This window comes from Castor canadensis, chromosome 1 (genome assembly GCF_047511655.1).
Source record: "Castor canadensis chromosome 1, mCasCan1.hap1v2, whole genome shotgun sequence".
In the NCBI taxonomy this organism is placed as follows: domain Eukaryota; kingdom Metazoa; phylum Chordata; class Mammalia; order Rodentia; family Castoridae; genus Castor; species Castor canadensis.
Genome location: NC_133386.1, coordinates 142,904,846 through 142,976,934, shown reverse-complemented (window position 1 = coordinate 142,976,934; position 72,089 = coordinate 142,904,846). Strand labels below are relative to the sequence as shown.

The window sequence follows — 72,089 nt, the reverse complement described above, 5'->3', positions numbered from 1 at the left end:
ATGGATTATAGCACAAGAAAAGGAGGGAAAATGAAGGGGGTAAGAATAGGTATAAGAAAAGAGTGATGGTAAAGTTCATAATACAAGGGTAGAAAAACAGGCACAGCAAGAACAAAATGTTCAGTCTGCTCAGTAAAAGTTCTGGACTTACTCCTTTGGCATCCAATCCTGGTGTTGGCGCTTGGTATTCTGGTCTTTGTGGGGAAGGGTCAGCCTCTCTTGTCAAATAGCCTGGGGTGTAGAAGGTTAGAGGGGTTTTTTTTCTTTTTCTTTTTCTTTTTTTCTGCTGTCCTTGGTCTTAGGGGCCATTCATTGCAACTGGTAGCCCTGAAGTGGTCTCACCAGGTGACTGGCTTGTGAACAGTAGTATTTGGTTCCTTTTGTCTACAAAGAAGGTTGCAATTGGGAGCAGAGGTAACTCACTGCCAGTTAGTGTAAGGTGGTCAGGTCTGTTGTTGTTTTCAGTAGGCAGCAGCTACATTGCCCTATAGCTGCAAATCTGTCTGGTCAGCTCCTACCCAAGCAAGGTGGGGCAATTCAGTACAGCACTTAGTCCTCTGAGACTAGCTCAGTGATCCACCATAGCCCTGCTTTGGGACGTTGGCTTGTCATCCAACCTCTGCTCAGCCTTTCGTGCTTTTCCTGCCTTCATTCACTGAGAGTTAGGCTACTTGCCCCACCTCAGTTCTCTATGGCAGGTTCAGCATTCCACCCCACCCCTGCTGTCAGTGTTAGATTACAGTTCTCTGTTCATGATTTTCAGTTTTGTTGGGTGAGGGGTTCAACCCATCCAGGGCTGCACTGGATTATGTTTTTGGGGCTTGGGTGGGGGAGTCACTTGTGGTGCGTGTTGCTCACCTGTTGGGTCTGCAGGTTTATGCAGACAGCTTTGAAACTGGCTGGTGGAGTGTAATGGTATGCCTCTTTTCTCAAGGCACATACTTCCTGGGACTCAGTTCTGCATGGCAGGGCATACGAGGCTTTCCATGAGTTAGGGATCCAGGATGTTGTAGTGTTTGATTCTCATTGATGCTCTGTTTTCTGCTTATTGAAAGAAAAAAAAGGGAGGAAAAATTGCCAGGGGGCTTTTTTCCCCAGGGTAGACACACCCTGTTGGCTGTGCTGCACTGGGATTTTCCTGACTGTTAGGTGCAATTTAAGGTTGTCTTATGGATCAGTCCTTGAATTTTATGTGCACCTAATGTGTTGGCGGTTATTATTTTGGCTAGAATCTATCAGAATTACCCAGGTGTAGCTTCCACATCTCAAGGTGATTGCTGGAGACATGCAGCTCAGGAATTCTGATTCCCTACCCTAACTACCATCATGGATCCCCCTCAGCACCTTCTGAGAAAACAAATGTAAAGATCAGAGTATTGATAAGCACAAAGTTTCTTGGAGAAATCTAAGAATTCATATGGAAGAGAGATTCTGTGAATGTAAAGAATGTGATTAGTATGGAGCAACCTTCACCCCTATTCCAACTCTTAACATAGTCAAGAAACTTTCCACTGGATAAAAGCATGTGAATGCAGTGTGTGGAAAGTTTGTCATGTGTCATTCATCACTTAATAAGCATATAATACCTCACTCTGCAAACAAACCCTTTGAGCATGAGAAGTATGGAAAGAAGGCATATAAACGTATACAAACTATGTGAGAAATCTCACTAGTTCAACCCACAATGCAAATGAACCTTATGAATTAAGTTATATTTAAAAGCTTTTGATGTTCTCAGCTTATTTTTAATACAATGAACTGATAGTGCAGAAAAAACCCTATGAATATAAGCAATGTGGTAAAGCCTTCAGAGATCTCAGTTACATTCAAGTATATGAACGAACTCATTTCAGAGTAAATCCTATGAATAAAAGCAATGTGGAAAGGTCTTTGTCCTAGTTCATTTCAAACACATGGAAGAGTTCACACTGCAGGAAAACCTTATGAATGTAAGCAGTGTGTTAAAGCTTTTGGTTTTCCCAAAAAGTTTTGAAGACATGAAAGAAATCAAACTGGAGAGAAACACAATGAGTTTCTCAACTCTCAGTTTTTCTATTTCCCTTCAGTTACACAAAAGAACTAATAATGGAGAAAAACTTAAAAATTCTATGAATGTATGAAATGTAGTAAACCCTTCATTTATCCTTCTTTCCTTCAAATGCATGAAAGAGCTCATCCTCAGGAAAAAATAGTGCAATGTAAACAGTGTGATAAGGCCCTCAGTCATCACAGATTTCTTCAAAGACATGAAAGAAATATTGGAGAAAAAATTGTGAATGTATGAATGTAAACAGTTTGATAAAGCTTTTAGTTCTCCCAAGTCACTCTAAGACATGAAAAAATTCATGCCTGAGGGGAAACGCTATATATGTAAATACTATGTTAAAGACTTTAGACTTTTTAGTTCCTTTCAAATTCATGGAAGGATTTTCACTTAAGGAAAATCCTATGAAAACATGAAAATGCCAAAGCCTTCAGTTTTCCAGTTCATGTGAAAACACAGAGGGGCTCACAATGAAGAAAAGCCATATGAGTATAAAAACTGTGTCAGGTTCTTCAGTTATTCTGGTTTCCTTTGCACATATGAAAAAGATCATTGTGGAGAAAAATCTTATGTCTGAATGCAAGTGAGAATACCTTCACATCTCTCACATCCACTCTAAGAACCATGAATGGACACAAAGACATAATGAATACTGGAGGTAGATTTTTTCAGAATGGACACTGGACAGAAACACTAGTCATTTTGAAAATAAGGGGAAAAATAAATGAGTAAAAAAAGACATTAAAAGTCATATGATAACTTACATTGCAAAGAATTCTTACAAATATTAGTATATTTTTAAAAATAAGATTGGAGAAAAACAAATTGTTAAATTGCATAAGGTAAAGATAGCTATGCCTCCTTAATATAAAATTGCTATATATATTTATGAAGGATGTTTGGATAACACAATTTTGATACACAAATTCAATCACTTTCAGTGTTCAAATGTTAAGCAGTTCATAAAGCTGCTTTAACATTATGATCAAATGAAAGCACATTGTGAATGGACACACTTCTGTACCCATTTCCCTATTATTGAAATCTATGTTTTTTACTTTTATAGGAAAAAATACATCAAATGTCAACATAAAGAGTAATTTTACACATTTTTCCACCATGTTTATTGAGATACAATGGTATAACATAAAATTCATCATTTCAACAACATAAAAATGTACAGTTAATGCCTCAATGTATTCAGGATGCTGTGAAAACATCATCACTGTGTAATTCCTAAATATTTCAAAGGAATGCCTGAGAGAAAAGTCTACAACCATTAGTCAGTCTCCATTGACTCTATCACATGGGAACAAATAGCTTGATTTATTATTATTGTGCTGGGGATACATTGTGACAAATGTTGTAAGAAGTTCACAAAATTTCTTACAATATACCAAACTTGAATTTACCTCCTCCCATTATTTTCCTTTATTCCCTCTCCCCATTCCTGGATCAGTTTCAACAAGTTTCATTTTTCTATTTACATACATGAATGCACAATATTAGCACCATATTCACCTTCCCACACCCTCTCCCAATGGTACCAACTCCCCATGCGGGACCTGTTCTACTCTTCTGTTCTCCGTTTTTGTGAATTAAAATGATATTTTTGTTTATTTAATATAGCTATCCATGGAGTTTCTTTGTGACATTTCCATGTGTTTCTGTTCTTGGACTTATATGCTATTTATATTCATCCAAGTGATTGTAAACCATTAACAGTCTTTTGTTTCAGGCATTTTTCATTTAGTTTAATGTTTTCAAAGTTCATTTTTTCATTTGTGTCTTGAAATTTATTCTTTTATTCATCTTTAGTTCTTACTATTGAAAAATTGAATTTAATAACTGAAAATTCACCATTCTTTTAATTTCTTAACCAAATTTAAATTCCAAAAATAAAGTATATTTTGTTTGTGAATGTTTTCAACACGATGTTATTGTTCACATATAGGCAGAAAAATAATTACCATAGGGAAGGTGATCCTTAAATATCTCCCAGTTACTTTTTATTGATTAATGATCACATTTATAGATAAGCTTCATTGTGTTTATCCATTCAGCAGTTTAGGATATGTGGTTTGTTTCTACTGTTTGACTAACAATATTATTATAAATATTCATATTTACAGTATTGTTCTACGTTAGTGTTCATTTATTTCAGTTTATGTTAACTTAGTTTAACTTATTGAGTAATTGCCAACTTCTTTTACACAGCTAAAGTACTTTGTTTCATCCTAACAGCAAAGACTCAGGATTCTCATGTTTCCATAGACCTGTAACAACAGGTTAACTTTTAGAAAGATAATACCCAAAATAGAAGATGCACTGACATATTATTGTGATTTCAACTGGAATTTGCATAATGACGAATATTTTGGGTTATATCTTGGTGACTTTCATATCATCTAAAAAATTCATATTCATATTCTTTGCTCAGTAACAAACTGTAAAACTTACATAAACTCCTGAATATTGTTGACAGTGACTACTTATGTTAGTATGTTAGTGAAAACCTGCCACTGTTCCTTATTATATAGTTTTCACCATTTGAAATCAATGAAGAATGTAATGGATAAGTATATTTAGAAAATAAAACTACATATTAACGCCAGGTTATTTTTCCCTTGATTTCCAGCCTAAGTACCTTAAAATAAGCTCTGCCTGAGCCCATATTCTTCAGTGCTTACACCATGTGTTGAGGGCAGGGGGAATAACATTGTGCCGCACATTGAGTAGGACTGGGATAAGTGGAATTTTCATTGCTGCACTATGAGTGGTGGAAATGACGATGATGATAGTGTAGAAGGAAAGGATTAGGATGAGGTGTGAAGATCAGGTACTTAAGGCCTTGAATGCAGCTTCTATTGAGTTTAATTTCAGCACAGACTTCAGAATGAAAGTATATGATAAAACAATCAAACTCAGGTCACTTCCCATGATTGTCCAAGCCAGAATGAGTTGGTTGATACTGTTGATTTTCCTGTCATCACAGGATAAGCTAGTGACTCCAAGGTTAGAACAAAGACAGTGCTCTATTTGGTTCCGAGAGTAATAAGATCTCTGTGCAGCCAATACAGGCACTGAGAGGGGACACAGACTGTTTCTGAGTGCCATGAACACAGTTGGTTTGACCACAAAAGATTTAGTAATCATTGATGGATACTGCAGTGGTTTGCAAATGGCTACAAACCTATCTATAGACATGCAAACAAAGATACCTGACTCCACAGCCACAAAACAATGGATGGCAAATATCTGAGCAAAGCACTCAAGGAGACTGATGGCCTTAGCATTGAACCATAAGATGGCCAAAATCTTAGGCATGATAGTGGTAGCCAGTCCCATGTCCACCACAGCGAGGATGCCCAGAAAATGATACAAAGGCTGGTGCAATGCTGCCTCTCTGTTGATGATGGTCAGGACAAGGATGTTGGCAATGAAAGACAAAAGGTAGAGCATAACCAGGGGCAAGGAGAGCCAGTGCTGCCAGCTGTCAATGCCTGGGAATCCCATCAGAATGAACTCAGAGACCTGGAACTTAAAGTTGTTGGAATCTCTGAGAAATTGGAACAAAGTGGAAAAAGTTTAGTGTTACCAGTCTTACGTTGTCATTATGACATTATTATAAAATGGACTTAGCTAAGATTGTGATATTAAGTGTAAATTCAACAGCTTTATTGTTCTTAGCCTCTCATTCATTTTATCAGACATCTCATAAAACAGGAAATCTGGCAGATAACACATTCTCTTTGTTAATACAGTAATTCACCACAAAAATTTGTTAATGTACATCATATTTTAGTACCATCTCTTAACCTAACTGAGGAAGAATATATTAGAATAAATTAGGACCTTGTTCACCATCATCCATATGGTAAGTCATAAATGTAGGAAAATATGTATGTGATGATATTGCAGTCTTATTCCTACATTGGGCTTTTCTACTGAGTTGATTGCTTCAGGGACCTAATGTGGATATTATTTAGAGAGTTGGATTCATGGACAATTATTATGCAGGAGAATAGTTTACAAAATATATATAAAAGAACTTACCTTTCATGTAGTTGAGTTTTTGTGAAATACTGACTTACCCTTTCAAATTTTTATGAATGCATATAGTGCAATGAGTTTGAAAATGGTATGCTAACAAAGTTAGTCAACAATTAAGTTAGTGACCTTTCTAAGGTCAAAGAATTATATAAAATAATACTATATTTTTATATTCTATTCATTATGATTTTAATTAACTTACCAATCTTGGACATATTTGTTTACTTGAAGAGTCCAGACAATGATATTATAATGAAGGGAGCAGGACTGAAAACAATTAAATAAAGCCTGCAGAATATATGCATATGGCATAGTTTTTTTGACAAGTGACTTACTATTGTAAACAATCTGAATCTGGTGATATTATCTTTTGTTTACAATTAAGTTTAAGTATTAAAAACAGACGTTTGTTGTTTAGTTCTACAAAGTGTACAATATTTATCTTTCCTCATTTTTTAAAGGTTTCCATGTTAAAATGAAATTAATGTAAGATTTTAAATATATAGTGGGATAAAATGATCAAACCTGTAGAGTGGGCAGTGTCTATCTAGACATGTTCAGTGACTTTATCTTAACTCAAATAATGACCTCAATTTTCATTAAAATAGGTCAAGACATTAATAAAGATATATGGAGATAAATATTTACTTTCCTTCAAATGTATTGTTTCAATCATGTCTATTTTTTAATAATTAATTTTTAATATATTTGGTTTTGGAACTTTTGTTTCAGCATTGTTTCTCAAATGTCTGAGTCAAGTAAATACCTGCTCATCTTGAACTATTAGTTCATACTTAAGAAGATGCTCTTTAAGTATGCTTAAGTATGTGGGTAAGAATACCTGTGTGCTTACTCACATCAAGATTGTAAGTGTGCCTCAATTGTGGATTTACTGAGATTGTTCGTTTGTCTCCTTTGTTTCTTCATATTTTTAATTACTATTGTTTTGCAATCACTTTTCACTTTCTAAGAGAAGAATCTACAAATATATACTTTAGGAATAAAGACCAGCTGCCAGTAGAGTAAGAGATGGCTACTGTGAAATGGAGGGTTACTGGGAATCTCACTTTTTAAGTATGAATGCTGGATTCAGTCCTCCATCATTTAGGAGACTTAATCTTTGTCCTTGTTAGACATAATGTGTATGCATTCACAGTGTTTGTTAAATTTATCTTTCAGTGTTTGTTAAGTAGACATTTAACATTGTTTAGGATGGTATATAAATCAATGATGTCAAGTTATTCATTGTTCCGTTTTCTACCTACCTCCTTGTATTGTCCTGAAGGATGACAGATTAGATCCTGAAAAGAGTGTCTCAATTTCGGACACATTAGCCATATAAACCTACCAAATATGCTGCAAAATTAGATAGGAAATATCAATGTCAGTAAAATTAGAAACAAAAGACAGTGTATGTTGTGTTAAGATCACTTTTGGAAACAATAGATAAAATGGTTGTCACAGGGTAATTTAAACTCATTGCATAAATTGTTTCATCTCCATGTTTAATACAGTTTTTCACAAGTAAAATAATGGAAAATCTTGACTGTCTTCCTAGTTCTATGAAAATCAGCACAAAATTGAAAATTGGAGATTGTAAATAATCACAAGTTATTGACTAATCCTTGGTTTCCTATTCATTAACACTGATATTATTGTGTCAATAATTGTGAGGTTAGAGAAGTCATACAGCTTCCATTATGGACCAAGGAATAATGAGTTATAAAATTAGAACTATTTCCTTCTATACCAAAATTGTCATAAAGTTTTTTCTGTCTGGCTGGAAATAAATATTTGCATTCCATATTACTTTTAAATTGTTCAATGTAACTTTTCATTAACTAAACAAACAACTGCTTTATATTTCTGTTATTCACTTTTAAGGACTAGATTTTATATATGAGAAGAATATACAAGGTTTGACTTTCTCAGTTGGAGTCATTTTGCCTAACATGATGATATCTAGTTCCATCCGTAAAATAGAAAAAAAGAAAATAAGAATTTATACATGTGTACATTCAAATATATATTATTTAATATATACTAGTATTTATATATTAGTATTAATACATTAGTATATATTAATAATATATATTTGTATATATTAAATAATATATTTAATATCACATGCATCTATAAGTTATAACCAATTACTGTGGAAAAACAAGAAATATATTTTAGTAAAGTATTTATTATTGTAAAATAGGCATACACAAATGCATGTACAAAGTTAACTTGCATTAAGTTCAATGATATACTTATAAAACCAAGAACCTACTTATCCCATGCTACCTTCTAGTCAATTTCTGCCCTTTCTTCCCCTAAGTAACAAAGATCTCAAAGGGCTAATATTGTAGATTAACCTTGTCTTTTAATGAAAGTGTTTCATTACAAAACAATTTAAATATCCATAGAACAACTGAAATAGTGTACTAGACCTCCCTCTTAGCTTTAAAATGATCACAAATTTCTGAGAAATTCAGTTCATTACTTGTTTCTACTTCTCAAAAATCTGAACAACTATGACATGTTTTTGTCCCACATTAGCAAGTAGGAAAATTATGGATAAACAGGGAAGAGGATTTATATGCCTGAAATGACCTGTGTTGTGTTCTGAAGGTATACCTTTTAAAAAGAAATAAGCATTCTATTTATCTGTCTCCTGTTTTGTTATAATTATGAATTTAATTGATAAGTCTGGCCTTATTGTTACATTAGAAGCTCAGGTCTCATCTTTGATATGTTTAGCATCTTTCAACTAAGGCTGCAAGCTCATATCATGTAATAGGGTACTAACAAAAATTAAAATTACACTTTTCCATTCCAAATAAAACTAAAATAAAAATATATTCAATTCTATAATTGAATATATATTCAATTCTATATTACCTTGCTTTTCTGAAAGCAAAATAGACTCATAAAGCTGTGACTAAGTAAATCTACTGAAGTAATAATACTGAATAAGAATATCACCATTATAAACCACAACTTGGAAAACATTGTCTTTCCTTATCCAAATCCCATAGAGAAGTTTTATTCTTAACTTGACAATATTCAAAGTTTACAACATATATTTCTCTCTCAACATTCCAGATGGTGCATAAATTCTATTTTGTTATTAAACTATGAGGTATACATGCCTGAAATACTAAGGCAAAAATCCCCTTGAACAATCAATACACACTTTTGAAAAATGAAGGACAGGAATGTAAAACAGGTCCTATCTGAGGGTGGATACCAATGGAAGAGAGGAGGGCAAAAAAAGAAGGTAAAAGAGGGTAAATAGGGTAGATGTATTTTGTATTCGTGTATGAAAATAGAATGATAAATCCTGTTCAGATTGTTCTAAGAAGGGGTGAGGAGAGATGAGGGAGAAGGCAGAGGGGTGAAGGCAGAAGGCTCTTACATGTTGTAAGAGCATATGTAAATACCACAATGTATCTGTGTACAACTATTATATGCTAATATGTTGTTTTAAAAGATAAAATGAATGGAAGAAGTAATAACTAAATCTCCCCAGACCTGAGGCAAGTGAATTACACTCTCTTTCTGAGAGACAAAGGAGATAGGTAAGAAGAACCAATATTCTGAAATGATCGGGAAGTCTTCTCCAACAATTTCTGTTGGTCATGTGGTGATTTAACTTGACTTCCAATATTTCCAATGATTCCTTGTACATCAGCAGAAATATAGATATTCATAATTATCACTGAAAGTGACAGTGAATTGTAATCTGAATATTTGGTGAATAAACTTTTCCTTGGAAAAAACAAATTTACAATACTCATAACTTTCAGCTGGATTTATCATATCATATTTGCATCTCTGAAAATATTATAATCAACTAGTATATACTTGAACTCAATGTACATATTAAGAAAATCTCTCTCTTACATATCTACTACTAACAACAAAAAATGCTGACAAGACTCTGTCTGCCTTTTAATTCCCTTTATTATCTAATTTCTGGATGTTAAAACAGCAATTTGAATGCAATCTTCCCCAGGTATTGGTCAAAAATACCACAATCTTACTATATATTTACATGCAAGGTCCTCAATCCCTAAATCCCTTGGTGTCTGTCCAACTGAACTGAGCCTTTAAAGGAATACCCAAGAGGATATTTCAGAGTGCTAGGGTTGCAATGCTGGTATGAGAATCAAAATGAACTGTAAGGGAGGAAGAAAGAGTGGAGTTTTCAATCCTTACCACCTCTAGGATCTCCACAAACAAGTGAATAATTTCTTCTGCATGTGCCAATACATATACTTGTGTGCCCATTTACATTTGGGGGAAAATAGGATGAAATTATGCTTATGTGAAAATTCATAATTCTAATATTTTTTCAGAGTTGTTATTTTCTACTTAAAACCTTGTGATACACAAGGGCACACACACTTTCACATGTTCTTTTATTCATCTATGACTCCATATGTCTGTTTGATCAAACTCATCTAATGTTGAGTACTCAACAAGTCAGATAAGTAACTAGGAGAAAATCATTAGATAGCATGACTCTGACTTTCTAGAAATATATTTTCAAGTGAGATGATTTATGAACATTATGATATCATAGACATACATCAACAGTTCATGTTTATTTTAATTAGTATATATCAACTCTACAAGGTGCTTTTACAGTGATATTTCAATATATGCATATAACATATTCTGATTAGAAATTTGTATTTATTATACATAATAAATAAATAAGTTAGTGAGAATAAGATGCCCTAATTTTGAAGTAGTAAAGAAGATGTGGGAGTGCCTACCACACAGTAAGTACTAAATAAAAGTGAACTTTTTATTTTTCAAAAAAAAAAGAAGATGTGGAAAATCGCAGTAACACCAAAATGATTCTATCATCACATACCTTTAATTAGAAAAAATAATGATTGTATGTATTTATTAAAGATAAAATTGAAAATAGGTTGTGATAAAAATAGATTTTCAAATTCAATAATCTATAACACTGTTGCATTTCAAAATAGACAATTTCTATGAATCTTTATGACAAAATGTTCATGTAACAACATTTTATTTTATTACTTTTTATTTTGATTTTATTTTTACAAGAAGAAATTATCTCTACAAAGGGTTTTTATTGTGATATTTCCATGTATAAATTTTATGTGCTTATATTAAGTTCATGCCCTCTATTACTCTTTCGTATTCCCTCTCCCCTGGATAACCCTGTTTTAAAACATACATTTCATTATTTTCAACTGATATCATTTTGTCAAGAAATTGATAAAAGTATTATTTTGCCTTACTGTGGCAGAATAGTACAAAGAAAAGTACATTGTGTAGTGACACACTTCTTTATCCATTTTCCTATTGTTTGAAATCTATTTTTATTTCGAAGGAAACTACAGCAAATTAGAAAAAATTTAGCACTTCATATTTTTAATTTATTTAAAAATCACATACCACAATGTTAATCATTTTGATAATTTAAATGTAGAGTTGAGTGGCTTTCACTATATTCAAGAAAATGTGCAACCATCAAAGTACAGAACTACTGAATATTTTTGGTAACTGTCAATTCAATTAGTTTATTTATTGGATTATATTTGGTATTAAATATTTTTGAGCTCTCAAATAACTTGAAAACACTTCCCTTGTTAAATGAATAACTGGAAAAGATTTTCACCCATTCTATAGGCTGTTTCTTCATGACAATAATTGTTTCCTTTCCTGTATAGGAGTTTTCTAAATTGATGCAGTCCCATTTATCAATTCTTGCATTAATTTCAGATACACTGGAATTCTGTTCAGAAAGTCATTGCCTATGCCTATTACTTCTAGTGTTTTTCCTGTTTTCCTGTAGTACTTTCAGATGAAAGACCTTTACATTTAGGTCTTTGATCCATTTCAGGTTGCTCTTGTACATATTGTTCTATGTTGAGTTTTCCCAACACCACTCATTGAAGAGGCCATCTTTAACCCAATGCACATTATTGGCACCAATCTAAAAATTCAGAAGGCTGTAGCAGTGTGAGATTACTTCTGATTCCTCTATTCTATTCCATTGTCCTATCCGTCTGGTTTTGTGCCAATGCCATTCTATTTTTTTTACTGTTGGTCTGTAGTGTAATTTAAAGTCAGGTATTGTAATACTTCCAACATATGCCCTTCTTTCCCCTCTGGATTGCTTAGGCTCTTCATTGTCTTTTCCACTTTTATAAGAATTGTAAGATTGTTTTTTCTATTCCTGTGAAGAATGTCACTGGAGTTTTAATGGAGATTGCTTTGAACCTGGAGATCATTACTGGTAGTATGTTAATTTTCACAGTTTAATTTTGCTGATCTATGAACATGGGAAAACTTTCCATATTTTATGGACTGCTACAGTTTCTTTTCCAATGTTTTATAGTTTTCATTGTAGAAGTCTTTCTACTAATTAGCTAAGTCATTCCAAGCAATTTTATCTTTTTTGAGGCTATTGTGACTGGAGCTCTTTTTCTTATTTCTTTCTTAGCATCTTCATTACTGGAATATTAAAATCTGACTGATTTTTTGCATTTCTTTTGTAACAACTATCTTGCCAGAAGTGTTAATCAGATCTCAGAGTTTCCTGATGGAGTTTCTGGGGCCTTTTAAGTACAGGATCATATCATGTGTTTCTAGTATATTGACATTATTATATTGCAGTATATTTCTTCTATCCCTAGTTTCTAAATAGGTTCAATCGTGAAGTTATGTTGAATATTGTCAACTGCTTTTTTTGGATCTAATGAGATGTCCATGTCATTTTTTTCTTCATTCTACTCATGTGCTGTATAAAATTAATTCACATGTGTATTTTATACCTTTTTTTGTCTCTAGTATGAAACCAATATGATTATGGTATATGGTCATTTTAATATATTCTGAATTAGACTCACTGTTTAATTGACAATTTTGTATTTGTGTATGTCAAGGAAAATGATCTATCATTTTCTCTTTAAGTTGTATCTTTTTCTGTTTTTTATGCCAAGGTAATCCTGGCTTCAAAAAATAACATTGATAGTATGCTTTCTTTTTTTATTTTATGGAATATTTTTAGGAGGCATGGATCTTAGTTTTTCTTTTTTTATTGTTTTATTATTCATATGTGCATACAAGGCTTGGGTCATTTCTCTTAGCTTTTCTTTAAAGGGAATTTAACAGTGAACCTATCCACTACTGGGTTCTCTTTGTTGGGAAATTTTCAGTGATTCAATAATGTTCCAGATTATAGATTTTTTAATTGTTTACAGCTTTTCAGTTCAACTTTGCTAGGTCATATGTGTCTTGGAATTTATTTATACTCTTGACTTTCCTATTTTTTGGAATTCAGATTTCAAAAATACTTCTTGATGGGAGAGGGACCAAAAGTACATAGCTGATAGACCCCTGAACTCTTAAGTCTTCACAATTCTGACAGAATTCTTCTGGTTCTGGGTAGCAAGGGTAGAGGAAGCTGGCTATTCCACCAAGTAAATGCCACCAACACATAGGCAGACCAAATTTTCAAGGAGGAACCTCAAAATTAGCTTTTTATGCAAAAAATAGCCCCAGTAGCCTGAGCATTATGAAAGCCATTGTTTTTACTTTTTCCATTTTTTTTCCTTTCCTTTTTCTCCACAGACCAAAAAAAATCAATGTGGAGGAGTATACAATGAGTTCTGCAAGCACCTGTATTGTCCTGAACACACCATGATACTCTGACTGCCATCTGTGACCTGGGCTGCCAACCCCAGATGCCAATAGGAAGAAACTACAAAGCCATTCACATGAGCTTTCTGCATCTCCCCCCTCCCAGTGGAAGGGGGCTTACAGCTTACAGGGACTGAGTGCATCACTGTTGAACAAAGATGTTGGTCTAAAAATTGGAGTAAAATATCCTGCTCTGCCTGGTGTCAGAGGGAAAGCACAGTCATGACTCTCTATACAAAGTACTGAGCTGATCAAGTCTGTGTGTAGAAGGAACAGCTCAATCTTTGCAGCCTCTGCAAAATAATAATGCATTTGACCACATTGGAGAACCTAGTAGTGAGCTAAAACTAAGTGCCTCATGAGAGAAGAGCTTTTGGTCAAACAGCTTTTTGGCTAAAGTCTAGCTCTCCAGTTTGTCCAGCAGGCAGGAGGAAATGGCAATTGCTCACACGTCATCTCATCAGGGAACCACTTTGACAACCTACCTACTCAAAAAAGCCAACACCGATTTCCCATCCCAACAAGAGGAGGTTGGGCTTAAATATCCTGAGTGGAACCCCTCCCAAACTGTCTGGTTAGAGAGGGTCACCATCACTTGCCAACCAGCCCAACATACAAATCCTAAGGAGGAGCAGAGACCTAGAGAAGGTCCCTGTCAAAAGGGACAACACCTGAATTAGATATTGTGGAGAAGTGTCCAGTGCATGATGAACTCAGAGGAAATCCACTCACCTCCTTAAAAAGGAAGAAATTTGGACAATATATATTGTTTTTTAAAAATTATCTCTGTTTTCCTTTCTGTTGAAATTTTAATTTGCTTGGCCCTCTCTTGTTCTACATTCTTTTCTTCCCCCCTGATTTTTGCTTTCTCTTTTTTCTTCCTTACTTCAGTTTATCTTCCTCTTCTTCACCTCTTTTTCCCCCACTGTCTCCTCTACACTAACCACTCAACAAGTAGTCTATTATACCTATTTACACACTACTACCATCCTTCCTATCCCTCTGCAATTCCTGATAATAGCATCCTCCTCCACAATGTCTTAATTACATATTTACAAAATATTAACACCTAGCCCCCACATCTCATACTAATACTCCCCCTTTCCTTATCCCCCACTACACATCTCCTCTTCTATACCAAAAAGGATACAGGTGGGAAAAGGGGAAGACAGAATTTCAAGACTCAAAGACAAATAGATGTTAAAGAAAAAAAATACAAATACTGAGAGAAAAGATGGAGGAGTTGTGAAAGGAATGTGTAAGAACTCTGCAACTCCATCAAATGGCCAAACCTATGAACCATGGGCATCAAATAAGAAGTACAAGCTAAAGGTATAGGAAACATAATCAACAAAGTAGCAGCATAAAACTTCCCAAATCTTGAGAAAGAGTTGCCCAACCAGGTACAGAAATTCTCTAGGACTCCAAACAGACATGACCAAAATAGAATCTCTCCATAGAATATTATAGTTAAAACAACTAGCACAGTTAACAGTAAAGAATATTGAAGGTTGTAATAGAGAAAAATCAGCATATAAAGCTAAACTGATCAAAATAACAGCATATGTTTTTCAAAAGAATCCTTAAAGCAAGAAGGGCTTGAAACTGAGGTATTTCAAGCACTGAAAGAAAACCATTTCGTCCTGAAATACTCTACTTAGTAAAGCTATGATTCAAAATTAAAGAAGAAATAAAAACCTTCCTTGAAAAACAGAAACTGAAATAGTACATGGCCACTTAACCAGCATCCAGAAGATGCTCAAAGGAATCTTACACAGAGAAGATGAAAATGAGCATAGCCATGAAAGTATGGAAATTGCTAAACCTCAAGAGAAGGGTAGAAACATAATTAGAGGGTAGCATGTTATTAATTGCACTCACACAAATCACTATATAACAAAACAACTAAATAAAAGGAATCACAACATACCTCTATATTAACATTTAGTGTAAATTACCTCAAATCCACCATCAAAAGGCATCAATTGGTCACTCATTATCAAAGAGGAAGATGAAACAATTTGTTGCTTATAAGAAACTCACCTTATAGATAGAAACAAACAATGACTTAAGATGAAAGGTTGGAGAAAGATTTACCAACTTAATGTAGACTTCAAACCTAAGTAAGTCAAAGGAGACGAAGAAGATCACTTCATACTAATAAAAGGAACAATATGTCAAGAGAAATAACAATTGTCAATTTATATGTTGCCATGTTAGTGCATCCAACTTCACTAAACATAATAGACTTAAAAACACAGATAGACCCCAACATAGTGAAAGTAAGAGGCTTAGTACTCCACTATCCCAAATAGATAGGGTATCCAGACAAAAACTCAAAATTGAAACCTTTGAATTGAATGACACTGTAGGTCAAGGGGGACTGACAGACTTCTACAAAGTATTCCATCATGCAACAGAATGTAAATTATTATATTCGTCTCAGCAGCCCATGGAACTTGCACCAAATATATATTTTTTAGGGCACAAAACAAATTTCAATAAATATAAAAAAAATTGACCTTACCCCTTGAATTCTGTCTGACTACATGGAATAAAGCTAGACCTAAACAACAAAACACACAGCAGAAAATACTCATAAACTTGGAGACTGAAATACCAACACAAAAATCCCCTAAAACAATCAATATACATTTTTAAAACATGAAGGATAAAAAGGTAAAACCAGTCCTATCTCGAGGTGGGTAAAGTGGGAGAGAGGAGGGCAAAAAGAGAGGGTGAAAGAGGGCAAATATGGTGGAAACTTTTTGTATTCATGTATGAAAATAGAGCAACACAATCTGTTGGAATTGTTCTAAGAAGGGATGAGGGGAGATGAGGGAGAAGGCAAAGGGGTGAACCAAATTAACACATGTTGTAAGACCATATGCAAATATCACAATGTACAACTATTATATGCACTATGATTTTTCAAAAAAGAAAGTGAATGAAGTAATAGCGAACTCCCTAGACTTGAGGCAAGTGAATTACACTCTTTTTTTGAGGATCAGAGGAGACACATAAGAAGAAACAATATTATGAAATGATCAGGAAATCTTCTCCAAATCTTTCTGATGTTCATGTGGTGATTTCACTTGACTTTCATTATTTCCAACGATTCCTTGTAGGATAACAGAAGTATACATATTCATAGACATCATCAAAATTGACAGTAAATTGCAATCTCAGAATTTGGGAAATAACTTTTCATTAGAAAAAAAAACCAAACTTTTTTAATGCTCATGACTTTCAGTTGGATTAATCAAATAAAATCTGCATTTCTGAAAATATAAACAACTAGCACACTCTTGAACCCTCTTAAGCACATTAATAAAGTATTTCTCCTACCTATTCACTATTAACAACAAAATATTCTGACATGACTGTATCTGCTTTTGTATTCCATTTGTTACCTAATTTCTGGATGTTGAAGCAATGACTTGAATGCTATCTTGTCCAGATGTTCATGGTATTGTTCAAAAAAACTAGAACCCTACGATATATGTACATGCATGTTCCTGAAGCCCTAAATCCCTTGATGTCTGTACTACTGAACTGAGCCTTTAAAGGAAATGCCCAAGAGGATATTTCAGAGCTCTAGGGTTGCAATGCTGGTATGAGAATCAAGAGGAACTGTAAGGGGGGGAAGAAAAAGAGTAGAGCATTCAATCTTTACCACTTCTAGAATCCTGCACATAAGTGAATAATTTCTTCAGCTTTTACCAATACACATAATTGTGCGTGCCCATGTACACATGGAGAAAAGAGAAAGAATGATGCTTATTTGAAAGAGAAGTCATGATCTTCATATTTTTTTCAAAGTTTTTATTTTTACCCTAAAGCCTTGTGGTACACAAGGACATATACATTTTCACATGTTCCTTCATTCATGTATGACTGAATGTGTCTATTTGAATAAACTCATCTCATGTTGAGTACTCAGTAAGCCAGGCTAGTGAAGAGGAGAAAATCATTAGCTAGTATGAGTCTGACTTTCAAGAAATTTATTTTCAGGTGAGATGGATGTTGAATACTATGACATCATAGACTGACATGTTTATTTTAATTAGTGTGTATCAATTATACAAGGTGCTTCCCCAGTGATATTTCAATATATATATATAAAATATTCTGATTAAAAGTTCATACCTATTATGCATAATAAATGAATTAGAATATAATGCCCTAAATTTGAAGTAGTAAATGTGATTTTGACAACTGCAATAACACAGAGAATGATTCTAACATAGCATATCTTTATTTGGAATGAAATACTTTCTTTTTTATATTTATTAAATAAAAAATTATCATGTTTTAATAAAATTAAATAGGTTAGCTAAGTCAATGATCTATAGGTGCCTTTAACTTATGAATATACAATTTCTATGTATCTTAATAACCAAACATTTGTGTAACAATATTTTTTTATTTTGACTTTATTTTTTTCTTCTTTTATTGAAAGTACTATCTCTACAAAACGTTTTCACTGTGATATTTCCATGCATACATATTTTGTTCTTGATTAACTCTTTCTTATTTGCCTTACCCTGGGTAAGATTATATCGAAACAAAAATTTCATTATTTTCAATTTTCATCATTTATCAGACAGATTGATAAAAAGATTATTCTGCATGATTATGACCAAAGAAATGTATATTGTGTAGGTACAAACTTTTATCCATCTTCCTATTGTTTGGAATCTATTTTTTATTTCAAAGGAAGCTGTAGCAAATTACAGAGAAAAATTTTAGCACATTTTCAAATTTTTAATTTATTTTAAAAATCACATACAGTAATGTTAATAATTTAACAATTTAAAATGTACAGTTGTTTGGCTTTCAGTATATTCAGAAAGCTGTGCAAGAATCAGCCTTACAGAATTCCTGAACACTTTTTCAGTGACTCATTGACTTAATTGCCTGATTGTATTATGTCTTATTATTTAAGTTTTTGAACTCTTAAATAATCTGGATGTACTACTTTTGTTAAATGAATAGCTGGAAAAGGTTTGTACCCATTCTATAGGTTGCTTCTTCATGATAACAACTATTTCCTTTGCAGTATGGGAGCTTGGTAAATTGATGCATTCCCTTTTATCAATTCTTACATTACTTTCAGATCTTTTGAAGTTCTATTCAGAAACTTGTTGCCTATGCCTATTACTTCAAGAGTTTTTCCTGTAGTATTTTATGATGATTAGTTTTACATTTAAGTCTTTGATACCTCTGGGGTAGTTTTAGTACAAGAAGTTTCATTCTTCTATATGGGGAGTTCCAGTTTACCTAACACTATTCATTGAAGAGGCTGTCTTTAAACCAATGCACATTGTTGGCACCATTCTAAAAATTCAGAAGACTGTGGCAGTTTGAGCTTATTTCTGAGTCCTCTATTTTATCCCATTGGTCTATCTGTCCGTTTCCATACCAGTACAAAGCTATTTTTGTTACAATGTCTCTGTGGTATAATATCTTCATTACTTTATTCTTGGTGATGAAGATTTTACTTTGAAATCCAGCAGCTTCACATAAGAGTTCTCCCACTTTTGTTCAGAAGTTCAGTCATTAATATTTCCTACTTATTCTAAGAAAACCTTTTATGTTACACCATTTGCAATCAATGGAAAATGCAACATATAAATATGTGGTGGAGGGCATTCACATGAGTGTATTTTTCATGTTACCTTCCTTTGGTGTCCAGCCTAAGCACCTTGTATAAACCCTGTCTGAGCTCCTTATCCTTGAGTGCATATACCACAGGATAGAGGGCAGGGGGAAAAACATTGTGCAGCACATTGAGTAGGACTGGGATAAGTAGAATTTTCATTGCTGCACTATGAGTGATGGAAATGACAATGATGATAGTGTAGAAGAAAAGAATTAGGGTGAGGTGTGAAGTGCAGGTACTTAAGGCCTTGGATACAGCTTCTATTGAGTTCAATTTCAGCACAGATTTTAGAATGAAAGTATATGGTAAAATAATCAAACTCAGGTCACTTCCCATGATTGTCCAAGCCAGAATGAGTTGGTTGATACTGTTGATTTTCCTGTCATCACAGGATAAGCTAGTGACTCCAAGGTTAGTGCAAAAACAATGCTCTGTTTGGTTCCGGGAGCAGTAAGATCTCTGAGCAGCCAATGCAGGCACTGAGAGGGGACACAGATGGTTTCTGAGTGCCATGAACATAGTTGATTTGATCACAAAAGATTCCGTAATCATTGATGGATACCGTAGTGGTTTGCAAATAGCTACAAACCGATCGATAGCCATGCAAATGAAGATACCTGACTCCATAGTCACAAACCAATGGATGGCAAACATCTGGGCAAAGCACATCTGGCCTTAGCATTGAACCATAAGATGGCCAAAATCTTAGGCATGATAGTGGTAGCCAGTCCCATGTCCACCACAGCCAGGATGCCCAGAAAATGGTACATAGGCTGCTGCAGTGCTGCCTCTCTGTTGATGATGGTCAGGACAAGGATGTTGGCAATGAGAGACAAAAGGTAGAGCATAGCCAGGGGCAGGGAGAGCCAGTGCTGCCAGCTGTGAATGCCTGGGAATCCCATCAGAATGAACTCAGAGACCTGGAACTCAGAGCTGTTGGAATCCCTGAGAAATTGGAACATCCTTCACTAAGAGGAAAATATTTATGTTACCACTCTGAAATTATCATTATGACATTATTAAAAGTGGATTTACCTAGAATCGTGATATTAAGTGTGGATTCAATAGCTTTATTGTTCTGAGCCTCTCACTGACTTTAATCAAACATCTCATGAAACAGGAAATCTGGTAGGTGGCACATTGTCCTTGTTAAGACAGTAATTCCTCTATATGATGTGGTAATGTAGGCCATAATGTTGTACCACCTCTTAACCTAATTGTGAAAGAACATAGTAGAGAAAATCAAGACCTTGCTCCCCATCATCCAGGTACTAGGTCATAAAGGTAGGAAAATATGAAAGTGAGCTGATACTAGAGTCTTACTCTCATATTGGGATTTTGATGAGTTGGTTGTTTCAGAGACCTAATGTGGAGACTATGTAGATACTCAGATTCATGGACAATTGTTACATAGGAGGATAGATACAACATATATTTAAGGAACTTATCTTTCATGTACTTGAGACTTTGAAAAATACTGTTTTGCCCTTTTATTTGTTTAATTTTTATCTATTTTTAAATTTTTGCAATGTTGCAATTTGAACTCTGATCCTATGCTTTCAGCCACTCTACTAGCCCAATTTTGTGATGGGTTTTGAGACTGGGTCTCAGGTTCTATTTGCTGGCTTTGAACCATGATCCTCCTGATTTCTGCCTCCTGAGTAGGTAGCATGATAGGCATGAGCCACCAGTGCCCAGCTTGATACCTTTTACATTTTCATGAATTTGTATAACACAATAAATTAGAAAATGTTATGCTAATGAAACGAATGAAAAATTAAGTTAATGACCTTTCTAAGCCTAAGAATTATATAAAAGAAAACTGTAGATTCAAAATCTTCATTGTTTTTATATTCCATTCATTAGTTTTTCATTAACTTACTAATCTTGGACATATTTTTGTTTACTTGAACAGTCCAGACAATGATACTATAATGAAGGGATCAGGATTGAAAACAATTAAATAAATCTCATGGAAAACATGCATATGGTATAACTGCTTGGACATGTGAGCAGTCCATATCTAAGACAATTTATGATATTACCTTCGGTTCACACTGTAGTGTATTAAAAACAGATGCTTACTACATAGTCCTACCAACTGTGCAATGTTTATCTATCCTGTTTTTTTCTTAAAGTTTCAACATCCAAATGAAAAAAGTAAGATTTAAAAATATTGTGAGTTAAAATAATAGAACCTACTGTGTGGGCAGTATTTATGTAGACCTGTTCAGTGACTTCATCCTCACTCAAATAATGACTTCAGTCTTCCTTAAAATGGGTCAAGGCAAATTAATAAAGATTTTTGAAGATAAATGTTTATTTTCCTTCATATATTTTATTTCAGCTTGTCTGTCTACATTTTTATAATTCATTTTTATAATGTATTCAGTTTGGAAAGTTTTATTTCAGCATGACACTCAAGTGCCTGAATCAAATATCTGCTCATTTTGACTTAAGAAGATGTTTAAAAACCCACAAAACACTGTTAAGGTGCATCCATTGAGTGGATGTGCTGAGATTGCCCTTTTCTATGCTCTTTGCTTCATCATAAGACTTTATTGTTCACCATTATTTTTGTAAGTACTTGTCACTATTTAAGAAAAAAATCTACAAACATATATTTCAGGAATAATGACCAGCTACCAGTAGAATAAGAGAGTGTTATTGTAAAGTCAGAGGGTTACTGGGAATCTCACTTGAAAGTATGAATGCTGAAGTCAGTCTTGCTATAAAATAGAAAAGTAGCAGACATGCAGTAAGGAATACATTTGCTGAAGGAATTAAACTGCATTGTTATATTAACCTCATGGTATTACAAGCATCAATTCATTGCATTGAATCACCTGTATATAATACAACCTTTAGTTCTTGCACATATGTAATATATTTATCCTTGCACCATTTTAACAATACATTATTTCAATATTTGATGTCAGTTAATGTTTATAGAATGAGTGAAAAGGTTAAAGAATTAAGAATGAATAAATAAATGAAGTTTTGAAGCTTTGAAAGAGGTATCATGAGAAATGGAAGCATAACAACTAAGCCTGGAAACCAGGAGGATTTAGAGACATCATTCTGCACTATAGATGTTTCTCTACTCCCAATTTACTAGCTGAATTGATCATATTCATCCACAGTGCTTTGCACTGTACCACTTCAGAACATTAAGTACAATAACATCAGGTGATTTGTTGAGGGCCACATAAGTTCAAAGACTGAATAGGCTTTCTGTGTTTTTGACAATGGAAACAACAGTAGTGGGCATATCAGTGATGATCAAATTCACTGAAACAAACAGCAAAGGAACCACAAATTCGTATCTTATCATGAAACATTAATTGCCTGATTTGTTAGATGGCATTGAATTGCTAGATGGGAATTAAAGACTCATAATTAATCAAAGGCCAAAGTATCTCACTCATGTAATTAATGAGCTTTAAAACTCTTGTTTTGCAACTTTGGGACACAAGTAGAAAGAAGAAGAGCCTGGATATCTTAATGATTTGCAAGGCAAGTTTGACCAACCCTTCAAATTCACTGAGTCTCTATACATTCAATAGAAATTGAAGGAAAACATACTGTATGAACCTGAGTAAAATCTTTGACCATGAGTTTATTAAAAGTAAAGTCTTACTGAAGGTGAAAGTTCCTTTTTTCCCTCTAGATTGCTTATGCTCTTCATTGTCTTTTCTACTTTTATACGAATTGTGGAATATCACTGGAGTTTTAATGGAGATTACCTTGAAACTGGAGATCATTTTTTGAAGTATACTCAACTTCACATTTTAATTTTGCTGACCTATGACATGGGAAACTCTTCCATCTTTTAGGAGCTTCTATAATTTCACTTTTGATAATTTACAATTTTTCATAGAAGTCTTTCACCTCATTAGTTAAATCATTTCTAGCAATTTTATCTTTTTCGAAGCTTTTGAGACTTGGGCTGTTTTCCTTGGTTCTTTTTCAGCATCTTCATTATTGGCATATTAAAACCTGACTAATATATTTTGTAACCTGATACCTTGTGATAAGTGTTTTTCAGATTTTAGAGTTTACTTGTGGAGTCTCTATAGGGTCTTACAGGATCATATCATGGACAACTTAGTGTAATTGGAGTTCTTCACTGAGAATTTCCATACCTTTTATTTCCCTCATGCATTATTCCTTTGGCCAAGAATTCAATCATTGTAGTGAATAAGAATGGAGAGGGTGGATACCCTTAACTTGTTCTTTATTTTAGATCTGGCCCACTTGGAATGAAGTTCACTGTATGTTTCTCGTATATTGCCTTTATTATGTTGTATATTTCTTCTATCCCTTGTTTATTCATAGGTTATTCATGAAGATATGTTGAATAATATCAAATGCTTTTTTTTGCATCTAGTGAGATGACCATATTTTTCTCTTCATTCTATTCAGGTGCTGTATTAAATAGATTCATTTTTTAACATTGTACTCCCTTTTCATTTCTAGAATGAAACCAACATGATTATGGTGTATGATCTTTTAAATACATACATTCTGAATTAGTATCACTACATTATTGACAATTTTGTAACTGTGTATATCAAAAATCATTTTCTGTTTTTGTTGTGTCTTTTTCTGTTTTGGTGACAGGGTAATCCTGGCTTCAACAATTAAGATTGGTAGCAAGCTTTCTATTTTTATTTTATGGAATATTTTTAGGAAAATGGGCTTTAGTTTTTCTTTAAAGGGAATTCAACAGTGAACCCATCCACTATAGGGCTTCTCTTTGTTAGAGGATTCTTTTTTATGATTTAACATTATTGAATATTATAGATCTTTTGTAAATTTTTTTAATTGTTTATATCTTTTTGACTCAACTTTGTTAAGTCATGTGTCTGAGAATTCAGTACTCTTGACTTTCTGTTTATTGACTTTAAATTTTGAAAATATTCCTTGATGAGAGAGAGAGACCAAGATAACAGATTGCTTGTAGACCCCTGAATTGTAAGTTGTCACAAATCTGACAGAAAACTTGATTCATGGTAGCTAATATAGGGCAAAATGGCTATTCTGACAAGTAATATACCATCAACACATACACAAAGGAAGTTGCAAGGATTAGTCTTTAATTTAGACTTATAGCACAAAACAGCCCCAGAATCCTGGGCATTATGGCTGCCATATTTTTGTTTGTTTGGTTTTTCTTTTTTCCTCTCCCTCTACGAAGAGCAAATAAAATCAATGCAGAGGACTGCAAAATAAGTTCTGAGAGCATCTTTGTTGTTCTGGATACACCAAGATTTACAGATGTGGAACCTCTGACTGTCATCTGTGACCTGGGCTGTCAACCCCAAATAATAATGGAGAAAAACTGCAAGCCATTCAGGTGAGCTTGCTACACCTTTACCCATGGAGTAAACCACATACTCTAACACAGCTTGCAGGGACTGATTGCACCTCTCCTGACAAAGCTGTTTACCTAATAAATGGAGTAAAATCTCCTAGTCTTCCTAGTTGGAGAGGGGCAGCTAAGTCCCTAACGCTCCATACAAACTTCTGGGCTGATGGAGCCTGTGTGTAGGAGGGGAAGCTCAGACTTTGCAGCCTGTACAAAATGACAATGCCTTCGACCACACTAGAGAACCTAGTAGCAAGCTAAATCTAACTGCTTCCCCAGAGAAGATGTTTTGACCTAACAGCTCAACCCCATCTCCCAAGCTTGCACAAAAGGCATGAAGAAATGGCCACTGGTCACACATCACCTTGTCAAGGGACCACTTTGCAAAATCTGCCTACTCAAACAAGTTTGCATGTTGGGCTTAAATATCCTGAGTGGAACTCTTCCTGAACTGTCTGGTTAGAGAGGGCACCACCAATTGCCAACCAGCCCAACATACAAATCATAAGAAGGGGCAGAGAAGGCACCTGTGAAAAAGGAAAATACCTAATTTAGAAACTGGAAGGAAGTGCCCAGTGCACTTATTGAACTCAGAGGAAATCTTCTTGTCTCCTTAAAAAGAAAGAAATTTGAACAATATACATTCTTTTATTTTTTTTACTTGTCTCTGTTTTCCTTTCTGTTGAAATTTTAATTTGCACAGTGCTGTCTTGTTCCATTTTCTTTTCTTACCCCTGACTTTTTCTTTCTCTATTTTTGTTCCTTCCCTCTCTTTACCTTTCTCTCCTCCACCAACTTTTCCCCATCGTCCCCTCCACACTAACCACCCACCAAGTACACTATTACACCTATTTTACACATTACTACCAATCTTCCTATTCCTCTGTAATTCTGGACAATAGCACTCTCCTCCATAGTGACTGAATTACACCTTACACAAATTAGGATATTATTATCTCGTAGCCCCATGTCTGGTATCACTGTGCCTCTCTCTTTATCCTCCATTCTCCATCTCCTCTTCTATATCCAAGTGAATACAAGTGGAACAAGTGGAAGACAGATGGTCAGGGCTCAAAAATAAATAGATATTAAAGAAAAAAGAAGAAAATTTAGACAAAAGACTAAGGAGCTGTGAAAGGAATATGCAAGAACTCTGCAACTCCATCAAAAGACAAAACCTGTGAATCATGGGTATCAAATAAGAAGAGGTGCAAATCAAAGGCATAGGAAATAAAACAAAGTAGCAACAGAAAACTCCCCAAATCTTGAGAGAGAGTGGCTCAAACAGACACAAGAATTCTCTAGGACACCAAATACACCTGAACAAAATAGAGCCTCTACATAGAAAATTATTGTTAAAACAATTAGCACAGAGAATAAGGAAAGAATATTGAAGGCTGTAAAAGAGAAAAATCAAATGATGTATAAAGCTAAACCCATCAAAATAACAGCAGATTTTTTCAACAGAATCCTTAAAGGAAGAAGGCCATGAAACTGAGGTATTTTAATCACTGAAAGAAAACCATTTCCTTGTGGCATACTCTACCCAGCAAAGCTATCATTCAAACTTGAACAAGAAATAAAAACCCTCCATGATAAACAGAAACTAAAAGAATACATGGAATCTCCAAGTTATCTTAAACACAGAAAATGAAAATAAGCATAGTCATGAAAGGGCGGAAATTATTAAACCTCAAGAGAAGAGCAGACAAATTATTAGAGAGTAGTGTATGATTAATTGCACACAAACCCCTACACATAAAACCCCACAAAATAAAAGGAATCACCACATACTTCTTAATATTGACTCTGAGTGCTACTGACCTCAACAACCTCATTGAAAGACATCAGTTGACAAGCTACATTGAAAAGGAAGATGTAACAATTTGTTGCTTAAAAGAAACTCACCTTACCCACGTAAGCAAACAACAGCCGAAGATGCAAGGATGGAAGATGACTTATCAACTTGATGGCCCAAGAAAACTGAAGGAGTAGCTACACTTAGATAATGTAGACTTCAAATGTAAATCAGTAACAAGAGACAAAAAAATGTCACTTCATACTAATTAAAGGAACAATACATCAAGAGGAAATAACAATTTCAATTTATATGTTGCCATGCTTATTCATCCAACTTCATTAAACATACACTACTGGACTTTAAAGCATAGGTAGACCCCAACATAGAGATAGCAGTATATTTCAATACTCCACTACCACAGATAAGTCATTCAGACAAAACAAACCAATGAAACTTTAGAAGTGAATGACACCATAGATCAAATGGACCTGATAGGTATCTACAGAGTATTTCATCCTGCAACAGAATATAAATTGTTACGTGCTTCTCAGCAGCCCATGGAACTTTCTCCAAATACATCAAATATATCATAAAGCAAGTCTTAACAAACATAAGAAAATTGAACTAAAGCCTTGCATTTTGTCTACTAATTTGGAATAAAGCTAGAATTCAACAACAAAAGAAACAGCAGAAAATACTCAGACACCTGGGGACTGAACAACACTTTGCTCCATGACCAATGGATCATCAAAGAAATAAGGGAGGAAACTGTGGGACATAGCAAATGTAGTGCTAGGGATAAACTACAGATGACTTGATCATATACCTAAAAGACCCAGAAAACACCACAAAAAGCCTCCTACACATCATAAACACATTCAGCAAGGAAGCAAGGTACAAAATCAATTTACAAATATCAGTACCTTTATATACAGCAACAATAAGCAGTCTGAGTTGGAATATACAAAAACAATTCTGTTTACAATAGCCTTAAAATGAAATAAAATACCTGGGAATAAACTTAACACAGGAAGTAAAAGACCTCTACCATGAAAATTATAACCATTGAATGAAGAAACTGAAGAAGATTACAGAAGATGGAAAGATCTCCCATGCTCATGAATTGGCAGAATGAATATTGTGAAGATGGCTATATTATCAAAAGTGATCTACATGTTCAATTCAATCCCCCCCATAATTCCAATAACATTCACCACAGAGATTAGAAATCAACCCTAAAGTTCATAAGGAGGCACAAAAGACCACAAATAGCCAAGGCAATACTGAATAAAAGAGCAATGCTAGAGGTATCACAATACCAGACATCAAAGTATTCTACAGAGCCATAGCAATGAAAACAGGATGGTACTGGTGCAAAAACAGACATGAAGATCAGCAAAACAGTATAGAAGACCAGATATGAATCCATACAGCTACGCACACTTGATTTTTGACCAAGGTGTCCAAACCATATGATGGATAAAGACAGCCTCTTCTACAAATGTTGCTGGGAAAACTGGATAACCCCATGAAGAAAAGTGACACTATGTACGTGTTTTTCACCCAGTATAAATATCAACTCAAAGTTTGGCTAGGGCCAACTTCTAGCATGCTCCCCAACTTGCAGTAGCTCATGATTCACTCAGGATTGCACTGATGTTCAACTCCCACCAACCTTAATTTGTTGTGATTCCCATTTTCCTGAGCTCATACCAACTTTCAACTCATTCCTCATTCAACTGCCTGGAATCACAGTTCTCTCATGTTCCTACAGACACCGAAGTCACTCCTCACTGGAATGAGTTTAATCCCAGAGGCTAACAGTGTCTCCAGCACTCACTACTAGCGTAGCAAATGTGGCTAGGAACTTTTCCTCTCCATCCAAGTAGTTCTGTGTCTGTGAATTTTATTTCTATTTCAATTAGTTTTCTTAGTCCACACAATTATCATGATGGTTGTTGCGTAGTCAGTGAAGGAGGCTTGGGGATGGGGAGGGTTGAAGATATGAAATAGCAGGGTCTTCTATTCTCCCCCAGCTGAGGGATTTATCCTTAAGACCTCTCATGAAATGACTCTCAGAGAGTGAGTTGGGACATGCCAAAGGCCTTTTCTTCAGGATCTGCTTGCAGCACAGGATACAGATCTACTGCTTTAATTTTATCTTTCCTATTTATACCCAGTTTATGCAAGTGTGACGTCACCTGAGGAGCCTTTCCTTTCCTCATTTGCCTGAATCCCTGTTGTAAAGACTCAACATTTTCCCAACCATTTTGGCTGAAACTATACCTTAGGGTTCTTTTTAGTATATATATATATATAAAGTTCTCCATTTCTGGATTTCACTTTTCTTTGTTTACTATTTCCTTCTTTTTTTATTATTCATTTATGTGCATACATTGTTTGGATCATTTCTACCCCCTGACCCCCATCTCCACCCTCTCACTCCACACCACTTCTCTCCAGGCAGAACCTGTTCTGCCCTTATCTCTACTTTTGTTGGAGAGAAGACATAAGCATAATTAGAAAGACAAAGTGTTTTTCCTAGTTGAGTTAGGGATAGCTATACAGAGAGGTTCCTAGCATTGCTTATGTGTACAAATATGTAACAACCCAAGTTTATTTATCTCTAACAGATCTTTATACTGGTTCCTGATCCCCTTCTTATGTTGACCTCTGTTGCTTTAAGGATTCTGTGTTAGTTCCTCTGGAGTGGGGACATCAAACACGTTCATGCTTTGGGTTTTCTGCCTATCCCCATACCTCCCACATGTGCACAAGTCCAACAACATTGGTGTATTTGCCCTAGATCTAAAGTCCACATATGTGGGAAAAAATACAATTTTTGGTCTTCTGAGCCTGGCTAACCTCTCTCAGAATGACATTCTCCAGTTCCATTCCTTTACTGGTGAATGATAAGAATTCATTCTTCTTCATAAATGAGTAAAATTTTATTGTGTATAAATACCACATCTTCTTGATCCATTAGTCAGTAGTGGAGCATCTTGGCTGTTTCCATAACTTGGATATTGTGAATAACACTGCAATAAACATGGGTGTGCAGGTGCCTTTGGAGTAGCCTGTGTTACATTCTTTTGGGTATATCACCAGGAGTGGGATTGCTGGAACATATGGCAGATCTATGTTTAGATTTTTAAGAAGCCTCCAAATTTTTTTCTATAGTATTCCCTCCAGCAGTGAATGAGGGTTCCTTTTTCCCCACATCCTCACCAACAACTGTTGTTGGTGTTGTTTTTGATGATGGCTATTATAACCAGGGTGAGGTGGAATCTTAGTGTGGTTTTGATTTTCATTTCCTTTATAGCTAGAGATGGTGAGAATTTTTTCATGTGTATTTTGGCCATTTGAATTTCTTCTTTCAAGAAAGTTCTGTTCAGTTAAGTTGCCCATTTCTTTATTGGTTCATTGATTTTGGGAGAGTTTAGTTTCTTAAGTTCCCTGTATATTCGGTTATCAGTTCTTTGTTTGTTGTATAGCTGGCAAATATTTTCTCCCAGTCTGTGGGTGTTCTCTTCAGTTTAGAGACTATTTCTTTTGTTGTGCAGAAGATTTTTAATTTTAAGAAGTCCCATTTGTCCACTCTTTCTCTTAGTTTTTGAGCTGCTGGAGTTCTATCGAGGAAGTCCTTGAATATGCCTATTACTTCCAGAATGTTTCCTATTCCTTCCTGTACTAACTTCAGAGTTTCAGGTTTGATAATAAGGTCCTACATCCATTTTTAAGTTGATGCTAGTATAGGGTGATAAATATGTATCCAGTTTCAGCTTCTTGAAGACAGGTAGCCACTTTTCCCAGCAACATTTGTTGAAGAGGCTGTCTTTTCTCCACTGTATATTTTTGGCACCTTTGTCAAAAATAAGGTGGGTATAGTTGTATGGATTAATATCTGGGATCTCTATTCTGTTCCACTGGTCTTCGTGTCTGTTTTTGTGCCAGTACCATGCTGTTTTTATTGCTATTGCTTTGTAATATAGTTTGAAGTCGGGTATTGTGATACCTCCAGAATTGCTCTTTTTGCTGAATATTGCCTTGGCAATTCACAGTCTCTTGTGTTTCCAAATGAAATGTAGGGTGGATTTTTCAATCTCTGTGATGAAAGTCATTGGGATTTTCATGTGAATTGCATTATACATACAGATTGCTTTTGGAAGTATACCCATTTTTACTATGTAGATTCTGCCAATCCATGAGCAAGGGAGAACTTTCCATCTTCTGTCTTCCTTGATCTCTTTCTTCAAGGGTTTGTAGTTCTCCTTGTAGAAGTCATTCACATCCTCTGTTAAGTTTACTCCAAGGTATTTGATTTTTTTTGAAGGTATTGTAAATGGAATTGTTTCCATATATTCCTTCTTAGTTTGTTCATTGTTGGAGTATAGAAAAGCTAATGATTTTTGTAAATCGATTTTGTATCCTGCCACCTTCCTATAACTGTTTATGGTGTCTAGGAGTTTTGGGGTAGAGTTTTTTTTTGGGTCTTTAAGGTGTAGCATCATATCCAAATACGGATATTTTGGCAGTTTCTTTACCTATTTGTATTCCTTTTATTTCTTCTTCTTGCCTAATTGCTCTGGCTAGGAATTTCAGTACTATGTTGAATAGGAGTGGAAATAGTGGGCACCCTTGTCTCATTCCTGATTTTAGGGGAAATGGTTTCAGTTTTTCAACATTAAGTATGATGTTGGCTGTAGGTTTGTCATATATAGCCTTTACAATGTTGAGGTACATTACTTTGATTCCTAGTTTTCTTAGAGCTTTTATCATGAAGTGGTGTTGGATCTTGTCAAAGGTTTTTTCTGAATCTATTGAGATGATCAAGTGGTTTTTGTCTTTGCTTCTATTAATGTGCTGTATTACATTTACAGATTTGCATATGTAAATGCATCCCTGGAATGAAGCCGACTTTGTCATGGTGGATGATCTTTCTGGTGTGTTGTTGGATTTGGTTTGCCATTATTTTATTAAGGATTTTTGCAACAATGTAAACTATAGGATATAGTTCTCCTTTTTGGATATATCTTTGTCTGGTTTTGGGATTAGAGTTATATTGGCTGCATAAAATGAGTTAGACAGTGTTCCTTTCATTTCTATTTCATGGAACAGTTTAAGGAGGGTTGGTATTAGTTCTTCTGTAAATGTCTAACAGAATTCAACAAAGAATCCATCAGGTCCTGGACTTTTCTTTTTTGGGAGACTCTTATTTCTTCTTCAATTTCATTTTGTGTTATAGGTCTATTCAGGTGATTAATATACTCTTGGTTAAGTTTTGGATAGTTACAAGTATCTAGAAATCTGCACATTTCTTCAAGATTTTCAAATTTATTAGAATATAGGTTCTCAAAGTAGTCTCTGATAATTTCCTGGATTTCTGTGGTGTTTGCTGTGATCTCCCCTTTTGCATTTCTGATTTTTTTGATTTGGGTTTTTTTCTCTCTTCATTTTAATCAGGTTTGCCAGGGGTCTGTCAATCTTATTTACTTTTTCAAAGAACCAGCTTTTTGTTTCATTGATCCTTTGTATGTTTTTTTGTTTGTTTGTTTCTATTTCATTGATTTCAGCCATTATTTTTATTATTTCTCTCCTTCTGGTTGTTTTGGGATTTGCTTGTTCTTGTTTATCTAGGAGTTCGAGATGTAGCACTAGGTCATTGATTTGAGATCTTTCTGAATTTTTAATATACACACTCAAGGCTATAAACTTTCCTCTTAGGACTGCTTTGGCTGTATCCCAGAGGTTCTGGTAGGTCATGTTTTCATTTTCTTTAACTTCCAGGAACCTTTTAATTTCCTCTTTTATTTCATCAATGACCATTGATCATTGAGCAATGTGTTCTTCAGCTTCCAATTGTTTGCATGTTTTTTACTGTTGTTTTTGTTGTTGAGTTCTAGTTTTAATGCATTGTGATCAGATAGAATGAATGGGCTTATTTCTGTTTTCCTATATTTGATGAGGTTTGCTTTCTGCTTTAAGATATGATCAATTTCAGAGAATGTTCCATGAGCTACTGAGAAGAATGTAGTTTTTGCAGAAGTTGTATGAAATATTCTGTAGACATCAGCTAAATCCATTTGATCTGTTATGTGATTTAGTTCTAGAATTTCTTTATTGATTTTTTGTTTGGATGACCTATCTGTTGGTGAAACGGGGGTATTAAGGTCTCCCACTACTACTGTGTTGGAGTTTTTAGGTGCTTCAGAGTATGTTTGATGAAATTGGGTACACTGAAATTGGATACATATAGGTTAATAATTGTTACTTCTTTTTGGTGTGTTTCCCCTTTTATTAGTATGGAGTGTCCTTCTTTATCTCATTTGATCAATATAGGTTTTAAGCCTATTTTGTCTGATATAAACATTGCTACCCCTGCCTGTTTTCAGGGACCATTGGCTTGGTAAAACTTCTTCCAGCCTATTACCCTCAACCAGTGCTTGTTTCTGTGAAGGAGATGGGTCTCCTGTAGGCAGCAGATTGTTGGATCTTCCTTTTTAATCCAGTTTGCAGGTCAGTGTCTTTTGATGGCGGAATTAAGTCAGTTCACATTCAGTGTTAGTATTGATAGGTATGTGGTGATTCCTGTCATTCAGTTGTCTTTGTTGTTTAAGGGTTTGATTGTGTGTAGCTGAATCATTGTGACTCTCTAATTTTTTGCCTTTTCTTCTTTTGTGGTTTGGTACTGCCTGCCCTTTCATGGTTTTGTTTGCTTTCACTTTCTGTGTGTAGAATTCTTTGGAGAAACTTTTGCAGTGGTGGCTTGGTGGTCATATATTGTTTTAGTTTCTGCTGATCATGGAAGACTTTCATTGCTCCATCTATTTGAATGATAGTTTTGCTGGGTAGAATATCCTAGGGTTGAAGTTATTTTCATTCAGTGCCTGGAAGACCTCACTCCATGCTCTTCTTGCTTTTAAAGTTTCTGTTGAGAAGTCTGCCATGATTTTGATGGGTTTACCTTTGTGTGGTATTTGGTTTTTCTTTCTTACAGCCTTCAATATTCTTTCTCTATTCTCTGTGCTTATTGTTTTAATGGTAATATGTCACAGAGTATTTCTTTTTGGTCAAGTCTGTTTGGTGTTCTGGAGGCTTCCTGTACCTGAATGGGCATAGTTTTCTCTAGATTTGGGAAATTCTCTGTTACTATTTTGTTGAATATTTTATGAATTCCTTTTGCTTGCACCTCTTCTCCTTCTTCAATACCCATGATTCTAGGTTGATCTTTTGGTTGAGTCAGTGAGTTCTTGCATAGTTCTTTCACAGCTCTTGAGTTGTCTGACTAATAGTTCTTCAGTTTTTCCTTTAATTTCCATTTCATCTTCAAGTTCTGATATTCACTTTCACATACAAATGTGCTGCGTGTCTGTATTCTGCCATCTGTCCATCTAGAGTGGTTTCTTACTGCTTAAAGCCTTAGGGGCACAAGGCTAAATCATTTATGTAAAGAATATCTTTATCTTTAAAATATTATTAGGGTAAACTAATTATATAAAATGGTTTCATTGTGACATTTATAAAATGCATATAATATACTTTGATCAAGTTCACCCTATCTATATTAGGCTTTATAAACAAGATTTTAATCTTATACACATTCTCATATTCCTTTATTCCTTTATGGTTTCATGTGTATATTTGAATAATTTCATTCAGTGCTTAGTACTCCCCAAGCTACACTAGTCATTTTGAGAAAAGCTTGGGTAATGTGACACTGGTTTCCATGAAATTTATTTTCAAGGGAGGTGGTTTATGAATATTAGGGCAACAGAGAAATTCCTAAAATGTTCAGGCATATTATGTGCAAAAGTTATGTTAGGAGAGGTTACATGTCCAGTGTGGAAATAGTAAAGTTGAGGTTGAATGTTCTAATAATAAAACACAATGAATAATTCTATTTTGATAAAATGTTAAATAAAAAGTGGTCTGTATATTTTCATGAATTGAAAAGCCAAAATGAGTTTAGAGAGAAAAAACCAAATTGTTAAATACCATGATGTAAAGATAACTGCTACCTTTCTTAATATAAAATTCCCATGTAGCTTTCTGACAAACATTTGGATAACACAATTTTAAAACATAAATTCAGTTATTTTCCATTTTTATATATTAAGCATTTTGTAAAATTGCTGCATGGAGCTGGTGGAGTGGCTCACATGGTAGAAAGCCTGCCTAGCAAGTGTGAGGCTTTGAGTTCAAGACTCAGTACCAAAAACAAAACAAAACAAAAAAACCATGCTATATGTAATGTCAAATGAAAGTACTTTGTGTATTTATATACTCCTTTACCTGTTTCTTCATTCTTTGAAATCTATGTTTTTTTATCTTTTACTGAAAAAATATTTACCAAATATAGAATACAATTTTAGCACATTTTCCCACCATTTTACTAAGATAAAATGGCATGATGTTTTAAGTGGCTCAGCATTTAAAAATTTTAAAAGGTATAGTTAAATGGCTTTCAGTATATTATGAATGCTGTGCAAACATCATAAATACATAATGCCTGCATATTTCAAGGAAATTCTTGAGGGAAAACTCAGTAGTCATTAGTTTATTTCTCTTTATTATCTTTACCACATGACTTCTGGTATGGGCCCACATATTATGGATATTCAAATAAATGGTTGTATACTAATGGGAGTCTTTTGTTTCTGACTTTCTGCATTTGGTTTAATGTTTTCAATGTTCATATGTATAGCAATGTGTAACAATATTTCATCATTTTTTCACTGTGTCTTGAAGTTTATTCTTTTTTTATTCCCTTTTTACTATACAAAAATTGAATTCAATAATTAAAAATTTACCATTCCTTTAATTTCTTAAGCAAGTATAATTAAGTGTTCTGAAAATAATGTACATTTTGTTTGTGGAGGTTTACAGCATTATGTTATCATATACATATATGCAGTAAAATAATTACCATACAGAAGGTTATCTTCAATTATCTAATAGCGACTTTTATTGAATAATGATCTCCTTTACAGATAGGCTTCATTGTGTTTACCCCTTCAGCAGCCTTGGTATATGTGTCATTTCTACTGTTTGACTAACACTGTGGTTATGAATATACATATTATAGTTTGTTCTAACACTTGTATTCATGTAGCTCAGTATATGGTAACTGGGATTAACTTCCTAAATTGCCAACCTCTTTTCCATAGCTGCAGCTGTTTATTTTGTTCCAACAGAAAAGACTCAGGATTCTCATGTTTTCATATACCTGTAACACCAGATTAGCTTTTTAAAAAGGTTGTATAAAAGGTAGAAGATGCAGTGACATATTTTCATTTTAATTGAAATTTGCCTGATAACTAATATTTTCAGTTTTATCTTTATAATTTTCGGGATTTTCTCAGAGAAATTTGTATTTGAATTCTTTGCTTAGTAACAAAGAATTTTTTTACTATTTCATCGAGTACATAGAAGAAAAACATCTGGGTTATCAATAGTCACATAAATATGAAAATGCTAAATACTCCAATATAAAACTGCATGTAAGAAAAATAAAAGAGAAGTATATATTGGTGAATATCTCCTCTAAACACATTTATTCTACATTGTCTGAAAGTTCAAGCCAAAGACATAGGTAACATAATGAAATGTACATTCAATGTGTATTTCCCTTGGATTCCTTAAGATGAATATCTTCATTATCTTATTCTCAGTGATGAAGACTTTACTTTGACATCCAGTGGCTTCAAGGAATATTTCCATCAATTTTGTTTAGAATTTTCAGTTATTGATATTGATTACTTATGCTAAGAAAACCTGGCACAGTGTCCCCAAAATTTAAGTTACACCATTTGCAATAATGGAAATGTAATATGTAAATATGTGGAGGGCATTCACATGAGTGTATTTTTCATGTTAGCTTCCTTTGGTGTCCAGCCTAAGCACCTTGTATAAACCCTGTCTGAGCTCCTTATTCTTAAGGGCATAAACCAAGGGGTTGAGGGCAGGGGGAATAACATTGTGCAGCACATTGAGAAGGACTGGGATAAGTGGAATTTTCATTCCTGCACTATGAGTGATGGACATGACAATGATGATAGTGTAGAAGAAAAGGATTAGGGTGAGGTGTGAAGTGCAAGTACTTAAGGCCTTGGATGCAGCTTCTATTGAGTTCAATTTCAGCACAGACTTCAGAATGAAAGTATATGATAAAATAATCAAACTCACGTCACTTCCCATGATTGTCCAAGCCAGAATGAGCTGGTTGATACTGTTGACTTTCCTGTCATCACAGGATAAGCTAATGACTCCAAGGTTAGAACAAAGACAGTGCTCTATTTGGTTCCGAGAGCAATAAGATCTCTGTGCAGCCAATACAGGCACTGAGAGGGGACACAGACTGTTTCTGAGTGCCATGAACATAGTTGATTTGACCACAAAAGATTCAGTAATTATTGATGGATATTGTAGTGGTTTGCAAATAGCTACAAACCGATCTATAGCCATGCAGACAAAGATACCTGACTCCATACCCACAAAACAATGGATGGCATACATCTGAGCAAAGCACTCAGGGAGATTGATGGACTTAGCATTGAACCATAAGATGGCCAAAATCTTAGGCATGATAGTGGTAGCCAGTCCCATGTCCACCACAGCCAGGATGCCCAGAAAATGGTACATAGGCTGGTGTAGTGCTGCCTCTTTGTTGATGATGGTCAGGATAAGGATGTTGGCAATGAGAGACAAAAGGTAGAGCATAACCAGGGGCAGGGAGAGCCAGTGCTGCCAGCTGTGAATGCCTGGGAATCCCATCAGAATGAACTCAGAGACCTGGAACTCAGAGCTGTTGGAATCTCTGCGAAATTGGAACATCCTTCACTATGAAGAAAAAGTTTAGTGCTACCCCTCTTAAATTATCACTATGACATGAAAAATGAACCTACTCAGGATCATGATACTATGTGAGGATTAAACTTCTTTATTATTCTCACCCTTTCACTCTTATGAAACCTGAAATTTGGTAGGTGGTAATTTCTCTTTGTTAACCCAGTTATTCACCTCTAAAATTTGGTAATACAGGCCATATTTTTCTACTATCTCATAACCGAACTGAGGAAGACATACTAAAGATAACTGGGATCTTGTTCACCATCATCCATCTAGTAGATCCTAAAGTCAGGACAAAATAAAACTGATCTGATATTTTCATACTTACATAGTAGGATTTTCTGATTAATTTGTTGCTTCAGATATCTAATATAGAGCCTCATAGAGAATTAGATTCATGGACAAATGTTACGAAGGAAGATAGATCACAGCGTATACATAAAAGAACTCTTATGTCATACATGAGAAATTGTGAAATACTGTTTTACACTTTTAACTTTTCATTGATTGTATGATTCAGTGAATTTGAAATTTTTATAGTGAGGAAACTAGTGAACAATTAGGTTAATGATGTTTCTAAAGTCAAAGAATTATTCAAAAGAGTACTAGAGATTCAAAATCCTCATCCTGTTTATATTCCATTGATTATATTGTGATTAACTTACTAATTTTGGACATATTTTTGGTTCCTTGAGCACTCTATAAAATAATACTATAATGATGGGAGCAGGATTGAAAACAATTCAATAAAACTTGCAGAAAATATGGACTTGATACAATTATTTTGACAAGTGATCTACCACCAAGACACTTGCTTGATGTTATCCAGATGTCATATGGAGACCTATTCTGTAACTTCATCTTAACTCAAATAGTGACTTTAATTTCTCTTAGAATGGGTCAGGACAAATTAATAAACTATTTACATATAGGTATTGATTTCCTTTAAATGTATTATTTCAATTATGACCATGTTATCATCATCTAGTTTCATAAGGTATTTGGTTTTGAAACTTTTGCTTCAGCATTTTTCCTAAAATGTCTGAGTCAAATATCTGCTCATCTTCAACTCTTAGTTCAGACTTAAGAAGATGCTTAAAAATCCACATCAAGACTGTGAGTGTGTGACAATAAAGAAAATGCAAACAAAAACAACATTGAAATTCTACCTCACTTCAGTCAAAATGGCTATTGTATCAATAATACAAACAAATACAAATGCTGGAGGGGATGCAGGAAGAGAGAAACACTTCTACACTCTCAGTGGCAATGCAAATTAGTACAACCACTATGGAAAGCAATATGGAGGTCACTCAAAAAATTAAAAATAGAACTACCACATGATCCAGATATGCCATTCATGGGTATATATCTGAAGGATATGACAGACCCATTTGTACGCCCATGTTTATTGCAACACTTTTCACAATAACTAAGCTTTGGAAACAAACTAGGTGCCTCAAGAATGATGAATAGATTAAGAAAATATGGTATATATACACAATGGAGTTTTATGCAGCCATAAATAAGAATGAAATTATGTTGCTTGCAGCTAAATGTGGAGCATAATGTTAAACAAAGTAAGCCAGGCTCAAAAAGTCAAAGGTCACGTTTTTCTTCATATGTGAAAGGTAGACGTATATATAAATACATATATGATTATATATATTTATAGTGTAAAAGAAAACAAAAATTTTATTAGTAAGCCTGTGTTTGGGGACCACAGGAGGCAGAAAAAGGAAAGAAAATGTTAGACAATGAAAAACATCTAAACAAACCATCTCTATTCGAATATAATATAACATAGTGCACCATAAGCTGTTAAATATTAGAAGAACATTGTTATAGAAAAAGAGTCCTGTGGGGGTTAATTTTATTAAAGCACAGTGTATACAAGCTTGAAGCACCAAGGTGAAACTCCTTGGATTATCAGTATAAACATGAAAAAACATGAAGGATGGGAGGGTACTTCCTTGTGGTAGGTACCAGTGGGAAATATGGAAAGTAGGCATAAGGACAGGGTGAATGAGGGTGAATACAGGAGATGTATCTGTATTCGTGTATAAACTATAGAAGAATGAAATCTGTTGAAATTGTTTTAAGTGAGAGGAGAGGAAGGAGAATGATGGAAGGGTAAATCTTACTAAGATATAAAAACATATGCAAACATTACAATGTATCCTCCTGTACAACTATTCCATGTTAATAAAATTTTTTAAAAGACTGAGCATGCATCAATTGAGTGGATTTACTGAGAATGTTCTTGTAATCTTTATTTCATCATAAAATATTCTTAATTACCATTCTTTTTGTAAGCATGTTTCATATTTTAAGAAAATATTCTATAAATACATACTTCAAGAATAAAGACCAACTGCTAGTGGAATAAAGATAGTTATTTTAAAGATGGAGGGTTACTGGGAATCTCACTTGAAGTATGAATGTTGAATTCAGTCTTCCATCATTTTGGGGGCCTAATTTTGTCTTTCTTAGCCATAATGTATATGTATTAATAGTGTTCATTTAATTCTCTTATTGCAATAATCTTCCAGAAGTCAGAAGAGGACATTGAACATTGTTTAGGATGAAGGACAAATCAATGATATCAAGCTGTTCATTGTTCACTTTTATACCTACATCTTTGTTTTGCCATGAAGAAAAGGCAACTTCTAGAAGTAACAAAGTAATGCAGGATGGACTTATTGGTAAGAGCGCCCCTTTAAAGTCCTCTTATTTTGTCATAATAAAATCTTAATCAAGTAGGGGTGCACGGAAATGGTGAGTAGGTCCCAGTTTGGAGGTAATCAGGAACACTTTCTAAGAAGAAAAGACAAATGCTCTTAAACCTGAAGCATGATTAGTAAGTTGCAGATCAGTGTTCTCTTCTGTTGCTTTTTATTTCTTTCTCACATCACAAAGACTTTTCTACCTTTGCAACCCACCCTTGTATGTCATACCTCACTACCAAGAGTGAATTTTTCATTGTCTGTTTTCTCCTCTTCAACAAAACTCAACTATCTCTAGGACAGAATGGAGACTCTTTTAAAGATTATTATGATATTGAAAAGTGGCAGTCATGCAGTAATGAATATATTTGTTGATAGACTCCCTTTGTTTTATTAACATCATGATACTGTAAGAATCTATTCAATGCCTTGAATAACCCTATATAATACAACTTTTAATGTTTGCATATATTTATTTTGTTTATACTTGTAGCATTTAATAATATATTATTTCTATATTTGATGCCAATAAATGCTTATGAATGAGTAAAAAGATTAATGAACCAATAAGTGAATGAAATTTTGAAGCTTTGAAAGAGGTAGCAGGAGGAATAGAAGCACCACAATCAAGCCTGGAAACCAGTATATTTTATAGGCATCACTTTGCATTTTGGATGTTTCTCCACCCCAGCATGTAGCAGTTAAATTGGATCATATCCATCCATAGTGCTTTTCACTGCTCCATTTAAGAAACACTAAGTACAATAACAATTAATTTTAGTTCTTCAGGGCCACATGAGTTCATATGCTGAATGAGGCATATTGTGTTTTTAACAAAAGAAATGACAGCAATTGGCATATCAGTGATGACCAAATGCACCAATACAAAGAGCAAGGGACCAGAAAGGATGCACTATGGATGACAAAATTAAATTGTCTACCTCATGAATCACTCAAAAATGTAAATTTCTATTCAAATTTTCAACATAAAATAAGACAAAATCCAAGAATATGGAAAAAATAAGGCATCATGTAAAAATAAAATTTGGTTTTGGCAAAATACATCAGGTATTTAAGATCTCCTACAAATTGAAATAGCTCACAGTAACATGTAATATATACACAAACTCACACATACATATGCAAAAGGAGATGCACAAAGAAAAACCTACCAGCAATATGCCCAGAGGTTTTTGGAACACACCAACCACATAAATACTTCAAAATATATTGCAAAAGTAGAGAGGAAATACCAATTTCAGTTAAATTAGAAAGCAACAATGATAAATGTTGGGTCAAACACTTTTAGAAATAATAGATAAACTATTTAACAAAGGGTAATTAAAGCTGATTCTACAAATTGTTTCATCTACATGTTTCACAGAATTTCCACAAGTAAAATAATGGAAACCTTCACACTCTTCTTCATTGTATGAGACTCAGTACAAAACTGAAAATTGGAGATTCTACTTAATTACTTTTATTGACTAATCCTTGGTTTCCTATTTAGCAACACTGGTATTGATTGTGCTAATAATTGCAAGGCTAAAAAAGTCATGCAGGTTTCTATTATGGACCAAAGAATGATGTGCACTTATAAAATAAGAAATATTTCCTTCTATACTAAAATTGTCATCAAGTTTCTTTGTGTCTAGCTGGTAATAATACTTGCATTCAATATTACATTTAGATTTTTCAATTTAAATTTTCATTAACTAAACTAAGAACTGCTTTACATTTCTGTGATTCACTTTTAAGGACTAGATGCTGCATATGAGAAGAACATACAATGTTGGACTTTTCAGTCTGAGTTATTCTGCATAACACTATGATTTCTAGTTCCATCCATAAAAATGGAAAAAAGAAACTGAGAACTTATATATGTGTACGTCCAGATATATATTTAATCATACACATATATATGTTATAGCTGATTACTGTGGAAGTAATATAGAAATGTATTTCAATAGTTAAATATTAATTATATAATACACAAATGCATACATAATGCATATTATGCAAAATGTATTTATGTAAAGTTCAATACATTATCACAAAGTGATACAAAGTGGTTCTTCTTGTAAAAGCAAGAACCCACTTTTCTCATGCTATTTGCTACCTACATTCTTCTTCCTTTCTTCCCAAAAGTAACAAGGATTTTAAAGGATTATAGATTAACCTTGTCTTTTTATGAAAATGTTTTATTACCAAAAATTTACACATATGCAGAACAACTGAAATAGTATAATAGACCTCCCTCTTCACTTTAAAATTGTTACAAATCACTGAGAAATTGGGTTCATCACTTGTTTCTTCCTCTCAAAAGTTTGAATAGTCAACTATGGCTCCACATTAGGAAGTAGGAAAATTGTGGAAATATTTTATGGAAAACAGAAATCCCATAAATTGAGAAGGGGATTTATTTATAGGCCTGAAATGATCTATGCTGTATGTGAAGAGACTATTTCTTAAAAAGTGTGATAAGAATTCTATTTATATGTCTCCTGTATCATTATACTAATGCTGACTTTACTGTTACATGTGAATTTCCGGTCTCATCTTTGATATATTTTCACATCTCTCAACTAAAGTTCCATGCTGATATCATGTAATGGGGAGCTAACAAAAAATTAAATTATACTTTTCCATTAAAAACTTAAAATACATTCAATTCTATATAACTTTACTTCTCTGAAAACAAAATAGACTCATCCAGCTCTAAGTAAGTATATCTACTGAACTAATAATACTAGATATTAATACCACTAATGAACCATAATTTTGAAAACATTATTGTCTATCCTTGTCCCAAATCTTTTGGACAAGTTTCTTTCCTCACTTGACCATCCTTAAACTTATAACCTATGTTCCTCTCTCAATATTCTGTTTTACTCTTGAACGTGACTGGAAGAAGTCGTAACTAAATCTCCCCAGATATGAAGCAAATGAATTAGATTTTCTATCTCAGGGACAAAGGAGTTGTGTAGGAAAAACAAATATTTTGAAATGATCAGGAAGTTTTCTTCAACTCTGCTAGTCATGTGGTGATTTAACTTGACTTCCACCATTTCCAATGACTCCTTTATAGGTCAGAAAAAGTATAGATATTCACAATCGTCACTAAAAGTGACAATGAATTGTAATCGGAGAATTTGGGAAACTAACTTTTCATAAGAAAAAACAAACTTTTACAACACCCATGACTTTCAGCTTGTTGGATCAAATCAAATCTGCATTTCTGAAAATATTATAATCAACTAGCATATACTTGAATCCACTTAGCATATTAACAAATATCTCTCTTATATATCTACTACTAACTATAGAAAATCCTGACACAATTCATCTGCCTTTTTATCCCCTTTATTACCTAATTTCTGGATGTTAAAACGATGACTTGAATACAGTCTTGTCCAGGTATTCAAGGTATTGGTCAAAAACCCCAGAATTCTACTATATATGTAGATGTATGGTCCTCAATCCCTAGATCCCTTGATATCTATACCACTAAACTGAGCCTTCAAAGGAAATCCCCAAGAGGATATTTCGGAGTGCTAGGTAGCAATGCTGGTGTGAGAATCAAGATGAATTGTAAAGAGGAGAAAAAGAATAGGGCTTTCACTCTTCACCTCCTCTAGGATCCTGCACAAATAAGTGAATAATTTCTTCTGCATTTGCTGATACACATATGAGCCTATATATGAATGGGGGAAAGAAAATAAATGATGCTTATGAGAATGAAAATTCATGATTTGAATTTTTTTTCAGAGTTGTTCTTTTCTGCCTGAGGCTTCGTGGGACACAAAGCACATATTTTCACATGTTCCTTTATTCAACTATGACTCCATGTATCTAAATACTCATTAGATGCTGAGAACTCACCAAGTCTAGTTAATAACTGAAAAAAATCATTTGATAATATGACTTTGGTTTTCAAGAAATTTATTTTCAAGTGAGATTAATAATAAATTTTATGACATTGTAGAAATTCATCCACAGTTCAGGTTTCTTATATGCATATATATATGCATATAATATATATTCTGATTAAAAGTTAATATTTGTTATACATAAATATTAAACTAGTATAAATAAGTAAAGGAGATGTTGGAAATTCCAATAACACAGCAAATGATTGTAACATCATATGCTTTAATTAGAACAAAAGTGCCTATATATGTATATATATTAAATTTTTGAAAATGAGTTTTGGTAAAAATAAATTTTCCATTCAATAACCTATAGGTCACTTGAATTTCTGAATGGATAATTGCTATGTGTCTTTATGATCAAACATTTTGATAATATTGTATTTTATTTCAGGTTTTATTAGTGTATATTATTTATACAAAGGCCTTTGATTGTGATATTTCCATACATACATATTATGTACTTTGATTAAATCCACCAAATCTATTACTCTTATTTCCCTTTCCCTAGGTAACACTTTTTTAAAACATAAATTTTATTATTTTCAATTGTCAACATTTATCAACCTGATCCATAAAAGGATTATTCTGCAGAATTATGATCAAAGGAAAGTACATTATGTATTTGCATACTTCTTTACCCAATTTTCCTATTCTTTGAAATGCATTTTAATTTAAATGGAACAGTACAGCAAAGTATAGACAACAATTTTAGCACATTTTCCCATTTTTAATTAAGTTAAAAATCACATACCAGAAAGTTAATCATTTCAACAATTTGCAATGTACATTTGAGTTATTTTCAGTACATTCCGAGAGGGGTACAAGCATACCAATGCAGAATCCCTGAATATTTCAAAGGAAACTCCCTAGTCATCAGTCTGTCTCTGAATGCCATAAACACAGTTGATTTGACCACAAAAGATTCAGTAATTATTGATGGATATCAAAGTGGTCAGCAAATAGCTACATACCTATCTAGAGAGTTCTTTTGTAGGAAGTTAGCTTATAGTATCTGTTTTAACAAAACTCTTTCTATTCCTATACTTGAGAAATTATGAACTCATGTAAATATATACATACATCAAGCATATTCAAAAAGGATTATTCAGTAGTAGTAGTACTAATTCAAGACAAACCATGTGTTTGTAAACTTAGATAAAACACTTTCCCTCTTCTTAGTCATCTGTGTTATTTTGTACAAAATGATAAAAAAAATTTATGTGTATGGAACAAGCTGGCACAATTTTGAAACTATTTTTTATTCAGATGATATCCCCTAACATGAAAGTAATCATACCATCCATTTAAAAGTATATATACAATGAGTGTGTTCATAATACTATGCAACTATTATCACTGTATGATTCCAGAACAGGCCATCATTTCCAAAGTAAACTTCATAACCATTAATCAGTGTCTCCTTAATGTCCTGTCCCCCAAACCCCTGCAAAAACACATATATTATCTGTGTGTTTAGACCTGACTTATTCTTGTCAGTCATATAAATGGAACCTTGTAGTCCGTAGGTTTTATGCCTGGCTTTCCTTATTTAGTACAGTGTTTTTATTTATTTTTTCTTTTCTCCTTTTATTTTATTGCTTTTATGTTTACTGACATGTGTATACATTGTGCCACCTCCACTACCTCCAGCCTCACTTCCAGGCAGAACCTGCTCCACCCTCTTCTTCTCCAATTTTGTTGAAGAGAAAACATAAGAGATAATAGGAAAAACATATCGCTTTTGCTAGTTTGGGATAAAGATTGCTATAAAGAGAGATTCCTAGTGTCGCTTCCATACACATGTGTATTGCAACCCACAGTGTTTTTAAAGATCACATATGCTCTGGATTGTACCAGTGCATCACTTCTTTTTAAAACAGAAAATTGATTCTTTATAGATAAATTTACTTTGTTTATGTAGTCCTCAACTGATGCATATGGAGTTAGTTAATCCTTTTTAGCAAATAATGCTATCACAAACACTCATAGGCAAGGTTTTAACACTTGTTTTCTATTCAAATTGTTGTGTCATATGTTGTCTGTTTAGCTTTTTGAGTAATTTTTTTCACACCAACTGCTTTAGAACTCTAATGAATCCATACTGTCTTCATCCATTTTGTGCTGCTATAGCAGAATATTATAGAGTCAATAACTTACAAACACTGTAAATGCATTTGACTAACAGTTCTGGAAACTAGGATACTCATGCTCAAAGGGATGCACCTGGACAGGGCCTTCTTGCTGCATCATAACATGGTGGAAGGCATATGGGTAAGAAAGGAAGGGAGAACTCATCCTTCATAAGGACCCTGTCCTTGCTATAATGAATTCACTGCAGTATGATGGCATTAACAAAGCCCTCATGACCTGACTATTTCCTAAAGATCTGACCTTTAAACACAGTTACTTTGGGGGGATACATTCAAACTGGACAATGCTGTATCTGGCCCCAAAATTCATGTTCTTCTCACATGCAAAATTATAACCCATTAGCCTCAAAAACCTATTTTTGTCCAGATTAATTCAAAAGTGTCATCTAAAGCATATGTGGACAAGATTCAGGGCATAATTCATAATGAGGGAAAAAAATCCCCCCCATGCTGTGAGCCTATTAAATCAAACAAGATTAAAATATTATCATGATAAAATAATTATTATTAGGGAATAAGATTAACATTTTCATTCCTAAATGGAAAAAAAAATGAGCAAGAAGAGAGAAGTAACAGACCCCAAATAAGCTCTTAGGATGTCTTCTTGAAGGAAATACAACATGTAAAACCTCTTCTATGTACCAATAACAAACATACTGAGAAAGACATCTTTTTAGCATAAAAAACATACACTAAGAATAAAGCTAACCATGAAGTTAAAAGCCTCTCTCTCTCTCTCTCTCTCTCTCACACACACACACACACACCCACACACCCACACACCCACATATATGCACACAATCTCTCATATATATCACTGAAGAAAGAAATTAAAGAAGACACCAGAAGATGGAAAGACCTCCCATGTTCATTGATTGGCAGAATTAATATTGTGGAAATGGCCATATTAATGACAGCAATCTGTATTATTTCAATGAAATCCTTTTCAAAATTCCAATGACATTCTTCATAGAAATAGAACAATCGATCAACCATTGACTTTGTTTTGCTTTGGTCAATGGGCATTAGCAAACATGACACAAACATAAGCTTGCAAAGCTGCATGTATTTCCCACTTTTTCTCCTAGTAACCAGTCACTGACATGTTGAGAAGAAGCTTGGGTTTTCTGGTAAGAATTATTACCACATGTAGCAGAAGTGAGGACTTCCAACTAAACATGGACTACTACAGCCAGTCCCAAGTCAACCAATCAGCTGACTGCTTGTAACTTGAGCAAGCCCAGCTGAGAACAGCAAGATCATTTGACATCCATTAACAAATGCCAACTGATTTGTAGCTCATGAACAAAAATATTTGTCCATGAGGAAAAAAATCCTCCCAAGTTGTGAGCCTATTGAATCAAACAAGATTAAAATATTAGTATATATTATAAAATATTAGTAAGTCACTAATGTTTTGTGCTTATTTGTCAAAACATACCCTATTAAATCTTTTATCAGAAAATACTACCTTCTAATATAAATCAGGATACAATAGAGACACTTGCACCCTGATGTTTATCACTGTTCATAATAACCAAGCTATGGAACAGGAAAATGTGATATACATATAGATATATATATTTTATTATATGTATGTATGTATATGTAATTATATATATATTCTATTATATGTATGTATATATGTAATTATATATATATATACACAATGGAATATTATTCAGCCATAAGGAAGAATGATGCCACGTGGTTTGAAGGTAAATGGATGCAATTGGAGGATATCATGTTAATTGAAATAAGGAAGGTTCAGAAAGTCAAAGATCACATATTATCTCTCATATGTGGAAGATAGCTCCAAAAGATAAACATATAAACAAAAACAAGCATGATTATAAGCAAACTTAAATGTAGAACATGTCTACAGCAGTGGAGTTACTCTATGAAACTCAGGGGAGGAGGCAAAGGAAAAGAGAATGATACAGCATCAACAATACTGAAATACATTACCTCTGCACAGGTAGATGATATAATGACATGCATTGAAAGCAGTTGAACAATGGAGGGTAGAAGGGAAGAGACAAGGGAGAATAATGGAAGGGGTTGAACTGACCAAGTTAAAGTATCCTCACAGCGGGGAACAGTGAGAAACCCCTTTAAACATTGACTTTGGAGTTAATCATGGAAGACAGGTCAGTAAAATAAGTACAATGTTGGGGCAGTGTTTATAGGAGAGGGAAGGGTGAAAGGTGGAGAAGAAGGTGCAGGATTATGGTTGATGGATTTCATTTACATATGTGAACTAGAACAATGAAACCTCATGCAATTGCTTTAAGTGGGGCAGGGAGGGGGTCACAGGGGAGATGGTGGGGGCAAGCTAATCAATGTACAATGCAAGCCTATTCAGAATTGTCACAATGAATTTTCCTTGTACAATGAATATATCCTAATAAAAATGAAAAAAAGAAAAGAAAATGCTACCTTCGTTATCACAGATCTTATACATGTATAATTCATTTTACATCTCTGTTCATTTCTTTTGAGTACTTTGGATGGTCTTTTATTCTAATGTCAACTCTAGATATTATTATTCTTCAGAATTTGGACTGAAGATCTCTACCAAGCTCCCTTTTCTTCTTATATAACTACTATACAATTATTAATTTGATAATTTCATCAATACATTTACTTATTTACTCAACAAATATGTTTTGAATGTTGTGTGTTTGTATGTCTGTATGCATGTAGTGTATGTATCACATATGCTATTCAATTTGCTGGATACTATAATTACTATGAGAATAAAGAGAACATATTTATGCTTTTAAAACTTTACATTTTGATTGAGTAGAAAATCAGTAAAAAAAGCATGTAACTAAGAGTACTTAAGGAAATAATAATATTGATGACAAAGTAACAGAAGCTGAGACCTGACACATGAGCATAAAAAAGCCATGAATAACAAGATTAACAACCAGGAACACAGAAAGACATATATAATCCCACCACAATCAAAGAGAAAATTTTATTTATGAATGCACAAGATATGTGCCAATGGATCAAATCTATATTGAGTACAAAAGTATATCTCAATTGCCCCAAATTAACATCAATAAAACTATTGTCTGATTATAATAGAATAAAACTTGAACTTAATAACAAAAGGAACTAGACTAAAATCTAAAATGCATGGCACTAAATAACTTGTAAGGAAAATGCATAAAGATAAACATTAATTAAAATCATATAACAAATCTTGCATGTCATAGCTAAGACATATACCAAATCATTTTCTGATGGTGTTGAGCTTTACAACCTTAATCAAAAGAAAAATGCCAATTCATAATAGTCAAACAACATTTAATTCAGAAATTCATATAAAGAATAAGTAAACCCAAAATGCTAGATAATAAGACAAGGACAGAAATTAATGCAACAAATATTAGGGGTATAAAAAGTAGAGATTAGTGGATACCAAATGTTACTAACACAGGCAAACTTTTGATAAATTGATAAAAAATGATATTTGGTAAAATAGTAAAGATGCTCAATTCATTTTGCAAAGCACGCATATTAAATTTCAAAGATGATTTCAGTAAGACAGTATAAAGAAATAAAATAATGCACATATATCTTCATGAATTTATTAAAATTATTTGAAATGTTAGTTGATGTATTAAGGTGATCAAGGAATATTTACTCAATGATATGTATATAATTTGACTGTGTAAAGTTATATACATTTTACAATTAAAAAAGAAATAAGATTCATGAACTTTCTTTTTGTCTGTCATACCCTTATAAATTATCTTGATATTTATAGAAAGTGATATCATAGAATTCTGTACTGATTTCCAAGGAAACATAGTGAGTAAAAATAAGAAAACTTTAGTTTTATTTTTTTAAAAAATTACAAAACTAGTATGCACACATTCAGCCAACACTATTTAGAATCAATCTCAATCATTTCCAGATCAAGGTAAAAGATATCCAATGCCACCATATAATACTGGTATTTGTGATGAGTCTTCAACATGGGAGAAAAATATTAAAAGGCTAATGTTTCTGAAGTTGAAATCTATTTCAAGGCAGCAGGAGTAATGAATGGCATTCAGCATTTCTGAGAGGTAGAATAGCTCATAATAGAGAATTACCAATTCAATTTAACTTTGAAGGCACAGGAGAAATCTGTAAAAGTAATTCAAGGTAATGAGTAGGAAAGAAAAAGTTTAGGAAGAGCAATTTTGTGTACAGAAAGTGGGAGCTAACAATTTGTTAGAAAAGTTTTCCTTTAAATTTAACAGAGAAAGAAATGACTCATGGGGGGTAATTATATTTTGAGATGTGGGTGGCTTTTTGTAGGATTTTCAAATGAGAATTGTAGAAAGAAATGATATAATTAAATAGAAATTGAAGAGAACACAGAAACTAGATCAGAGGAAGAAATGTATATTCTTGTTAGTTGGATAGGGAGGGAGTAAATAGTTGAGTTTACTTACATTCCCATTTATTGTCATTATTTCTGTGATTAATATCAAATTATTATTTTACCAGTCTCTCCTCTATTTGTGACAGCCTTAAAAATTAAAGAAAACAAAATTTATTTCTTATTTCATTCTCAATGAAATTCTTAATCTTAGACAAGATAAAAACTTTTTGTTCTTCCCTTAGCCTGAACTCATAAAATAATAATTATCGTTATTTTTCTTAATTTGGTTAATGGAGTTCTCCATCTCTTCTTGTTTTGAAGGCCACCTTGAAAAGTACTGTAATCTCATTAGTCTATAAGAAGCAATTTGTCTGGATCAGGCAAGAAGATGTGGCTAGGTGACTAATTTGTTTCCAAATTTAAAATCCAAAGGCCAAAATTTCACATTAATGATTTTATGAATACTTCACAGTTTGCTTATCAGGAAGATGGCATGATGAAGACTGAGGAATTTGATAATGATAGAAAGCACATACTTCCCAAAGGAAAGTATCAACCACCTTTGAAACTGGGCATTCTGATCACTACAAACAGGACAAAACATCATCACCTGATTACAAGATCTCTGTCTACTTTGTCCATTTCCTGTGATAAGTGACTCTAATTCTCATTATGTTTATTCATGGAAATTTGGGTTAAGAATGAGAGCAGTTTCTCAGTGGTGGGGAAATTAAAAACTGAGAGAAAAGTTATGTCAGTGACATTGGGATTCTGAAAACACTTAAAAGGAATGCACCACTCAACATCATCTCTTGTCATGGACAAAATGAGACTCTAGAAAGGCACCACTTAGAACCTGATCAAACAACTGGCAAACAAATTTCTTTCTTCCTGTTTCCTTCTTCTAGATCCTTTTTCCTTTTCTTCATTTCTCTCACTTCCCTTTCTTCACTTCTCCTGACAAATGTGCCTTTCGTATGCTGTGGTATTTGGTGTCCTTAGAACCTGAAAGGATCCTTAGGACACAGTCTCGTATCTGCTTAGTTTTTACCCCATAAACAATAGGATTCATAGTGGGAGGCAAAAGCAAATAAATATTGGCCACAATAATGTGACAAGATGGAGGGATTACATGACTTCCAAAGCGGTTAAAAAGAAACAGAAGAAAGCTGGACTGTATGAGAAAAAAATGGCAAAGACGGGGCAGTGCAGGTGCTGAAGCCTTCTGCCGGGCATCTGCTGAAGACAGGCAGACCACTGCCCGAAGGATGACGGTGTAGGAGACTGTGATGCACAAGATGTCAAATCCCGCAATCAAGAAAGCAACCATTAGACCATAGATAACATTGATCTTGATATTTCCACAGGACAACTTGGCTACAGATAGCTGGTCACAATAAGTATGATGTATTATATTGCCTCTGCAATAGGGTAGTTGCTTGGTGATGAAGATCAAAGGAATAATGAGCAGCACTGCTCTCAAGAAAGTAGCAAGCCCAGCCTTTGCAATGACAGGATTGGTGAGGATGGTGGAGTAGCGCAGAGGGTAGCAGATGGCCATGTAGCGGTCCACGGCCATAAGCATGAGCACTCCAGACTCCATCCCTGAGACGGTGTGGATGAAGAACATCTGCACCAGACATTCGTCAAAGCTAATTTCCTTAAGGTTGAACCAGAAGATACAGAGAGTTTTAGGGATCGAAGCAGTACACATGACCACATCAGTAAGGGAAAGCATGGCCAAGAAGTAATACATAGGTCAGTACAGAGAGTGCTCAAAGCGGGTAAGGTACAGGAGCCCACAATTTCCTACCATAGCTACAACATACATAAAACAGAAAGGAAAGGAGATCCACACGTGCATGGCCTCTAGTCCTGGGATTCCATTAAGAATGAGTGAGGCTGGTGTCACCTTTCTTTGATTCAGCAGCAGCATGGTTAGGGTGCTAGAGAGTTCAAGAGGTGTGTGAGGTTTTACTTTTTGTTTATTTGGTTTGATTTTTGACCTTCAAAAATTAGGAAAAAATAGAAAATAGGAAACAGTCTCAGTTACGGTCACTTTTTCTGTATCTTTTCACTGTTAAATAGTTTATTTCACTATTAAGCAACCAACAAGTGATAAACATGAACTATTTGTTAATGTATTCACTTGTCAATTCACTCTGTGTACATATATTTAGTGACAGCTATATGATAGATTTTATCACAATTATTTTAGAAAAATGGACAGTGATATGCTCATCACAAATTCACATTAAGTGTGATGTTTTCGGTAGTATTTTTGTTACATTTTATATAAATATTCATAACTCAATATAATGACATGTAGATATTTTCTTAAAGATCATTGGTCATCTCACCAATGATATGTGATATGCTTAGGATTTATTACTGTCCTTATTCTTTTTTATAAATGTACATTAATTGTACAAAGAGCTTTCATTGTGAAATTTGCTTGCATGCATGTAATGTTCTTTGATCAATATTATTCTTATTCTTCATAGGTCATGTTTACACTTACTACATACCAAGTACTGCATTAAGAATTTTATATGTATAAACTTATTTAATCCTCACTACCATCTGAACAATATTTTTGGTAATCTGCCCTTTGTAACTGAGTAAATGAAAGAACTATTCAACTGAGTCTTCTTCTTGCATGAGTGGTGACACAGAGCACTTCTATGAACATTTCTTGTGAATCTGATAGTGATTCAATATACATGTATAATATAATCTATTTAATTTCTGCTTCATAGATAATACCCTCAGAACTTCTAAGTTTCAAATATTTTTGGGATTTTTATGGCTTTTTCTCTTTTATTTTTCCCCCCCAGTACCAGGGATCGAATTTAGGGCCTTGCAAATCCAAGGCAAGCAGTGTACCACTTGAGCTATGCACCCAGTGCTTTTGTTTTTTATTTTGTATTTGAAAGAGGAACTTTGTAACTTTGGCAAAGCTGGTTTCAAACTTGCAATCCTCCTGCCTCCCCTTACCAAGTAGCTGGGATTATAGGCGTACACCACGAGTCCTGCACTTTCTGTATTTTATTTTGAAAAAATAAAAACTTCAAAACATTTCCAAATGACTGGTAATCCTTTGTGATTAACTCATACCTCAGAGGCTTTAGAAAGATGACTGGAAACTTTGAGTGATGAGTGAATCCCATCAATTGGTTAAAGGCTTTCCAGAGTATTCAAGTTAGGACTTCACTATTGGAGACATACTTAGTTTCTGTGTTAATAGTTCTTCTCTCAGGGATCTTCAGTTTTTCCATAAATAAATCATTGCCTTGGCACACTATATGACTACCTGGTTTCCAGTGTCATTGGAGGTATATAGCAAAAGGGTCCTGGAAATTTCACACTTAAATAGGAATATTAGATTCAACCCTCCAACTTCTAGGATGCCTCATAGCTGGCTGTGGTCACACCTGATATGTATTCATTCCTAGTATTTGCTAAAGTTTCTTTTCAGAATAAACTTCAAGTCACTTTAAGTGATTAGTTAACATGGTTTAGGTTAGTAGGTGAATCAAATAAATCAAGTTATTCTTTACTCAGTTTTTCTACCAACATTCCAGTTTTATCTTCATATATCTTTATTGAAGGATAACAGACTAGTTATAGGAAACCTCAACTTGTTTAATGCAGGCATTCAAAATAATGATTTTCAAAATTATCTTCACAGGTCATTACAAAGTCTAACTAAACTTCAAAGCATATCAGGAAAAACTGCTTAAGAGAAGGGGTAATTGCTCTTAGAACAAAATTATTATTATAGTTTTACCAGACAAGAATGTGCAGAGGAGAATTTCTTCTTGTTGTTGTTTTGTCACCCATTAATATTACATTAATACCTTTGCCTTAGCAATTTTGAGATCTAATCTCTTTTTGTGTCCCATCTCCACCACCAAAAATAGTTTCAAACTTCACCTACTTCAGGAAGAATATACTGTGGATTTGCAGCATGCAATCTCTAAACTGTCTTATGTTATTGTTTTCAAAGCACCAGCTTCATAGTTATAGAACAAACTTCATGGAATCAATCTTTTTCACTATTTTAAAATATAGTAGTATAAAACTCATAGTATTTTAGGATCACTCATAAATTTTAAAAAGACAATATTCAGACAGATTTTCTTTCATATTCGTATTTATGGTATATGGTAAGTCTCTTTGTATAAATTAGAAATAAGTAAAATAAATAATAAATAATAAATGCCTTATTTACATATCTTGTGTTTCTTGTAGGTCCCACTTTAATTATTGATTTAATTATTACACAGCAATTTTAGGACACACATTGTGCCCATCCACAAAACTGTCAGTAAGAGATTCACGTAGATACCAAAGTAATACATTATTAACTGCAAAACAAACTAGATGTTTCCAAAAATCAATTTCACATGATTTCAATAAACCATAATTTCATTGTTCTTATAATAAATTAACTCATATTATTCTGTGGGTCTAGAAAGATGTATTAAAATAATAACACTAATGCAGGAATATCATCATTTACAAAGTAAACTCAGATATCACCTGATGTCTTTTCTCTTTCATAAACACCATAGATAATAAGCTGCTTTCTCACTAGATCATCTTTAAGACCCATATTCTTCTTTCATATGACAGTGAATTCCTCCAAGCAGGTGTAGCTATCTAAAGTAGATAAAATGCAATCACAATGAAGTCTTTCTAGAAATGAACCCAGAAAAACTACTCTTCTGAGGAATGAGAAGAGGAACGGTGAGAGACAACCATGTTCTGACTACAGTCAGACTATTCTCTGACTATTCTTACATTTCTCCTTGTCAGGGAGTGGTTTATACCTGACTTTTTTCTCAGCAAGAATAACTACTTCTATTTGGTTAGAGAAATAACACAAATATTCACAAATTATTGTGAAAAGTTAAACTGAATGATAGTCTGAGAAATAGTTTTAAAAACCTTTGCCAAGAAAACCCAATCTTTGGTAACATTTCTGCTTTCAAACATGGTGAATGAATCAAATCTGTATTTCTGAGAATAGCACAACTAATTCATACATAATCAAAGCCTCTCTATACTGTACCTTCCTGTCTTAAAAATACCCTGCCACTATACACTCCCACATTTGTATTCTCCTTAATACCTGGTTTCCAGGCAGCAAAACACTGAGCTATAAGCAATCTGGTCCATGTTGCCAAGGTCTTCCTCAAAAAAAAAGTCACAGTCCTGAAATATATACACACACATGGCCTTCAACTTCTAACGACCTTGAAGACTACTATAGAACTTAGCTTTTAAAGAAAAATCTGTGTAAATATCCCAAGGGTATATTCCAGAATATTAGAAACACAGGTGTTTGAGGTGTTTATATGGGGATCAAACCATGGGAGGAGAAAAAAGAGTGAATGATACTCTGAGTAGGTGTTAGCATGTGGAAAGAACATGAGCTATTTTTAATGAAAATTGGTGGTGTCAACACTATACAGAGTTGTGTTTCTTTCTGTCAGGTAGTGTGTCAGACAAACTGAAAGCACTTAAGTACAAAATGTTAAAATCAATTACAAACACATATTCATGAGTTTTTAATTCATTTTTCCATGTCTGTGTTTAAATTATATCACTAAGTTTGTAGTAGTCCCTAAGTCAGGCTAGGAACTAGTTAAAAGTATCAGATAACATAGGTTTTGATTTTTAAAATTTTTTGGTACTGGTATACACTGGGACAGTTACCAAAGTTCTTACAACATATACAGTTGAATTCACCCCATTCAACATTATACTTTATTCCCTGTCTCCCCATTCCTGGAATAGTTTCAGCAGGTCTCACTTTTCCATTTCCATACATGAGTACATAATATTTCCACTATATTCATAGGTTCTGATTTGATGCAGTCTACTTTCAAGTGAGGTCAGTGATGAACATTATAGCATTGCAGAAATTCATAAAAAGTTCAGACACACATATTTATTAAATTATAAATAAATTAGCTGAGTGCAGTGGATCACATCCATAATCTCAACCACTTAAGGGGCAGAGATCGAAATGATCATGGTTCAAGGCCATCCTGGGAAAAAAGTTAGAAAGTCTGCATCTCATCCTATAAGCTTGGAGTATTGATGCATGGGATTGTCGTCCCAGTGTCCAGGAGGTGTAAATAAGAGTATGGCAAACCTGGCTAGACCAAGCACAAATGTGAGACCCTATTTGAAAAATAACTAAAAGAAAAATGGGCTGGAGACATGGCTCAGGTGGCAGAGTGCCTGGTATATTTTCATGAGCTTTTTGGCCATTGCTATTTATCTTCTTTAGTAAAATTGTGGGGGTGGGGAATCCAGTGGGTGGTGGGAGATGGTAAGAAGGAAAAAAATATAATTGAAGTACATTTTATGCATACATGAATAAGTAATAATGAAACCCAGTTAAAATTTTGCAAGAAAGTTTTAAAAGGGAGGACTAAGAATAAGAAAGAGTAATAGAGGGGATAAATATAATCAAAGTACACATATGGAAATATATCACAATGAGAACCCTCACCTTATACAATTAGCATATGCCAGTAAAAATAGTCTTAAAGGTGTCTTTTCAAGTCCTTTGTCTATTTTAAAAGCAATGGCATATTAGAACACAAATAGAAAAATGGAAGAATTGGGTCTTCTCCATGAGTAATGTAAATGGATCAAATACTCCCATTAAAAGCCAATATGACTTTTCGCATTATATTCACTCTTACCAGTTCTATTCCACATTGTCTGTAAGGTGTAACCATGACAATTAAATGAAAAAATACACATTAAAATTAGGAAGAAAAAAAAATAAAGTATCTCTACTTAATTAGAAAATCCTGGCCAAGCATGGTGACTCACACCTGATAATCCCAACTACTTTAGAAGTGGTGGTCAGGGAGCGTGAAGTTCAAGGAAATGTTAGAGAGACTCCATCTTAACAAAGAAACTGGGGATATGGTACACACTATAATCCAAGCTATGCAGGAGGCACAAGTAGAAGAATCATTATGGGCCAAGCCTTCCTACCTAGGAAAAAACCTCAAAACCCTATCTCAAAAATAATTAAAAAGCAAAACAGTGTGTGGGTAAGTGGTAAAACAATTGTTTAGTAAGCACAAGACCCTGAGTTCAAACCCCAGTACCATGAGAATGAAAGGAAGTTCAAATATTCATCACAGGACTGTTGGAATAACCTCAGAGATAGAGTGTCTGACTAATAAGCACGAGGCCCTGAGTTCAAATGCCAGCAATGCCAAAAAAAAAATACAGATACTAAAGATTCACAACAACATTACTACAGTTTATAAAAAATGTTTAGCATGTTTGCAGGATATCAGGTCATCACACACACACACACACACACACACACACACATACAAATCATTTGTATGTCCATAAGCTAGCCAGGAACAACCCAAAAAAAGGAAATTGGAAAGTAATTTCATTTATAATAGCATCAAAAGTGTAAGTATTCAGAAATAAATTTGGCAAAGGCTTGTACAATGAAAAGTATAAAGTATTGCTGAAAGAAACCAGATTGGAGGATATTAAATTATTACAACAACAACACTGTCCACTGTTATCAACAAATTCAATGTGATTTCTACCAATTCCTGCTTCTTCTGCAGGAATAAAACTGTCAATGCTCAAATACATATAAAACAGCAAGGAATCCCAAATATATCAAATAATCATGAAAAAAAACAGAACTGAATAACTTACATGTCTCAATTTCAAAACTTACTGTATTATATGATATGGTAATCAAGAAGTATGTTAGTAGAATAAAAGTAGGTATATAGACCAATGGAATAAACCAGCATATTTTGAAAAGAGAACCAAGACCACTCAATGAAGAAAGAGGAAAGCAAGATCTACATATTGACAAAAATAAAGTTGAGTCCTTACTACATATTATATACAAAAATTGACTCAAAAGGAATTAGGAGTGTAAATACAAAAGCTACAACCACAAAAGTCTTAGAGGAAAAAAATGGCATAAATCTTCATGACTTTTCATTGGTCCATGTTTTTTTAAGACATGTGTCCAAAGGAAGAAATATTAAGGGAAAAGTAGGGGCAGATTAATTGTACATCATCAAAACTTAAATAAAAGTTTGTGCATCTAAATCTACTATCAAGAAAGTGAAAATAATTCACAGAATAGGAGTGAATATTTGCAAATCCCATTCCTTAATGGTCTAGTATCCAGAACATAAAACAAATTCTTCCAATTCAGCAGCGAAAAGAAAATGCAGTTAGCAAACTGACAAAGAACTTAAGCAGATGTTTCTACAAAGATAATATGCAAATGGACCACACACATAAAAAGACATTCAGTATCATTAGTTAATGGGAAATTCAAGCAAAAATATAATAAGTAATATTCCTTTTCACACCCAATCAAGTGAAAATGTAAAATAATGTGGTCAATGTGGAAAACAGTTTGTCTATCCTTCAAAACCTTAAGCATAGAATTATCATGCAATCCAGAAATTCCACTGAGAGGTATATAAACAGAAGATTTTTTTAAAAGTTATTTCACCAAAACCTTTTACAAAAATTTTTAGAGCAAAAAAAAATTTTCAAAGCAGCACCATATATAATAACCAAATGGTGAAAACATCCTAAATGTTTAACTGATGAATGGGTAAACAAATGTGATATTTCCACATTATGGAATATTATTCAGTTACAAAAAGGAATGAAGCATTGATATATGCTACAAAATGGGTGAAACTTGGAAGCTTTATGCTAATTCAGAGTAAACAGACAATAGTGGGTATTGTATTATTTCATTCCTGTGAACAATGCAGAATAGGCAAATCCATAGAAATGAGAGAAAATTTACATTTACAAGAGACTAGGAGAATTGCTTAAAATATATCCTTTTTAGGGGAAGATTCAAATAATTTTGGAGTTATATGTTGATGGCATCTGGACAGTATTTTTAATATACTTAAAACCTCTGGATTGTACATTTAAAATGATTAAGAAGGGTAAATTTATACTATGTGAATTTTACCTAAATTTATGACAATGCCACAAATCTCCATTAACAGAGATTCTGCTATTTTTTTACAATTAAGTATTTCTCCTAATTTCTGAAAACTTTTGATTAGCATCAAGAATTTTGAGAAAGCTGATGCTGACAGCTTTTTTTGCAATGAGGAGCTAAGTACAAAATCCCAAAACAACAAAACACCCACCCCCAAAGAAAAACCCAAAAGAAAAGAAACCACAATGGTTTTGGCTTGTCCTGCAAGCAGGAGATGAGTGACAAATAAAAATTGTTTAAGAGTCAAGAAATGTTAGCTATAAATACCAAGGTAAACACATTTTAAAGTGTTAAGTGAGAATGTAAATGATAGATTCAGGACTTTAGAACAGTAAGATAGATTTAAATTAAAACACATCATCACTGATGTTAGCATCTGCTTTCAAAGAAGTTTACCTATGCAAAAAACATGGGCTAAGACCACTGAGGAGGTAAACTAGAGGACAAAAGAAAAATAGGAGAACAGTGGGAGGAAAGAGGACAAGAGATATCACACTGTTTGAAGGATACAGTATACCATGAAGATAAATATGTGAAAGTTTATTTATTCTGAATCTGACCTTCCATTTGGGAATCAGTTAACAGATAATGTTTAAGATCATGATAGTGAAGGAAACTGCCTAGGAAAAGAATGTAGGAAGTAGGATAGAGTTAAACCAAGTGTGCATCATAAATAAAATGCATAGTTTCTGAATTTAAAAAAATAAGTGCTTCAAAATATTGAAAATACTAATTTTCATTCAATATTCTTGAGAGGTAGTGTCAAATAACCCCACAAGAAGAGCTATTTAATGTGTTAACATGGAGGCACTGGTGATATTGACAAAAGCCATGTCATATGATGGATGGGATCTGAGGAGGACAAGATGGAGAAAGAATGAATTCAGGTTGAGAAAATAGAGGGAGAGAATATTGATAACTTCTTTGAGCTTTAAGATTAAGATGAACAGAGTAATAGGATGTGTGGAGGAATAATATATTTCAGACCTGATGTTGTTTTATAGGATTTTAAAATGTGAGATTGTACAGAAAGTTTCATTAAATACATAAACATAATTTGATGACTGCAATAAACTGAATTGGAGAAAAGTAATGTACATTCTTGTCAGCTGGATAGAGAAAAGTAAGAATAAATATCAGTTTACTCTGTATTCTTTATATAATTGACTTAGTGAAACATTAATAAGAAATACTGCTTTCTCAAGTTTATTGCTTTTTTATTAATTTAGAAGAGTCCTTAAAGAACAGAAAAAAATTTAATTTTCTTTATTACATTCACAATTGGAGATAAAACAAATTGTGTCAGTTCTCATATGGTCCTTTGAAAAAATATGTATATTTTTATGTTTGGTAAAGAGTACTATCACTCTTTTCAGACCTCTTAACGGACACTGAATAGCCATGAAATACTTATGAGTGTGACCAAACTAGGAGAGATCTATTGATCCCAATAATTTGATTCTAGTGAGATGCCTAAAGATTTAAATGTCATTATATTAATGACTTGATGGGATATGTTCTATTTTTTATGGGATATGTTCTGTATTCTTCTTCAGGAAGAAGTGTTTGAAGAAAAAAGTGTATCAGTAATGATGATAAATATATAGCATTTATTTCCAGAGGAAAGTAACAACTGCCAATTAATCTGGAAATTGCAATTACTATTTGAAACCAGGACTTCCGCTTTATTCATATTTCATTTGGTTTTGTTAAAAGAAACTTGATATACTTATTAGACTAGTCTTCACAGGAGTAAGAAGGTATAAAATTCACAGAAAGCCTGGTGAGTTAGCTGGTGGTGTTGAAATTCTCAAGGTACTTTCTGGGAATGCACTATTCAACAACATCCATTGTGTGTGTGTATGTGTGTGTGTGTGTGTGTGTGTGTGTGTGTTTGGTTAAAATTTACTTCTAGAAGGATTTGATCATCTCCAACTTAACCAGGCAAATAAATATAATCTTCTCTTCTCCTGGAAAGTGTTTGTTCATATGCTGTGGGATTTGGTATCCCTGGAACCTGAAAGAATGTTCATGACACAGTCACGTATCTGCTTGGTTTTCACCCCATAGACAACAGGATTCATAGTGGGAGGCAGAAGCAAATAAATATTAGCCACTATGATATGGCAAGATGGAGGTATCCTGTGGCTACCAAAGCGGTGGGAAAAGAAGGAGAAGAAAGCTGGACTATAGGAGAAAACAATGGCACAGATGTGAGCAGTACAGGTGCTGAAGGCCTTCTGCCGGGCATCTGCTGAGGATAGGCTGACCACTGCCCGGAGGATCATGGTGTAGGAGACTGTGATACATAAAATGTCAAATCCTCCAATGAGGAGGGCAACCATCAGTCCATAGATGGCATTGACCTTGACATTGCCGCAGGATAATTTTGCTACAGACATGTGGTCACAGTAGGTATGAGGAAGTATATTGCCTCTGCAGTAGGGTAGACGCTTGGTGAGGAAAGTGAATGGAATAACTAGGAACACCCCTCGTAGGAAGGTGACAAGACCTGCCTTTGAAATGACAGGATTGGTGAGGATGGTGGAGTAGCGCAGAGGGTAGCAGATGGCCACGTAACGGTCCAGGGCCATAAGCATGAGCACTCCAGACTCCATCCCTGTGAAGGTGTGGATGAAGAACATCTGCACCAGGCATTCATCAAATCCGATTTCCTTGAGATGAAACCAGAAGATGCAGAGGGCTTTAGGGACTGTACTAGAGCACATGACAAGGTCAGTGAGAGAAAGCATAGCTAAGAAGTAATACATGGGCCTGTGCAGGTATTTCTCACAGTAGATGAGATAGAGAATCCCACAATTCCCAACCATAGCCACAACATACATGGAGCAGAATGGAAAGGAAATCCAGATGTGCATGTCCTCTAGTCCTGGGATTCCATTCAGAACAAATGAAGCTGGGGTCAGGTCTGTTTTGTTCTGTATGAGCATGGTCAGACCAATATGATCATGAAACAAATGGCTTAAAATTTATGTGGGTTTTCCTAAAGTAAGAAAAAGACAAGAGAAAATATAGGCTATGGTCATTGTCCTTTTTAAAATTTAATGGTCAAACAAATTTTCTGATTGCCAAAGAATAGTTTTGTTTATATATTGTTTCTTATTTATTGTTAATTTATTGATTCATTCAAAAAATTCTTATTAGAAGCTAGTACAACCACTTTGGAAAACAATATGGAGGCTTTTTAAAAAACTAAACATGGATCTGCCATATGATCTACCAATACCGTTCCTAGGGATGTACCCAAAGGAATGCAACTCAGGTTATTACAAAGTCATCTGTACACCCATGTTTATTGCAGCACTATTTACAATAGCTAAACTATGGAAATAGCCAAGATGCCCCATTAGCAATGAATGGATTAAGAAAATGTGGTGTTTATATACAATGAAATTTTATTCAGCCACAAAGAAGAATGAAATTTTGTCATTCACAAGTAAATGGATGGAACTGGTGAACATAATCTTAAGTAAAGTTAGTCAGGCTCAGAAGGCCACAAATCGCATGTTCTCCCTCATATGTGAATTATAGACCCAAAACAAGTACAATAATATTATTGGACATGGGTCACACACTAAGGGGAGAATGTGCATGGGAGGAATAGGGAAAGGGAAGGAAACCTAAAACTTGAATGTGGTTATGTGCTCACTGTAGAGGAGCGAATATAGTAATCTTAAACTGGCAGAGGCCACTATGGGGAGGGGACTGAGCAGTAGTGAAGAGATCTGGCAGAAAAGAACCAATGTGAGTTCCAATACACATGTGCATGGAAGCAATGTTTTGAATCTCTCTGTATAGCTACCTTTATCTCAAACTAGCAAAAATGCTATGGCTTTCTTATTATCTCTTATGTTTTTTCTTCAACAAAATTAGAGAACAAGAGGGCAGAACAGGTTCTGCCTGGAAGGGTGGTAGGGATGGCCCAATGTATGCACATGTGATTAAATGCAATAATGGAAGTAAATAAATAAATAAATAAATAAATAAATAAAAATAAAAAAAATTCTCAGTGTTATTCTTGGCATCATAGGCACACCTGTGTGTCTAACCTCATCTTGGAAGAGGATTCTAGAGGTAAGGGCAAATGTTTCTAGATCTGAAGCATTGCTAGGAAGAATGGTGTTCTTTCCTGTTTCCTACTTCTAACACTGATACTCTTGGTTTTGTGATACTATGTTTGTGTTCCCTTTGCCTAGCCTCCTGCAATATAGCTAACTCCTACTCAGTCTTCAAGCAAATCCATCTTCAGAAATCTTCAAATGTCTTTTAACTTACTAGTGATCCATCCCCTCTATCTTGCCAAAATAATGTAGCAATGGACAACAATTTCTTACAAGTAGTAAGAAATTGATTTCATTATGTTTACCCCATGATCCTATAATTTATTCATATTTAGGAATGCTCTACAATTTAATGAAATCATTACTGGTAAGGAATGTGCCCAGTAGGTTATCACCACTGTCTAGCAAATCAAATCATACATATTAGAGATGCAGTAAATGTACCATTAAAACAATGGTGAATAAATGAATGCATCGCATGTTATACTTGACTTTGAGAACTGTTAAATTATAATCTAAACATTAATACTTGAAATGCATAAAAGAACCCACTAGAAGGAAAAATTCACAATGTATTTCTTAAGATTACTTAGGAAAGATAAGTAAATAAGGCATCATCATAAAGTTATAGATATAAAGGAAATACAAAGAAAGTACAAAAACTGCAATGACAAAGACAGTACAAATATAGTCATTTGAGCAGTAAAAATAAATTATTTTTACCAAATGCTTGGTAGTTTTCACTTAAAGTTAATTGTGCCAAATTATCTCATTTTCAGATATAATAAGATTTTTTCCATGACACAAATCATGAGAAGCACTGAAATTCACATTTTCATCTTTTTAATACAGAGGGAACATTTCTAAATGAAGATTTTTTAGAATTGCATTTAAATCATATAGCGGCTCATAAAATGACTCTTAATTTCCTATTTAAGCTAAGTATATTATTCATAGACTAAAATTTTAGCTTTGAAGTTTCAAAGAGTGTATTAATTTGTAATTTAAGGAAAAAGTATAGAATATGGCCTTTTCAATACAAGGAATAATTTTCCTTGGAAATCAAAATTAAAAACAAGGTTCTGTCTTTCTTACCTGATAAATTTATAATTTATATTGATAGTCAATACATTTTCAAGTTTCATATATTGTATCATTAAACTAGATACAAATTTTGAATAGCAGTTGTACACACATATGTTCATATATGCAGCCACAATTACAGTTACCAGGAGAAATTTACAAAATTATGCTTTTCAATAATTTGTATCAGTTTAGTATGAAATAGTCAATAGAGTCTCTGTTCTTTTCTCCCTCTACTCCAATTTGATACACTGAATGGTACCTCTTAACTATGGTATTCAGTACATGTTTCAAGCTACATATTGCATTGTTAATCTCTATGCACAGTGCAATTTCACAGCTTCTCTTGGAGTATACAAAGAGTGGACCATGTTAGTTCAGTGTCTTAGTGATTTCTGTGCAGAAAGAAGAAAGTCCTAGGGTGGAGAGAATGGTACTGTGGATATATTCTGTACCTACACATATTCAAGTGTGTACCCATAGCTCTGCTGCATTTTAAATATGGACCCATGTGTAGAAAAGTTAATGAAAATAAAATACTCCTTAAACAGAAAATAGAATGTAAAACTTTTTTTTGGATTGCTAATGAACTTTTCTGAAGGATGGATTTTTAAATACTAGGCAAGAATTTTATTTAATGACTCATGTTTCCTTGCAATAGCTATAGCTTTATTCACTAAAACTGCCTCATGCTTACACAACAATTTAGTCCCACTTTTAATAAATTTGTAAATCTCACAAGATCTAAGTTAAGTACCTTGGTGCTAATTGCAAATGTAAGCAGTTCTTTTCTCAAAACCAATTTATAGTAATTTTGGCATATCAATTTAATTTCTTCTGCAAATGATTTTTTACTTTTATTAACATGTTATAATTGTACAGAGGATATGTTGTGACATTTACATGTGTGCTTACAATATATCTTAGCTAGATTTGCCTCCTCCATCAGTCTTCCTCTTTCTCCCTCCCCACCTTCTTAGAACAATTTCAACAGTTTTCATTCTTCTATTTTCATATTTGGATACCAAATGCATCTTCCACATTCATCCTCTTTCACTATTTCCTTAACTTCTGAAAATAAATTCAATTTAATTATGCTAGAATGTGAGCAGAGTAACTGGAATAGCAATATTTATATGTGATTATCACCATTTAAAAAATTCAGCTTTGATATCCTCTGCTATTTATCCTCTTTCTTAAACTGAAAGTAATATTTTTTCATTAGACTACCTTAAATTATTTAGACTTGTGTTATTCTTCTTATATAAAGGTTGATTCTTGTGTCTAGATTTCACTATCTCAAAATGGGGGAAACAAAGTTGGCTTGGGCTTCCAGAAAATACCCAAAGAAAGCTACATTATGATTTTTGAGAAATAAGAGGAAAACTATTCTCTAGCTAGTCTCTCATTTCTTCTTGTCATAGACTGATGCATACCTGACTTCTATCATGAGTTTAAAAATAGAGATTCTTATTTGGATACAAAAATCACACATATAACCATAATCATCCTAAGTCAACTGAATTTTAATGCTAGATTTGAGGAAATAAACATTTTCCAAGAGAACCCAATCCTACACAACATTTTTGCTTTTAAACTATGAGGATTTAATTAAAGATTTATTTCTGGAAAAAAATAGCAAATAAGGTGTACTTACAGACCCTCTGTACTCTATCATACAATCTACAAAATACCTTAGTTTCTGGATGTGAAAACCATGAGCTGAATACAATCTACTCCAAGTGTTCAAGGTCTTGATAAAAAAAAATCACAATCCTAGAATAAATGCATATTCACAGATGTCAAGTGCTCAATTTCTCAACATCTGCACTATTGAATCAAGCCTTTAAGGGAAAATGGGTATTATGTGTCCCCAAGGAAGTATTTCAGAAGAGCAGACACAGATGCTGACATGGAAATCAAGTTAACCTCTATAGGAACAAAAAAAAGGCAAGAACTCCACTCATAGTGCCCAAATAACGGTAGATAAGTGAAAAAATGTTTGTGTTAGCATGTATACATGGGGAGGGGGGTAGAATGAATATAGGAAGAAATATTTTAATAAAGGTAGGATTTATTCCTTATTGCAAATTTGTGTTTTCTTTTCCAACTGTGGAAAATAGACCAAAAGCACTTACTTAAGTGGAGAATATTTCCTTCATTTTTTATTTTTTTTCTTTTGTTAGTGCATCATTTTATCTATCCATTTAATTAACATTCACAAAGAACTTTCTACCCTTCAAGCTAGGATAGAAATGATGTAATGTGGATACTGGTTCAAAAATTTGGTTTAAGTGAGTGAAATGAATGAAGGATATTATAGTGGTTTGAAACATCATAAAAGCTTGAGCTTATTACACTTAGGTTTTAATCTGGGAAAACTTAGATGAATATAACCTTGAAATATTGATGACAACGATAGCAGTAATTTTTAAAAATCTGATTCTAATTTTATAACCATTTCCAAAAGATAATAAAAGTAGTAACATCAGTTAAATAATTCAACACTCTCCTACTATGCTATATCCCCAGTCCAAGAAAAAAAATGAGCATTTTAACAGAGATTAAAAGGTACCTATAGTTCTACAACCTAGTACAAACTAAGTGTGTTTCTTCCATGATTAAATATATATGCAAATGTATTTGTATGAAATTTTTCTATGATTTAATAAAAATGATCATCCTATAATACAATATAAATATCAGAATTTTAATATTATAATGTTAGTCCATTAGTTAGTGATTGGATAAAGGTGCATTGTAAATATGTATAATTTATTTAAACATATCCTATTACTGTACATCTAGATACATTTGAAAGAAATGCTAGGATAAATGAGAACAGTTATGAAACTCACAACATTTCTGATCTTCATCCTCAAAATAAATTTCTATTGTGTATTAGTTTCCATTCATTCATGCCCATATTTATTTGTAACTCTGTTGCCAGATCATAGTTAATTGCCATCTAACTATTCTGTCATTATTTACCAAAAATTCTATTTTAATTTTGGGAGGGGTGAGTATAAGAGTTTGAACTGAGGGCCTCACACTTGCTAGGCAGGAGGCTGGAGCACTACCACTTGAGCCACACACTCTGCCCTTTTGGTTTTACTTATTTTTTGGATAGTGTCTCACATTTTGATTTGAGTCAGCCTCAGACTGTGATCATCCTACCTATGCTGCTTGTATAGCACAGATTACAGGCAGGAGCTACACATGGCTTATTTGTTGATATGGGGGTCTAACTAACATTTTTGCCCAGGCTGGCCACAAAATGTTATCCTCCAAATCTTTTCCTCCTAAGTAAGTGGGATTACAGTCATGCACCACCATGCATTACCTTGTCTGAAAATTGTATATTACTAGTTTTAGTGCATTGTGATGGAAGATGCTTTTATTGTTTCTCTTTATGGTACTTGCATGTATTTTTGATCTTGGTATGAAAAATATGAGCAGATTTTAATGTTTTATATAGCTAGAGAAGAGCAATGAGGTGATGGGTATATTAAACAGCATGATGGTGGTGCTCATGTCACAGTACATAGCTATAACAGCACACACTATATATCTCAAATATATACAATTTTTGTTTTTCATACTTCAATAAAGCTGAAAAACCATCAAGATCAATGAAGTATGAGGAAACACCTCATGTTATAATAAATACATGAAAAATCAAATTAAACTTTTGCTTCGATTGAATCTCAAGCAAGGACATAATTGCCACATCAAGCATTTCAACAGAGAAGTCTAAAAATGTGAACATAGTTTATGGATGAAATTAAAGTTCAGTGTAGGGTCTCTAATTTTGTTTACTGTTTTGTAATTACATGTCACTTTCTTTATTCTTAGAAAGTGTCCTGTGAAATATTTAAAAGTGAATACGCACAGTGTTCATGACTTACATTCAAATAGAAATAGAATAGATAGGTATATATACACACATATACTTATAAAGTACTTAAAAAAGTACTTACTTATAAAGTAAGTGGGCCAAAATGTAAATAGATGATAAATCTCTACAAAGAATGTGCAGAATTTCTTCTCTGGTCTTACAACAATGCTATAAACCTAAAATAACACTGGTATTAAAATGTACCTTAAATTCTGTTATAGACATTTGGCTGGCAGACAATTTTCAAAATATTTTGTCGTTGTTTTCAGGACTCTGTGATATCTGTGGATTGTCACTTTCCAAAACCATCTTTTTTCTTCATTCTAAATAAAGATAGTTATTTAGACTATCTATTTAGATAGTTAGATATTTAGATAGTTTAGATATTTTAGATATTTAGACTATCTATTTAGATAGTTATTTAGACTGCAAAAGGGGAGATAACAACAAACACCATGGAAGTCCAGGAAATCATCAGAGACTACTTTGAGAACCTATATTCAAATAAATTTGAAAATCTTAAAGAAATGGACAGATTTCTAGATACATATGATCATCCAAAACTGAACCAAGAGGAAATTAATCACCTGAATAGACCTATAACACAAAATGAAATTGAAGCAGCAATCAAGAGTCTCCCCAAGAAGAAAAGTCCAGGACCTGATGGATTCTCTGCTGAATTCTATCAGACCTTTAAAGAAGAACTGATACCAACACTCCTTAAACTGTTCCATGAAATAGAAAGGGAAGGAAAACTGCCAAACACATTTTATGAAGCCAGTATTACACTTATCCCAAAACCAGGCAAAGACACCTCCAAAAAGGAGAACTATAGGCCAATCTCCTTAATGAACATTGATGCAAAAATCCTCAACAAAATAATGGCAAACCGAATTCAACAACACATCAAAAAGATTATTCACCACGACCAGGTAGGCTTCATCCCAGGGATGCAGGGGTGGTTCAACATACGAAAATCAATAAACGTAATAAACCACATTAACAGAAGCAAAGACAAAAACCACTTGATCATCTCAATAGATGCAGAAAAAGCCTTTGATAAGATCCAACATCATTTCATGATAAAAGCTCTAAGAAAACTAGGAATAGAAGGAAAGTTCCTCAACATTATAAAAGCTATATATGACAAACCTACAGCCAGCATTATACTTAATGGAGAAAAATTAAAACCATTCCCTCTAAAATCAGGAACCAGACAAGGATGCCCACTATCTCCACTCCTATTCAACATAGTACTGGAATTCCTAGCCAGAGCAATTAGGCAAGAAGAAGGAATAAAAGGAATACAAATAGGTAAAGAAACTGTCAAAATATCCCTATTTGCAGACGACATGATCCTATACCTTAAAGACCCAAAAAACTCTACTCAGAAGCTTCTAGACATCATCAATAGCTATAGCAAGGTAGCAGGATATAAAATCAACATAGAAAAATCATTAGCATTTCTATACACTAACAATGAGCAAATGGAAAAAGAATGTATGAAAACAATTCCATTTACAATAGCCTCAAAAAAAAATCAAATACCTAGGTGTAAACCTAACAAAAGATGTGAAAGACCTCTACAAGGAAAACTATACACTTCTGAAGAAAGATATTGAGGAAGACTATAGAAAGTGGAGAGATCTCCCATGCTCATGGATTGGTAGAATCAACATAGTAAAAATGTCGATACTCCCCAAAGTAATCTACATGTTTAATGCAATTCCCATCAAAATTCCAATAACATCATTCTGAGTGAGGTTAGCCTGGCTCAAAAGACCAAAAATCGTATGTTCTCCCTCATATGTGGACATTAGATCAAGGGCAAACACAACAAGGGGAATGGACTATGAGCACATGATAAAAGCGAGAGCACACAAGGGAGGGGTGATGATAGGTAAGACACCTAAAAAACTAGCTAGCATTTGTTGCCCTTAATGCAGAGAAACTAAAGCAGATACCTTAAAGCAACTGAGGCCAATAGGAAAAGGGGACCAGGAACTGGAGAAAAGGTTAGATTAAAAAGAATTAACCTAGAAGGTAACACCCACGCACAGGAAATCAATGTGAGTCAATGCCCTGTATAGCTATCCTTATCTCAACCAGCAAAACCCCTTGTTCCTTCCTATTATTGCTTATACTCTCTCTACAACAAAATTAGAGATAAGGGCAAAATAGTTTCTGCTGGGTATTGAGGGGGGGAGCGGGAGGGGGTGGAGTGGGTGGTAAGGGAGGGGGTGGGGGCAGGGGGGAGAAATAAACCAAGCCTTGTATGCACATATGAATAATAAAAGAAAAATGAAAAAAAAAAAAAAAGAAAAAAAAAATTCCAATGACATTCATTAAAGAGATTGAAAAATCTACTGTGAAATTTATATGGAAACACAAGAGGCCACGAATAGCCAGGGCAATACTCAGTCAAAAGAACAATGCAGGAGGTATCACAATACCTGACTTCAAACTATATTACAAAGCAATAACAATAAAAACAGCATGGTACTGGCACAAAAACAGACATGAAGACCAGTGGAACAGAATAGAGGATCCAGATATGAAGCCACACAACTATGAGCAACTTATCTTTGACAAAGGAGCTAAAAATATACGATGGAGAAATAGCAGCCTCTTCAACAAAAACTGCTGGGAAAACTGGTTAGCAGTCTGCAAAAAACTGAAACTAGATCCATGTATATCACCCTATACCAAGATTAACTCAAAATGGATCAAGGATCTTAATATCAGACCCCAAACTCTTAAGTTGATACAAGAAAGAGTAGGAAATACTCTGGAGTTAGTAGGTATAGGTAAGAACTTTCTCAATGAAACCCCAGCAGCACAGCAACTAAGAGATAGCATAGATAAATGGGACCTCATAAAACTAAAAAGCTTCTGTTCATCAAAAGAAATGGTCTCTAAACTGAAGAGAACACCCACAGAGTGGGAGAAAATATTTGCCAATTATACATCAGACAAAGGACTGATAACCAGAATATACAGGGAACTTAAAAAACTAAATTCTCCCAAAACTAATGAACCAATAAAGAAATGGGCATGTGAACTAAACAGAACTTTCTCAAAAGAAGAAATTCAAATGGCCAGAAAACACATGAAAAAATGCTCACCATCTCTAGCAATAAAGGAAATGCAAATTAAAACCACACTAAGATTCCACCTCACCCCTGTTAGAATAGCCATCATCAGCAACACCACCAACAACAGGTGTTGGCGAGGATGCGGGGAAAAAGGAACCCTCTTACACTGTTGGTGGGAATGTAGACTAGTACAACCACTCTGGAAAAAAATTTGGA

General features: G+C 33.9%; 2 protein-coding genes and 3 pseudogenes across 2 annotated transcripts; all 5 read right to left on the bottom strand.

The window, feature by feature from the left end:
* Positions 1–4,723: 4,723 nt before the first annotated feature.
* LOC109676418 (olfactory receptor 56B2-like) lies at positions 4,724–12,055 on the bottom strand (annotated as a pseudogene).
* A 7,399-nt stretch (positions 12,056–19,454) lies between these two features.
* Positions 19,455–20,404, bottom strand: LOC109676419 (olfactory receptor 56B2-like; annotated as a pseudogene).
* A 16,083-nt stretch (positions 20,405–36,487) lies between these two features.
* Positions 36,488–37,697, bottom strand: LOC109676417 (olfactory receptor 56B2-like). The gene is made up of 2 exons (XM_020152835.2): positions 37,681–37,697; positions 36,488–37,430 (listed from the first exon to the last, which is right to left on the bottom strand). Exons 1-2 carry the CDS (start codon positions 37,695–37,697, stop codon positions 36,488–36,490), a joined length of 960 nt encoding a protein of 319 aa, XP_020008424.2.
* Positions 37,698–51,591: 13,894 nt separating this feature from the next.
* On the bottom strand, positions 51,592–52,593 carry LOC109676420 (olfactory receptor 52N4-like; annotated as a pseudogene).
* Positions 52,594–61,700: 9,107 nt separating this feature from the next.
* On the bottom strand, positions 61,701–62,666 carry LOC109676414 (olfactory receptor 52N4). The gene has a single exon (XM_020152833.2). It carries the CDS (start codon positions 62,664–62,666, stop codon positions 61,701–61,703), a length of 966 nt encoding a protein of 321 aa, XP_020008422.2.
* Between the last annotated feature and the right edge of the window lie 9,423 nt (positions 62,667–72,089).

What these genes read in the sequence shown, in the direction of transcription:
- LOC109676414 (XM_020152833.2), bottom strand. Translation starts at nt 62,666, where the DNA reads ATGCTCATACAGAACAAAACAGACCTGACCCCAGCTTCATTTGTTCTG.